Here is a 72,089-nt window from a genome sequence, read left to right as displayed (position 1 = left end):
CACACATGCTAGAAACGTGTTAGCAACATGTATCTGAAATGTTTTAATATGTTGCTAACAGTAATTAGAAGCTTGCTAGCCTGTTTTAACACTGCAAATGTCTTAGCAATGCTTTAACATTGCTAACAGGTTTTTGCACAATGCTCAAATGTTTTAATAAAATACAAGAAGACAAAATAAAAATGGCCTCCAATAATCAGCAACATTTTATCTTCGCTAACAGCAGGAATAGTTTGAGTAGCACTTTAGTTTAGGTCACAATTCACGGTATTAACAAACCACTAACCAACACTACTAGTTTAACAAACTACTAATTAAAAGTATTAAAAATTAACTAATTAAAAATTTTAATAATAGTTAGTAAGGTAGAAGTTGGGTTTAGGTTTTGGGTAGTATTGGGGATGCAGAATAAGATCATACTTTATAATTATTTCTAAACAATTAATATCCTAATAACAGGCAGGTAATAATCCAGAAGTTAATAGCATGAATTGAAATAAAGTGTTACCAAGGTGTTCATGCAGGCTTGTATAAACAAGTAGTTGGCATTTTACAATTTGGCAGATGTTATTGGGCACAATATCAGACAGGATTCAAAGAACTGGAAGTTTGTTGGTTATTTGTCAAAGTAAAATAGGTGTGGAGAGCCAATACAGAGTCAATACAGTGCTGCCATTTATCATTGGAAAGCCAGGATAACAGGTATTGACTGAGATGTGCTACTCAAGCTGGTTTCTACAGGCTAATGCTAAGTTCGTGTGGACTGAACATGTGTTATTATGCAAGCTCATCCAATTATTTGTGTAAATAAAGAGAAACAGCTTTTGTTAACAGTTTCCATGCGTATAATAGCTGTCAGTTTTTAATAACTCGATGTCAGGTACTTATATCCGAAGTGTCAGAGCTGTTCAAAAACCCTGTTTAGATTGTATTATCAAATGGAGGAGAAGAAGAGAGAAATTACAGCACTCCCGTTGACAAGAATTGCTAAGCAACAGCTTCCTTGGCATGACATTGTCTCTCACAGAAAGATAATAGTCAGGAGAGCAGGACTGTGTGAAAAGCCTTATAAAATGGAAGAACTCAATATTGAAATTTCATGCTCTCCACAAAACTGCTGCACTAGTGGATGCTATATGAATAACTCAAGGGCCTTTACTGATACATTCTTTTATGGAAATACTTGTGATGAGAGGTTAAAATTTACATTTGATTGCATAAGTAGAAAGGAGAGATGTTATCGACACTACAGCACCCTTGCAAGAAGGTTTGACCTTTAAGAAGTATTTGTCTATTGGGAAAACGGTGTTTGGGTGTTTAACAGATGCTGTACTGTTCTAGTTGTGCTTTAGACCAATGAATAAATGCATGCTGATACAGTAGATTTATATATGAGATTGGTCTGCATGTCTGCTAGCAGTGTTTTTTATGCATTCAAATGCGCCACCTTATTTGACTGGTTGAAAAAAGTTCATGCTTTTACTATGTAAAGCAAAAACTGCAAACACACAGATTAATTCAGCACCTTCTCAAAGTTGTATTCATTTATTAATAAAATTTTCTTCGGCTAAGTCCCTTTTTTATCGGAGGTCACCACAGTGGAATGATTTGCCAACTATTCCAGCATATTTTATGTTTCACGCAGCGGTGCTCTTCCAGCCACAACCCAGTATTGGTAAACACCCATACACACACACATACACAATTTAGTTTTATTTAATTCACTAATAGCGAATGTCTTTGGACTGTGGAGCAAAGTGGAGCACCTGGTGGAAACCCATGTGAACACAGAGGCTGTTTCTCAATTCCAAGAACGCAGAGAACAGACTTGTGTTCTTGTGGAGACCGGTCTTGCCAGGTGTCCTCGGAAGAACGAACTCAGGAAATCGCAAGGGCAGAGAACGCGTCCTTTGAGAAATGGGATGCTGCGTTCTTCCTGATGGTCAAGTGACCTTCACGCATTTTAAATAGAAATGATTTAAACATTAAAGCATCCATACAATGATTTATTGCTTTTCCCCCTCTTAAAAATATATACTTTGCATAAAAACATTATAAATACACGCTGCACAATATAAATAAAACACATTTTAATACAAATTTCAGCAAACAAACACCCTTAATGTGTTTATTCCTTTATTAAGATGTTCATGGTAATGTTTACTTTCACCGTTTCCTTTACGGAAACTCCTGAGGTAAATAAATTATATCTCTGAACTTTAATAATACATCTAAATAAAATGCTGCGCTTCCCACCTCCAGTCGCAATGACTTCTGGGACTTCCAGAGCGAGTTCAGTGCTCAAGTCTGCATCAGTGCGTTCTTGATATCAAGATCACATCCGGGAAGTTTTACGTGTCAGTTTCAATGTGAGCAAAATTCGCTGTTTTGTCATCACCTTAAGGGGGTCACACACCAGAAGCGCTGCTAGAGAATCATTCAAATACTAGCTCTAAAGTGACGTTGGTGAATTAGTAAAGGCTTCTGCTGTTCTGAGGTCAGCTGCAGATGTGAATGAATGGCGGAAGAAAGTAGTTCCTAATACAAAAAGGTTTTAGACTCTCTGTGTTTGATTTTATTTTTTATATACAAGATTGTGCCATCGAACTGTTGTATAAACGCAATATCACACTCGTAGCAGTGTGCTATGGCTGTATATCAGCACTGGTGGGGCGCTAAGGCCAATGCACTCCTCCCACCAGTGCTGATATACAGCCATAGCACACTGCTACCAATGTGATATTGCTCATGTTTAGAAAAAAGTCAAATCCACGTTTATACGTTTAGTGCTTATATCTCCTCAAACAGGATCTGTGGCTAGGGTTGGGTGATATAACAAATCTTAAATCGTGATAATGATATGTCAAAATTTAGCACATTTCCTTCCTGCCATTCAAAATGCCCGTGCACATCCCTGTCTTAACCAAAACCTAGTGATTTCTAAAATCAAAAGGAAATAATAGATGAATGACAATGATAAAGAAGTACCTGTCATCGCAATCCTAAATTTAAAATAAACTGTAAACTTATACCTCAAATCGGATTGGTTGATTGCGATGTTGCATCAAAATGCTGTATCTATCTATTGAAAAACCATACTACATGGGATTATGCTTCTTCTGAACTTATGCAACAAACTTTGTTTTGAGTATTGATGTGATGACTACCATATTACACATTGAGATTTCTGCTGATTTGAAAACTGTTTATGTATGAGCGAACTGTCCATGCACAGGGGTGGATTTGACCAATATGCGAGGTAAACAGCTGCTTAGGGTGCCAGGAAATCTGGGGGCCCCCAATAAATATCTAAAAGTATCAATTATACCTATAAACTATGAATATAACATCGTTTTCTACCATATTTTGTATGGTGAGAGTAAAAACAAATACAATTTTAACGTAAATAATTATAATTTAGTATAAAATCCAATTTAGTATTATCATAATAATGTAATATTACTTAATAATAGTAATATTACAAAATAAAATATCCATCATGTAGCAGTACAGTAGTCAAATTTATAATAATAATAATAATAATAATAATAATAATAATAATAATAATAATAAAATCTATATATTATTTTTAGTTGTAAATTCATTTTTTTTTTTAAAGTCTTTTAAAATGTAGAGAGTGCATAATTTAAAATGTCGAAAAGAAGATTGAGTGATGTAAAATGAAGCAATATAAATTATAAAATTCAATAAAAGTAGAAAGGGTGCATTTCAGGACTTGGGGCCCCATGGCTGAAATTGCTAGGGGCCCCAGAATCACTAACTCTGCCCCTGTCCATGCATATACAGTGTCTGATTAACTAAGCCACTTAAATTTAACTGAAAACATCATTTTCCTTTCGGTTAGAGGCTATAACAGTGTTCAGAGATCATGCTTTAGAGGTCTCAGCAAAATGGTTGCGTGCACAAAACACTTAATCAAACAAATGAGTCCTTGGTTAGTGGCAGGCACGTACACATGCAGGTCGTGTTCAGATCACTTCTTTTTTCAGATGACTGCCCGCATGTGAAGTTATTTTCATAAATCATGAGCTGCTCGAGATGCACCGCTGTTCACGTCAGTGTTTAATCAGGCAAGTAATGCTGTTCCACTCGAGTTTCAGCATCTGACAGCCCCCAAGGGCAACTTTTGACACCTGTCAGCATTTACATCCATTATTGCATCACAATTAGCATTCAATATTCAAGCGTCATTTGTGACAACTAGATTTCAGGTGCAAGAGTAGCAGAAAACAATTAAACAGCTTCTAGATGTTGTGTGGTAATGACTAGAGACACACGATTGCAGGCTTTGAAAGATCTCTCCATCTCCTTGATTACTGTGTTTTGATGGAGAAACTGTGTTCAGTGACAAAATCCATCAAGATATAAGACCAACCGGGGAAATGACAGCAGGAGCAATTATTCTCCAAGAGGAGCAGATTCGGCAACAATATATAAGCTCCTTGTTCGGGCAAATAGGCAGCAGGAAGAGCCAGGTTTCTGTCATTGGACCCTCCAGATTGTGGTCTTTAAGCATTTCCTGATGGATGAAACCAATTTGGTTCTCTTGATAATTGGTGTGTTTTCTTCACCATCTAATCAGTCTGGAAGATTGAACTGCATTGTAGGGGAAAGGTGTCAGGTTTGCTTGTTTGCTTGAAATTGAAAGTAAATAATTTCTGGGGGAGGTTTGTCAAAGGTTCCTGAAAACGAAAAGAGAAAGCATCACGGCATTCTCAGCAATCTGCCACAAAATTAATACAATTTAAAAATTTTGTTGTATACACATATACATACACATATACAATGTTACCATTCAGAGGTTTGGGATATGTAAAAGTTTGGTTAAGAAAAAAATTGTCCCTTATTAAAAGGCAAACGTTCGAAGAAACAAACAAACGCAGTAGACCATCTCAAACTATTTTTGTCTGAAGATTGTTTTCTTTAACACAATACGTATGCTTTTTAGGTGAGAAAAAAAATACTTTTAATAAATTTTAGGCTTGGGAGACACAGTGGTGCAGTGGGTAGTGCTGTCGCCTCACAGCAAGAAGGTTGCTGGTTCAAGCCTTGGCTGGGTCAGTTAGCATTTCTGTGTGGAGTATACAAGTTCCCCGTTCGTGTGGATTTCCTCCGGGTGCTCTGGTTTCCCCCACAGTCCAAAGACATGCAATTCAGGTGAATTGGGTAAGCTAAAATTGTCCATAGTGTATGTGTGTGTAAATGAGAGTGTATGGGTGTTTCCGTTTCCCTGTGATAGGTTGCAGCTGGAAGGGCTTAAAACTGCTTAAAACATACTGTATGCTGGTTAAGTTGGTGGTTCATTTCACTGTCACTACCCCAGAATAAAGAGACTAAGCTGAATGAATGCATTTTTTGAATTTTAGGCTAGAAAAAAAAAATGTAAATTATGAAACATAAAAAAAAAAAAATTTGATTTTAAAGTTTAAGAGTAAGTATAAAAGTATAAGATTTTAATTGAGCATTACTTTTTATATTTTAAATTGCATATTAATGTTCAAGAAACTTTTTGGGATCACAGTCTTATTTGAAAACATCTTTGTTATTTTACACATAATTTATCAATAATTATGAAACTTACATTTAATAATTATTAAACAAATAATAACTTGACTTAATTATTTGGAAAACTGGCAGACGGTCGATTTTTCCGATGAATTATCTGTTGAACTGCATTCCAATCATCACAAATACTGGAACCCACATAGAGCAAGGTTCTCACAGAATTATGTTGAGTTTGGTGAAGGAAAAAAATCATGGTTTGCATGGGTTACATTCAGAATGGGGGCGTGCAAGAGATCTGCAGAGTGGATGGCAACATCAACAGCCTGGGGTATCAAGACATTTGTGCTCCCTATTACATTACAAACCACAAGAGAGGGCAAATTCTTCAGCAGGATAGTGCTCCTTCTAATACTACAGCCTCCACATCAAAGTTCCTGAAAGCAAAGAAGGTCAAGTTGCTCCAGGATTGGCCAGCCTAGCCACCAGACAAGAACATTGTTGAGGATGTCTGGGGTAAGATGAAGGAGGAGGCATTGAAGATGAATCCAAAGAATCTCAATGAACTCTGGGAGTCCTGCAAGAACACTTTCTTTGGCATTCCAGATGACCTATTATTATGTAAATAAGTTATTTGAGTCATTGCAGAGATGTATGGATGCAGTCCTCCAAGCTCATGGGAGTCATACACAATATTAATTATTTTCCACTGCACCATGACTTTATATTCTACACTGTACATTAATTCTGTTAAGTGACAAGACTTTTATCTGAGCAAAGTCAGACCTTATACTGTCTTAATGAAATAATTAAAAATCATATTTTTATTTTGGTAAAATAATATAGCAATCTAGAGGTGTTTGACTTTCATTTAAGCCACTTCCAATACCAAATACTCAACTACAAGTCAAGTTATTATTTGTTGTTTCTAGAACTGGGATAGGGGACAAGACTTTGTGTATAAACATTATTTAAAATAATATTTTGATGTATTTATAATCTAATAAATATTAAATTAAATAAAATCTAGTAAATATTATATATTTACTTACTCACAATACACTCCCAGCTTTCATAATGCACTCTTAAAGCTAGCCGCTTTGTTATAAGCACAGTATAAACCTTTAAATCTTGAACATTGTGATGATCAAAGTATTCCCTCAGGAAAAAAGGAGAAACACTGGCCTAAAAATTTCACACATTTCCCAAGCACTGATTTTGCTTTTCTAGTAGCTGTTGGATACCAGAAAGTAAGCTCCATGTTGTGGTGTACAGTAGCTTAATTTATGAGTAACACATACATCTTACTCTAACATAAAATCCATACTAATGACATTACCACCCTAATTGGATCGAAATCAGAGCTGAAGACATACTGTAGTGCATTTGCTACTGAAAGAGTTAAAGCTTAAACCTTTGTTAAACCCACAAGACAACAGACAATTGTCAGTAGTAGTCACAGCACTATGAATCCATTACAACCTAAAATGAGCCCAATCTAAATCGTAGGGTGATTTCCTTAAATGTAGGCTTCTCAGATGTATCCAAAATTCATATCCACGGTTAAATAATGCATATAATAGAATCAAATCTCCTCCTTTTGTCTTCTACAGCTACTGCACAGTTTTATCTCTGACGATAAGCTATGCTAGGTACGTCCATCATTCATCACTAAAACACAATCACTGAAGAACCTATTTTTCATATTTGACTGTACCATCTTTCTTTTATCTGTGAACCCGCATTGCCTCAAAGTTCCAGTGTGACTTGACAAAATCCTTACCCATCTGTTTTTTTTTTTAATATCTCTTCCTTTGTACCATCTAAAAGGATCAAGCAATTTAGTTCATCTAGCATCTCCTTGAGAACGTGCTGAGTGTGATGGCACTTTCAAACCATCTCCAGTGTCCTTTTTTCTTTTTTAAAGCCTTCCTCTGTGAAAGATCAAGCAAAGATTTTCTCGCCTGGTGTCTCCTTGACAGCCATTGTAAACGACTGATTACAGCAACACTTTTCAAACATTTGATAAATAACTGAAGCTCCAGAGGAGGTAAAGCTGCGTGAGACATCGCATCTCACACCAATATCACTGGCTATACAGCTTGACAGGTTAATTGCATGTGATTGCCAGGAAAACACCTTAATAACTGCAATTACCTTACACAATACCTTCCCCCACCATCAACGATATACTCTCTGAAGCACCTTCAACATCCATGAAAGCTCTTTCACTCCACAATGGTTTCCTATAGTAGAAATATGGGTTTTAGATTACTAAATTGTTAATCCGCAAGGTAAATCTTTATTGTTGACTATATGACATGATTTCTTCGTTCTTGGATCAGTTATCATAGCAACAAGTCTGTAAATTCAAACCTGCTCAGGAGACGGCGTTTTTTCACATGAACAAGATTAGATGTGTGAGCGATGGAGATGCAGAGTCCTTTCAAGATTTCAAAATGCTTTTATGATGTAATATTTGTTTAAAAATAAACATCTATCTTTATTTTTAAATGGCAAATAGTCAGAATATTAAGGGGTCACAAAAGGAGTGATAATTATAGAGGTCAAACCATAGCTCTGACATGGCAGATATGGGTAGTAATATACACTGTAAAACCTTTCATTGTAAATTTAGAGAATAACACTGGCAGCTGGCTTGTCAGTCACATACTGTGTGTGAAAAAGTGTTTGCTTTAGTTGGGCTCTTAACCCTGAACCACTTAATATATATATTATTTTGGGCTGCTGTAACTTTTAAAAACGTTTGAAACATTTATTCATTACAGCAAACAAGCCAAGTAAAAAAAAAAAGAAAAACTATCAAGTAAGTCACAACCTGTGATGAAATGATATAATTCACTGATGTTAACCAATGTTTCCATTATCCATTATTAAAAGTAACGTAATAATAAAACGTAATTGTTTAGTTGAGTTTGTTTTTCTTGGTCGAGTTTGTTTGGTTGAGTTTGTTTGTTTGGTTGAGTTTGTTTTTCTTGGTCGAGTTTGTTTTGTTGAGTTTAGTTGTTTAGTTTATTTTATTTTGCTTGGTTGAGTTTGTTTGTTTGGTTGAGTTTGTTTTGTTTGGTCGAGTTTGGTTGTTTAGTTGGGTTTGTTTTGCTTGGTCGAGTTTGTTTGGTTGAGTTTGGTTGTTTAGTTAAGTTTCTTTTGCTTGGTCGAGTTTGTTTTGTTGAGTTTGTTTGTTTGCTTGAGTTTGTTTTTCTTGGTCGAGTTTGTTTGGTTGAGTTTAGTCGTTTAGTTTATTTTCTTTTGCTTGGTCGAGTTTGTTTGTTTGTTTGGTTGAGTTTGTTTTGTTTGGTCGAGTTTGGTTGTTTAGTTGGGTTTGTTTTGCTTGGTCGAGTTTGTTTGGTTGAGTTTAGTCGTTTAGTTTATTTTCTTTTGCTTGGTCGAGTTTGTTTGTTTGTTTGGTTGAGTTTGTTTTGTTTGGTCGAGTTTTGTTGTTTAGTTGGGTTTGTTTTGCTTGGTCGAGTTTGTTTGGTTGAGTTTGGTTGTTTAGTTAAGTTTCTTTTGCTTGGTCGAGTTTGTTTTGTTGAGTTTGTTTGTTTGCTTGAGTTTGTTTTTCTTGGTCGAGTTTGTTTGGTTGAGTTTAGTCGTTTAGTTTATTTTCTTTTGCTTGGTCGAGTTTGTTTGTTTGTTTGGTTGAGTTTGTTTTGTTTGGTCGAGTTTGTTTGGTTGAGTTTTGTTGTTTAGTTGAGTTTATTTTGCTTGGTTGAGTTTGTTTTGCTTGATCTAGTTTGTTTGTTTCGTTGAGTTTGGTTGATTGCTGTGTTGGGTTTTGGTTTGTTATGTTTTTTTTTGTTTTTTTTTTTGTTTTTTGGTTGGTTAGTTGGTTGGTTTGTTGAGTTTGGTTGTTGTTTGTTTATATTTAGTTTGAACAGAAGATAACTGGTTACTTGATGGAGCACATAAGTACAAGGAACACAATGTCAATGCTTTCGAATGATGATGATTAAAGTCAATTTTACATATTTGCTTGTCAAACAAAATAAAACATTCACTTTCAGAAGGCAAAGTTTAAATTTTGTCTAGCTACAGTGTTTCAGTGCATGCTGGAATGTTTGGTCAGTAGACTGAGAATACCTGGGGCCTCATGTATCAACGCTGCGTACGCACAAAAACTTTGCGTACGCCAGGTTTCACGCTCAGAATCGCTCACGTTTGGATTTACTAACAATGAACTGAACGTGGGAATGTGCGCACCTTCACGGCAGCTTTCTGGCAGGCGTACGCACATTTTTTGTGCGTGTCTGTTTTATTTCCATTGGCGACTCCTAGAGGCAGTTGTGTTAAATTCTTCTCTACAAAGTGTCTGATCCTTGCAATGGCAGCTGTATGAGACGGGTTCATATAGTAGGTATGTAAGATTTCCATACCATACAGTTGACCAGCTAAACATTAAAGCACAATTTGCAGCGGTCGCCTGTTTTCCCAATGTAATCTGAGCTATCTACTGCACGCACATTGCTATAAAGACACTATCTGAAGATAAATTTGCATGCGTGAATCAGAAACATTTCCATTCAATAAATGTGCAAATAAAATATGATGCACAAACTTATTAATGATTCCTACTTGTCTTTCTCGTGATAAATAGTGGGCAAAATCTGATATGTAGCGGGAAAAAAAGAAGAAAGAATTCATCAGACGCTGGATTCGAACCGAGTTTGTGCTCGAACGTGTCAGTATATGATCATATGCTTCTTATGAGGTGCGCCACTGAGACTGCTAAGGGTACTGCAACAGTTTACAGATATAAACCACACTATGTCTTTTTTAAATGCACTCAGTGCGATGTTCAGACCCAACTGTGTTAACTGTATCAGCTAAACTCTCCCACTCTATTTTTTTCTTTTGTTGTTAATTCCGGAGAACAAACTTGCAAATAACACCGCTTTTCTCCGGTCTACCTCCGAAAGCAGCACCTCCAATTCACATTCTGTTCAAAGTTTCTGTTTTTGTTTGATTTTGCCGTTGCTTTTTCGTTGGGTTTTGCCATTAGCATAGTCATTAGCATATTCATACGGGGGAGGAGGCAGGGAGGGGTTTTGCGCTCGTGCATGTTGCGCTCAGTTTCACGTTCAGGGGCCTCATGTACGAAGACTTGCGTGGAAATCTTACTAAAACATTGCGTACGCACAAAGCTGTAAATGTGCGTACGCAGAAAAAATTTCAGATGTATGAAACACTGCGTACGCCGAATCTCACGCATATTCTTTTGTACATCCGAATGAACGTGAAACTGAGCGCAACATGCACGAGCGCAAAACCCCTCCCTGCCTCCTCCCCCGTATGAATATGCTAATGACTATGCTAATGGCAAAACCCAACGAAAAAGCAACGGCAAAATCAAACAAAAACAGAAACTTTGAACAGAATGTGAATTGGAGGTGCTGCTTTCGGAGGTAGACCGGAGAAAAGCGGTGTTATTTGCAAGTTTGTTCTCCGGAATTAACAACAAAAGAAAAAAATAGAGTGGGAGAGTTTAGCTGATACGGTTAACACACTTGGGTCTGAACATCGCACTGAGTGCATTTAAAAAAGAAATAGTGTGGTTTATATCTGTAAAATGTTGCAGTACTCTTAGCAGTCTCAGTGGCGCACCTCATAAGAGGCATGTGATCATGCACTGACACGTTCGAGCATAAATTCGGCTCGAATCCAGCGTCTGATGAAATCTTTCTTCTTTTTTTCCCCGCTACATATCAGATTTTGCCCACTATTTATCACGAGAAAGACAAGTAGGAATCATCAATAAGTTTGTGCATCAATAAGCATCATATTTTATTTGCACATTTATTGAATGGAAATGTTTCTGATTCACGCATGCAAATTCATCTTCAGATAGTGTCTTTATAGCAATGTGCGTGCTGTAGATTGCTCAGATTACATTGGGAAAACAGGCGACCGCTGCAAATTGTGCTTTAATGTTTAGCTGGTCAACTGTATGATATGGAAATCTTACATACCTACTATATGAACCCGTCTCATACAGCTGCCATTGCAAGGATCAGACACTTTGTAGAGAAGAATTTAACACAACTGCCTCTAGGAGTCGCCAATGGAAATAAAACAGACACGCACAAAAAATGTGCGTACGCCTGCCAGAAAGCTGCCGTGAACCTGCGCACATTCCCACGTTCAGTTCATTGTTAGTAAATCCAAACGTGAGCGATTCTGAGCGTGAAACCTGGCGTACGCAAAGTTTTTGTGCGTACGCAGCGTTGATACATGAGGCCCCTGGTCTTTTATGGCTGTTAGAACACATTCAACCACATGAGCTTTTAACACTATTAAAGCAATCTTGTTCAATGTGTTTTCAACAGCCTCTAAAAGTAGTAAAAAAGTGACCAATCTCAAAACATTTCAAGCCCATTTAACAACAGTATCTTGCATTATCCACTTCTGATCAAATCTGAGAAAAGTGCATCTTAATACCAGTTGTAAACAGGGCTTTTGAGACTTTCTAAACCGCTCCATCTACACTGCTATCATCATCAATCAGCATTGTTGTTATAAACTAACATGCACTGGCATCAGTTCTTTTATCTTCTTTTAAACAGTCTCTTTAGGGCTATAATTTATGCTCTCGTTGTAGGGGAAGTATAGAGACAGAGCACACTAAAGCGCACAGAATACTTAATCTGACACACTCACACTCAGGAGGAAAGAATGGCATCCAATGCGACATGATTTGTGTCACAGAACACAAAGCAGACACTTAGAGGCACTTAAAGCAGCTTTACAAACATGTGTAACGTAACACGTAACACCTTAATTATATTATTGTCTTAAGGCAAATAACTGATGTCCATGTAAACATAGTCAGTAGTGTCTTCGAAGTAAGTGAAAGATCCAGATGGGCATCCTGCTGATTTGATTCAGAAGGGCACTTTTTTTGTCAGACGGCTCACCGGCTTGACTTTCATTCACCGTCATTCGTTTTAAAAAGCACCCGCTGCTCCATTTTATTTGTGTATATTTTACTGGAACATAAACTCTACTAGTGCCTGATAGTTAGCTGTGGAGCTAACGTTGATCATATTTCCTCTAATGAACGCATAAAATCGTCATCATAATTTATTCGAGTGCACGCCTCAATGTCTTGCACCCCCCTTAGTAGGTGCTGGTGCCCCACCGTTTGAAAACCCCTGTTCTAAACTACTTTCATGAAACAGCCCCCAGGTCCCCTGATTGAGCCTGGATTCTCCCAAGGTTTGTCCTCTATTTTCATCAATTGAGTTTTGGTTACTGCTGTCACAATTGGCCTGCTTGATTGAGTTTAAATGGAGCAACCCTTGGGAGGATAGCATAATTTTTTGGTGTTCTTAAAGATTAACTTGATTATTATATGTTTATTGTTATTTATAAGTTGCAATGTAATGTAAGAACAAACAGATTTCCCTTATTGTACTGAAGAAAATCAGCAGATTGACAGCCTGTCTCCATTATTAATTTGTAAAAAAAAAAAAGAAAAGGACAGGTTTAAGCCTGTTAATATGTTTATAAAAGTTATAAAATACCTAAAAGTTGAGCTAATTACATTTTGATTTGTCTTATTATGCTTATGTTTAATAACTCACATAAAAAAATTATTTAGATAAGCAATATTAAGATTTTCCATTTCATGCTGACTTACCAAAAAATACAATATCAGGCATTTGCAATTATGAACAGCACTACTATCATGCAACAAATCTTCCATCAAATAGCACATGACTGTGTCCTTTCTGAGCTGTAGCACGGATATACTTGACAGAAATATATGGAATGTAATCTTCCAATAAACCCCAGGTCTCCGCCAGCCTCGCGGCACCCCAGCTCCTCACAGCCGCCAGCAGGTAATTGTCAGAGTGCAGGTGAATTCATCTTGTCAGAAGATGATGGACAGATGGGGGTGACCAGGCTGGCACCATTGATTTTGCAATTTGTAACGTCGCACCAGCGTTCCTGAGCTCTGTCATGCAGCTCCAGCATGCTGGCTGGTTAATTTACACAGGACAGAGCAGGAGAAAAAAAAGTGAGAAAGACGCAAAGACAGAGACATGCTCATTCATCTCATACACGCCTGCTGGATGGGCAAATTAAACCCTTAGAGCAAAACAGGACATGACATGTCCAGGTCATCTCTCTGAGACGCCCAGTCGCGGTGATGTACTGTGACTGGGGACAGAGTCATCAGCAGCCTTTTTCATCCACTCACTTCATCATGACTTTTTGGCACTCTATTCCAGTTAGCATGCAATGCTACGGAATAGCAGAGCTGCTCGCTGCACGCCGCTCTGTAGATTTATTAGGTGATGGAAGGAGAGTGGATCTTTCGACAGTTTTACGACAGGACCTGCCAGCACACTCAACCTGATGGATCCTATAGCCTTGACTCTGCTACGGTTTTGTGAGCCTGGATGCAACATTTTCGATGTGCAGGCTAACGCTAGTCAGTCTGTTTACTCAGAACTGATCATAACTCATGGCAGTAATCCAACTGCGAAAATAAACCCACAATACTTAATTTTTGAAGGACCATCTGTATCATTTATTTTTTTAATTAAGTTCAACAGTCAACTTAATAGCTTTATTTACCACCTAAATCTCGTCTTTAAGTCTATTTTGAGGTTCATTAATTAAAAAATGAGCACTGTAATTTCTGAACAAGAATTATCTATCTATCTATCTATCTATCTATCTATCTATCTATCTATCTATCTATCTAAATTGTCAATGTTAGATTAATGTATAATTTCTAGAAGTATTTAACTACCTAATCAAACCATTTTCAAATGTTATGTTAATGTTATAATTTGTAAATTAATTAGGCTATTGCTATTATATTGCTTCATTTTGAGCCTAAACCATGAGCTTTCTGCAACTTTATTGTAATTATGAATTAACTTTTGCGCTATTATACATCGCATCATTAATATTGTGTCTATTCACCATCTTGTAAGTAATTACTGCAGTGTGACCTATCTATTAAAAGTTAAGATCTTCCTGTAATTATGCTTCAATTTCAAAAGCATTTACTGTTACTTTTTTCAGAACATAAAGAATAGTTCATTCAGTCTTCTACCTACTCTTTAGAAACAGATGTGTTGGAGATGTTTGACAGAGCATTACGTGAATCAGAGACTGTTTCTGTAGTCCTTCAAAGAAATGTGCTGCTCACAAGACAGATCACCTTGCGTGGGATTACTTGGGATTCCGCGTACAGAAGCACTCATCAAAGTGGATATATGTGAATGAGGAGAAGCATGAGGATAAAATTATAGTGGTGCATAATAAGTTACACTGCAATGACAAACCTCAATTACTGAACACTCAGTAAAATTCCTCTGGTCTGAGAGGTGGTGTATCTGTAACGAGTAATTCTTTTTTACATATACCAATGTATGGTCATCATACTAGTACATGTGCACAGTAACTTACAATAATGATAGAACTTGATTATCAAATGTAATATAAAAGAAACAAATGTATATTTTTGTGTTTTTCATTTTGAATTGGCAGTATGCCTCTAACAGTGATGGAAGAACATTTGTAAAATGTATAAAACAGCATTACTACATTTCACAGTAGAAAAAACAAGCCACGCCCACTGTTTTGTCATTCTGTTTCTTTAGGAACTGCATCATAATCTGAAAAAAATAATAATTGTTGCAGCTTCTGGTTGATGGGGACTTAATTAGTTACAGAGCCCTTTTATAGACTGGACTAGTTTTTTAGTTTTGAAATTTCTGTTTCACAGACATACATTGTGAGTTTAATCCTGTCCGAATTTGCCATGTCTTTATTTCTCTCACACACAACCTCTGTAAAAATTCCAAAGCAAATTACTCAATGCATTTAGAAACTTGGTGGTCCTATGAGAATCTAACCCCATGCGAATGTCTGTGATTGCCAAAACAGTTTTTTTCCAAAGCACATTTTCTTCTTTTGGTCAATGTGAACTACCAACCCAGGCTCATTCTGAAAACGTAGTCCCGTGGACGTTTCTGGCCACCACAAATTACGTAGCTGGATGTACGTATGGCTGCATTTCATTTTTTTAAGCGAACTCTGAGGGCCAGTATGACGCTGTTCCTTTCAGCGCTAGCCAACCGGCTGCTCACCTCCGTGTGGAGGGCTTTCCCGCCACAACCAGTTTTTTCCGATTAGCTCGTCGAGGCGCAGAGAGGAAATGACCAAGACGACGGGTTCGAGTCCAGGGAAGAGCGGTTCTAGAAATCAGGTAAGAAAACAAAAACAAAATAAAAAAAATAAAGTGAAAAAGTTCATAAAAGGGTAGGAATGTGGTAAAAATCCGAAAACGTGGAAAAAAAGTAGACAGGGGCTTTTCTTTTTCTGGACGGCTTTTGTAAATCGTCATTGGTTAGGTTTAGGGAAGGAGGAGGGTGGGTCAGCCGATACAATCACTCTGTCATTCAGACAGACAGACAGACAGAAGGTCGTTCGACAGTGACCTCTGGCAGGCGTTTACGCAAGAACAGCGCGGGCGCAGATTCGCGACAACAAAAACTGCCAAAATACCTACCTCCCGGGACGTATTTTACGGTCTCCAGAAACGTCCACGGGACTACATTTTCAGAATGAGCCTGGGTTGTAAACTACTGTCCAAACTCTAACGCACTGGTATTCTGCTTTCTGTGCACCAATAATGGATACAGAATTGCTTGCTTCTCTGCAAAGAAAAAATAAATCTAATCGATGATCAACAAGAGCCAAATCGTGTAAATTGTTAAGACTGACTAATGGGCGGAATGAACCACCAACTATTCCAGCATATGTTTTACGCAAGGGATGCCCTTCCAGCCGCAACCAAGTACTAGAAAATGCCCATACACTCTCGTATTTACACACACTCATACACTACGGCCAATTTTGTTTATCCAATTGACCTCCACACAGAAATGCCAACTGGCCCAGTCAGGACTAGAACCTGTGACCTTCATGCACTTTTACCTCTATAATAAAAACAGAAATGTTAGTCCTGTCCGAATCCATTTGTGAAATGACAATTGTAACTCATTAGGGAATGACTACCTGAAAAAAATAAAATAATGGTGACTCTTTAGATAATTGATGGTAATAGTGCTCTACTGTTATTTGTGTCATCTTTAAATGGCTAAAGTAAACAAAACAGCTCTCAATACCACGGCCCATTATTTTCAGGCTTTTAGTATATTTGTGGATTGCTATACCCATATGATGGGAATAAAACACCAAAAACATGCGTATATGCTCATTCTATTGTAGGCTTGGCGGTACATTATTAATGTGTGGGCTATAGCTCCGCACTCAGAACTGCTGGCTATCACCCCATGAGAATAAAATGTACACTCATATATGACAGAATATATGAAGGTAATATAAATACAGGTGGTACCTGTTTAATGGAGCTCATAGGTTACTAAATTGAATCTCATTGGTTTTATTTACCTCATAAATCTATTTTTAAAGCACATATTAAAGTGATAGTTCACCCAAAAATGAAAAATAACCAGCCATTTTCTCTGATGTGACCATTTTCTTTGTGTTTTTTTTTTTTCTGTTGGACATAAAAGATGATAATTTGAAGCCACTGACATCCATAGTTAGCCTGATCTCACGGAAAAATGTAAGTATTTTATGATTTGGTAGAATTTGTATAAATTTATGATGTCACTCCTATAAAAATGTATTATTAATATATTTTTTTCCTAACAGCAGAATAATTAGAGAATTTTAGTAATAATTAGATATTTTTGGAGAAATTGTTACAACTTTTCTTGAAAGTCAAGTTTACATATAATAAGATTATTATACCTCTAAAAAAGCCAAGATGATGGGTGTCAAGGTTTTGGAAGTTTCTGATTGGCTAATTGACAACATTTGAGTCAATTGGAGGCACAACTGTAGAGTAGCATTTAAGGAAAACCTCAAACATGCTGCTTCCTTTTGTGACAACATGGGAAAATCAACAAGCCAGAATCAACAAAAAAGCCAGATTACAATTTGCTAAATTACACTGGGAAAAATAATCAATTTTGGAGACATGTCCTGTGGTCTGATTAAACTATTGGCCATAATGACCAGTGTTACATTTGGAGGACAAAGGGGAAAGTATGGGGGTGGCAGCATCATGTTGTGGGGCTGTTTTGCTGCAGGAGGGACTGGTACACTTCATAGGATAGATGGCATCATGAAGAAAGAACAATATGTAGAAATACTGAAGCAACATCTCAAGACATCAGCCAGGAAATTAAAACTTGGACTTAAATGGGTCTTCCAAACAGACCCTAAGCATACTGCCAAATTAGTTAAAATGTGCTTTAAGGACAACAAAGTGAATGTTTTGGAGTGGCCATCACAAAGCCCTGATATCAATCCTAAAGAAAATGTGTAGGCAGAGTTAAAAAAAGCTTGTGCGAGAAAGACAAATCCGCAAATTCTTTCAGGAGGAATGGGCCAAAATTCCTTTAAACTATTGTGAGAAGCTTGTGGAAGGATACCCAAAACATTTAACCGCAGTTATATAGTTTAAAAACAAAGCTAAAAATGTATGTAAACTTTTGACTGTCTAGAAATTTATAGAAAATTCCCCCCCAAAATATTCTCTAGTTATTCTGGCATTTATCAAATGTAAATCATTTAGGTAATTTTAAGGGACCTAAAATAGTAAACATTTAGTTTGATTTACCATCAGACATTTAAAAAAAAATAGTTATGTTCCTTTTTTTAGAGTGAATGTAAACTTTGGTTCTGACAGTATATTTATATATGATATTTATCTACCTGAACTATAACTACTGAATGTCTTTATTTTATCTGAATTGACAACAGACCCAAGCATCACTTTCAAACCATATTTAACCAAACAGAACTGGCCTAGCAAGCTACGCTTTCAATAAGCATGCTAAGCTTCAGAACAACCGAGCTGCACACTACATGCTGCTTTGTAGATTTATTAGGTGATGGAAGGAGATTGGATCTTTCGCAGTTTTATGACAAGCACACTTGACCTGAAGGATGCGCTAGTCCTCAGTGAATAGACTATATTTTTGAACATGCATGCTAGCGTGACTCACAACTGATAATAATTCCTGGCAATAGTGCAGGTAATTAGACACGGCCGGTCTGCAAATGATCTTTAGGGGTCTCGGTGCTATTGCTGCCATGCTAATTCGCCCAATAATCAATCAAGCACTTTTAGAGCTGACATTTCATTGATTCATTTCCACCTCCTTCGTTACCCTCTTGTATTTCCCTGCCCCTGAAATATTTTTCTTAACCCCCTCTTGCTTCCTCTATGCCAGGCCGGCCTCAGTGGTATTATATGAGCAGATGTGTGGAGTGTTTTTGGCTGACAGACAGACAGCAGCTCTGGCTTCCACATCTATCACTCGCCCACAGCCTCCCATGCACCAAAAAAAGGCAAACTACTGTGTCTATCATTCAATGTACATTTTTGTATTGACTTAAGTTAAAATAAATAAATATTTGAGCAATATCACACTTGTAGCAGTGCAATATATATTGTGCAGTGCAGTATATATATATATATATATATATATATATATATATATATATATATATATATATATATATATATATATATATATATATATTATATATATATATATATATATATATATATATATATATATATATATATATATATATATATATATATATATATATATATATATATATATAGTGGGGGTGGTCCACTACTATATTATATTTGAAACTTTAGTTGATATATATATATATATATATATATATATATATATATATATATATATATATATATATATATACATACATATTAACACACACACACACACACACACACACACACACATTGCACTGCTACAAGTGTGATATATGTATATATATTTTTGTATTAAAAAAGGTGCTTATGTGAAATTACTTTAATCTATTTCTAATGTGAGTTTCTGATCTAGCATGACATTTATAGCCATATTAAAAGCACTTGCAGACAATTTAACTCAGATTTTAAAAATAAAAAAATACCAATAGCATAGCCGAATATCACATGTACTTTTTATTGTTTAGCCTAAAGTAAATCAAATAGACCATAAGTAAGTAATATGCGTTCATATATATATATACACCACCAGCATGCAGCATTTGACATCCATAGTCACCCTCTCAGAGACAGAGATAAAGATAGAGCCAATACGGTGGATGGGGATGATTTGGGAGGCCATGTTGGGTGAGGCAATACAGCAACAGTATAACCCTTCACTATACTGGGGCATTTGGACTCACACAGACCGCTGGTTGAGCACCCCTGCTGACCTCACCAAGACCTAGTTTACATTTGAGTGAATGCATTTTTTTGTTTTACTTATTATTTTGTTTTGAAGGGGTGGTCCACTACTATATCATATTTTAAACTTTAGTTGATATGTAGTGTCGCTGAGTGAACAAACAACATCTCTGAATGTAATACGCTCAAAGTTTAATGCAAAAGGAAGACATTGGCTTTTACAGAGTTAGCTTATAAAATTTGAGGACAACAATGTAAATACATCCAGGTTGGTGAGATCACAAGCTATTCAGGTAATGTGCATTCACCATGCGCTTACACCGTCCAGAGACGGGGCATGGCCAGAGGTGCTATAGTGCTGTAATGTAGCAAAGAAGGCAAAAATGGCGTCCAAATGCTGCTATTTCTACAGAGCTCGTTCTGTTTCTGTATTTGGGCTTTCAAAGGACATGACACAGAGAGAAGTGCTTACAATTTAATTTTAATTATGCTTCAGAAAATTAGAAAATATATATATTAAAAAATATATATAGCTAGTATTTGACAAAAGAGAGCTTCCAGAATCTTTCCCAGTTCAGTGCTGGATTTGGCTAAAAACTTGTCCAACTAACAATGCTGTGGATTGTGAGCCACAACTTGTTTATTTGTTAACATTGATCCATTACATGCAGTTTCTAGCATTAACTTTAGCTATAAATTCAGATTCATCCATCAAACCCCTGTAAACACCCACAATCTTCACCAGCGCTGCAGTGTCTCCTTATGCTTCTGCTTTCCTTGCGTTATACATCTCAAGTAACGAACTCACAAAAAAATGTGATTTTTTTAAGTAAAATTTCATTTTACTTACACATGCTTATAACTGAATATATGTGAAAGACACTTGTCAGATTTTATTCTAGAGAGCAGGCGTGAGGTTCAGCTGTGTCCTCTGTGTAATTTTCTGTCTGATTCAGGCTCAAACTGACACAGCTAGCAGCTGCTCTGACTGAGTATTTACAGAGCCCAAAAATGCAGGCTTGTATGGGCGTGCCGCTTTTCCTGATGTAGAGCCAATTCGCAAATCACAGCACATTATGTTAGATGACCAATCAGAGCCTCTTAAGAGTGGGTCTTTCAGTGGAACTAAGAAATATGACAGCAGTTTTCATGTTGGCCATGTAGAAGAATAAAATCAAATGTAAGATACATGAAGAAATAATGTCATTTTTTTGCAAATGAAGCATGAGCAAATATTGCTTTGCATCTTATAAACACAACCAAGCCTTAAAAATACACTCTGGACCACACCTTTAAAATATTATTTACAATATTTTGATTGATATTAACTTACATTTTTTAGTTTTAACCATGTCAAAACTTTATTAAGAGGTAAAGTAATTTCCTAGGCAAAATAATACTTTAAAGTAATGGTAAAACGATAGTTTTAAAATAAAAATGTACACTGTAAAAACAATGTTATTGATTTAGATCAAATTAACATCTGAGCCAAAGTTAAATAACAATCTGAAAAACCAGCCTGATCTCACGAGAAAACGTAAGTATTTTACGTTTTGCCAGTTTAGTGGCTAATTCGTACGAATTCGTACGAGTTCAGTCGTACGAAATGGTACGATTTTAAAAAGGAGGCGTGGCACCTGACCCCACCTCTAAGTCCAACCGTCATTGGGGGATAAGCAAATCGTACTAAATTGTACGAATTAGATCGTACGAATTCATACGAATTAGCCACTAAATGAAAAAGTTACGAATTGCCGTGAGATTGTGTTACAATTTTATCTGCAACAAATTAGTCATTTTAAAAGTTGGTTCAAAGTATTTTTTTTTCAATGTGCACAACAACTCCTTTAAATCTGCATGCTGCACTCTTGCCCTGACAAAGATGCTCATCGTTCAGTATTTTCGCTCTCTGCTTATTCTGTTTGCTTCACAGCCTTGTACTGGTTTATCAGTGGACACTTAAGTTGATCACATTTAACTTGACATTTGAGATCACGCTTTGACGAAGTCCCTGGAGAACAGTGGCACTTCAGACTTGTTTACGCCAGCAATTATATAATGATGGGAAACTGTACACTTAGCTTTAGAGTTAATATAGAATAACAAACAAATGCTGAAGTGACACGGTTACTGTAAACAGTATTATTAGCAATAAACACTATGGTTCACAAATCCTGTACTTGAGTAAAACCATAGTCCACGGCTATTCAATTAGTTTGTCACGGAACCAGTTCATGAAAAGCATCCCAAATAAGAGGCCAGAGAGATATGACTTGCAATATGAGTGATGACACCAGCAAATTAGAGCCCATATGCTGTATTTTTGCTCCTTAAGACACCCATGTTGTATTTTTCTACATTAAAATGTTAATTTTTTTTTAATTATTCTTAATTTAAAAAGCTAATAATAATAATAATAATAATAATAATAATTGTTGTTGTTGTTGTTGTTGTTGTTATAATTATTATTAACATGATTGTTGTTGTTATTAGGTAGTAGTAGTAATAGTAATATAATAATAATAATAATAATAATAATAATAATAATAACAACAACAACTGTTATTATTATCATTATTATTTTATTATTCTTAATTTTAAAAGGCTAAGAAGAAGAATTGTTAATGCTATTATTATTATTAGATTGTTGTATAATTATTGTTGTAGTAGTTGTTGTTGTTGTTATTTAGTAGTAGTAGTAGTAGTAATATTATTATTAATAGTAATAATAATAATAATAATAATAATAATAATATTTTATTATTATTATTATTATTATTATTATTATTATTATTATTATTATTATTATTATTATTATTATTATTGTTATTATTAAAATTGTTACTACTATCATCATCATCATCATTATTATTATTATTATTATTATATTTTGATAGATTATCATTTTGTATTGCATCCACAGCATCATGTTTACCATTTTTTTTCCCCATAAAAGCGTGATTTGCAAGATTAATATCCTTAAGTTAAACACATTAACATTAAAAATCCTCATTACTAATCCCAAATCCAACATTATGCTTGAATAAATGGAGCTTCTATAATATCCTACACACCTACAATGAAAACCAAATTGGTTTTCCAACAAGCCTAAACTGAACCCTATGTGCTTCAGTTATTCATAAATCCTTTCTTTGGCCATTCCTTATATGTAAAATGAAGTTTGACAGATTACTCAAAGGCTTAATTCGATCTGCCAGCACACGTCTAGCATCCCCTTTAAGAGGTATGTCCTGATATTCACATCCTTAATAAATCACTGTATTGCATTATTTTCAAGCTACGCATCACTTTCAAGCTATATTTAGCCAGCGAGGAGCGATGCGATGAGCAGCCAGAAGCGTCTGCGATGGCGGCGACAGCTGAGGCGCTAGGTCCTGCCCTGGGACTTCATTACTCTATCTCTCACCATCCTGACACCACAAATATTGGGAGGAGTTTTCTAGTGAATATTGCATGATGGAGACAGACCACAAACGTCTGGGTAAATATGAGGACAACTCCAAAAACGCACACGCTTTTCAGAGAGAAGTATAAATTTATCTTTTGAGAAAGAAAACGAAAGAGTAATCCTGTGAGAGTGGTGACATATTTTTTTGTACATCGAGCATGGTTTTATTAATATTTTCTTGTCTGAACATTTATTTTTTCTATCTCAAAAGCTAATTATTTATATCACACATACATAGAGAGAGACACATGCACATATACAAATGCTGATTGAAATTTATGCTGGTTGACAAATTGCTGCAGAAAATTTATCACAAATATAAAACAGCATTTGTTGTTATGATACTTAATCATAATAATGGAATAATAATATTAATAATAAGATTAAGAATGTTAAGACTAAGAATAAGGAGACTAAGAAGATGACTAAAGTCTGGCTTACACTGCGATTTTTTTCAACATAGGCTTATTTTGAAAACGTAGTCCTATATATATTTCTGGAGATCAGGAATTATGTAGTCAGAAGTACGTATGGCTGCATTTTGTCCACGGGGCAGTATGATGCTGTTCCTTTTTGCACTTACCAGCTGTCCATAGTGTATGTGTGTGAATGAGTGTGTGGATGGTTCACAGTGATGAGTTGCAGCTGGAAGGGCATCCGCTGTATAAAAAATATGCTGGATTAGATGGCGGTTCATTCTGCTGTGGCGACCCCAGATTATTAAAGGGACTAAGCCGAAATGAAAATAAATGAATGAAAACAGTTTTGACATTTCCCCGCAGTCATTTGAATTCCATTATCAGATTTGACATGCATCACAGCTGTTGTCACGCTGGAGGAAAGTCTTAAACCTTTTGACACTGCCAGAACTACATCGAAGGAAAAATTTGGTCGCAACGGGCAATAAGCGGCTGAAAGTGGACATGTCAAACCAACGATCAAAGATCATAGGTTTTAGCCTAGAATTTCAGGAATTTTTTAGGATTTTCCAAATTTGTCTCAGATGACAAAATCGTGGCTGAAATCTCAGTGTGAGCAAGGCTTAAGACTAACGACCCATTCACACGGGGCATCAGCTTCAACGTTTCCCATTCACTTGGGATGGGTGACGTCAGGCATTGCTGAACTGCATTGTGGATCTGTCGGCGCTGCTTCAGAGGCGTTGCTCGCTGCAGAAGTTGGGACTTGCTCAACTTTTCAAGCACCGACGGAAGTTTCAGCCAATCAGATTGTTGTATGCAAATACATCAACTCAGACAGTGGCTTATTGCTGACTAATTTCATTGGCTGATGCTGCTATGACGATAGCGTTAGCCCCAACTTCAGACATGCCATCTGTCAAGCGTTGACGCTGAAGCCCCGTGTAAATGTGGCGTAAGGGCCCAATCATAAACCTAGCGCAAAGATTCATTTTGTTGCTATTTTCAGATCAATGCAACCCTAATTTTAATGTTTTGCGCCATTTTTTTTTAATAGCAAATCCATTTGCACCACTTTGTGGACTCATGGGTGAGCTGGTCTGAAAAGAAAGTGTGTTAAGGCACATTGTTAGCAAATTGCTATTTTGAGGAACTGAAATAGACCACCCCATTGACAAATTTTAACCTGGTCTAAAGTCCAACAAAGAGTGCATTAATTGTGTGCCTATGCAGGTCCAAAACGCTTACAAATTGCTTAATACACACAAAGATGTACAACAATACACAAATATCTTTACATATGAAAAAATAATTAAGGATTAAAATAATTATTTTCTAGATAATTATTAAAACCACTACCTCCATGCCTCCATGCCTTTTTTCAATTTGTTTATGACAGTTTGCATTTGTATAATGTTATTATTATTATTATTATATGCATATTTACATTTGTTTTGATAAAACAGTTCTAATTTTTGCTGGAAATTAGAACTGAACTAGGAAATAGTTTTGAAACAAATCCTTGTGCTTAACAAACAAAAAATATGTACGCTAACGGGTGACTTCAATGGAGTGCGTTTCCACCCTTTTCTTATCCATGAAAGTAAAGAGTAAAAAGTAAAATGAAGAGAGGGTAAAAAGGCATAATGAAGGAGGCTTGTTCTTTATCTTCATGCTTCAGATGATCTGTTTAATGGTTTTCTCGCTAGTGAAGCATTAAATTGTTTCCACTTACAAAGTCCACCATGTAAATAGCTAATGCATCATGGCGTGACGCAACTGACTCTTAAAGGAACGTTATGCTCAAAACACACCCATAATAGAATAAGCACAACCCTCTTTGGTCATGCGCCGGGTAACAAAGCGTATTTTTCCATCCTTAAAATAGCAAAAATGGATTCAGACATGCCCTTAATGCTTTTGCGCCATCTACTTTAGGCTTTGAGCCTACAGGTAGATCATTAAAATTGAGCCCTTACTCTAAGATGAAGAGAAAGCAAAAACTAAGCCTTTCCGTACTTAAAAAAAAAAAGGTATGAATGCTGTCACTAGTGTGGTACATCTTTAAATGGTTACATGCTTGTTCCTATTTTTTTACATTATAGTTCTAAAATAACTACACAATAGTACCTAAAAGTGAACACAGTAATAAAGTAAACACATTAATAAATGTGCAAACAAGTGAACCTTTTGAAAAGAGAAAGTGTTATTGGATGGATGGATGGATGGATGGATGGATGGATGGATGGATGGATGGATGGATGGATGGATGGATGGATGGATGGATGGATGGATGGATGGATGGATGGATAAATGGATGGATAGATGTATGGATGGATGGATGGATGGATGGATGGATGGATGGATGGATGGATGGATGGGACAGACAAACAGACCATTTACTTACTCATTCTGAATGTTCTTAAAAACCACCAACTACTCTTAAAAACAAATGGTTTGTAAGTAACACACTACTTAATTTAGTATGGAAAAATTAATCAGTAACAAAGAAAGCAAAGTATGCAGATACAATGATAGATAGACAGACAGCAATGCTCCAGAGCTTGTTTACACCATATATCAAGGTATCAGTGACAGGAGGAAGTTGTGTCTCTATTCTTTTTGATTAAGTTTGAAATCAGATTTTCCCCAGCTAGTGTCTGACTTGACTGCATGTCCACCTACGCCAGCTCTTGATCAGGATGCCGGGTCTCTAAATGCTTGCTTCCTACACAAAGCTGGTAGCTAGTAAATTGCTCTTAGGCTGAAAAATAAAAGGAAAAAACGAATAAGGCATTTCATATCAGTGCGCTAATGGCCCCAAGTGACACGATCAATAAGAATGGTCTGCAACACCATTTCGCCAGTGGCAAATTACAGAGAGATACTTGCTGGAATAACAGAAATAAGGAAAAAAAAAACGTTAAGGAATAAAACATTAAGTAGATGGATAGTTTTCCTTGAGGATAATTGTGCATTCATATAGATGGTTTAAAGCTGTTCTTGAACAGCTAGGATGAGTGTGAATTTATGTACTGTACTTATGTAAATGATACGAGATATATCCTTTGAAAATAACAACAATTCTAAAAATTTTGAAATTATATTCACATTTAATTAATAAAAGCAAAATTGGGAATGACTAAAAAGCAAATAACCACTGGCCAACAGTTATGAATCCAGAAGTGATTAAAAAATAAAGTAAAATATCAGTATATAAATAAAAATATACTTTAAATTTTGTGTGTGTTTCTGATCCCACAAATTTAGTTTACTTATGTTATCTCAAATGTACAGTATCATTATGTCACTGATGGCAAGAGTTTTTTTTTTTTTTTTTGATGAATTAAAGGAATTAATCCAATAATAAAAATAAAAAACACTCTCTCTTATGTGGTTCAAAACTTTCATTAGTTTCCTTTTTCTGTTGAAAAAAATGTTAGAAACATGCAACCATTGATTTACAAAGTAGGAAAAACAACCATGAAAGAGAATTTCCCAAAGAATCAGGTCTATATTGACCATATTTGGAATGGTCATGAATATTATTTAACTCTAACATGTAGCTAGAGCAGACATGCGAACACACACACACGCACGCTCGCACGCCATGATGTACTCTTAAATAAAATGTGCAAAATAATCATAATTTAATTGTCAAAAAATATTTAAAGCAGGGGTGTCCAAACATTTTCTTATAAAGGGCCAAAAATCAAACTTGATTGAGGCAAGTGGGCTGAAGGTAAATTGTCATGGGTAATTTCCTAATTTGTTTAATACCATTTAAAAAATAACTGGAAAACATTGCTTTATATTAACTAATACAGTACAATTTGTTTTATATTTTATCATGAACTCATCTCATTTATAACAGAATAGACACTAGTTTTTGCCTTGATTTGCTCACAGATGTCTTCTGCATAGTTCTCTATCGGCCGAGTGACAGTACTTACATTAATAAAATCTGAATCATTTACAAAATTTAATTGAAACATTTAATTCACAAACAACCAAAAACAACTCATGTCGGATGGGATGAAAATGAAAAAGTTACAATTGGCCAACTCTGGCCCACGGGCCCAACTTTTTGGCATCTCTGATTTAAAGAAATACTTAATATTGTCTAAATTATGATTAGACCAAAGTCAGAAAGAGATGTACGGTGTTGCATTTTGAAGCTATAATGTAAATAAAAATAGACAGGACTTACTGTGCACCTCTGCATAAACCAACCCAGGCTCATAGGAGAACTGTGCCTTTGGAAAAAAATTTTGCGAACCAACAAATATTTAGTATGGAATAGGTATGCTTGCAATTTTTGTTTTTAGAAATTCACTATAGGATGCCATGTACATTTTTGACAATCACAAATACGTTCACGTTGTACGTTTTCTCATTCATGCCATTGCTTATAAATCCAACAGAGGCCGCTGTGTACATTTCAGTCAATCTCATCGTCTGTCTTGCACATGTCCATGAAAGAAGCCGGTCAGCTAGTTGTCCACAATATATCAGCTTGATTTCACCAACAGTATATATTCTTATAGGGCACTTTTAACACCATATAAAACCACCAAAATAGTTTGATTTGTAGTAGTCCTGTTAGTGTGCAAAAAAAAGGAAATATTACAAATTGCTTGTCTTTAAGGCTGCTACTGAATTCAGAAATAATATTAGTCATAAAAATATCCATAATTCTTCAGTATTAGAATGTTTTTTTCCTCCCCCTCTTATTATTTTTACAATCATTCACAACAGGGAACTCAAATTTCACATAAAGCTGACTGTCAGGATTTTGCCTTAGAGAATGGAAACTACAACTATAATACGCTTTCTTGCCCATTTTGTGTCAACAACGGCCTAATTTTGTCTTGCAACATTTTTCATAGCAGTCTGGAAGGTTTACATGATAGAAAACAGACAACTAGTTTATTTATTTATGTTCCATAGACGGAAAGCGCAACCACTAATCTCCTGGATCATTTACCTAGACATACGGCTTCCAGCTGCAAATCAGGGATATTGCACTCTTGACAGAGAAATGTTGTCTGGTGGTTTAAGCATTAATGTGAAATATAATATCACAACACTTTTTGGGAGCTTGCAACTGTTATGAAGCAACAATCTTCAAAGTGTGAAAGTCAACTTGAACAAGAACCCCAAATTCAGAATCTTAGAAAATTTAAATATTACTTAGGACCAATACAAAGAAAGGATTTTTTTGAAATCTTGGCCAACTGAAAAGTATAAACATGAAAAGTATGAGCATGCATAGCACTCAATACTTAGTTGGGGCTCCTTTTGTCTGAATTGCTGCAGCAATGCGGCGTTGTATGAGTCCATTAGTCTGTGGCACTGCTCAGGTGTTATGAAAGCCCAGGTTGCCCTAATAGTGGCCTTCAGCTCTTCTGCATTGTTGGGTCTAGCATATCATATCTTACTCTTCACAATAGCTCATAGATTTCCTATGGGGTTAAGTTATAACCCCATAAAAACAGGAATACCATGGTCCCTAAACCAGGTACTGGTACCTTTGACACTGTGCGCAGGTGCCAAATCCAGTTGGAAAACGAAATCTCTAGAAACTTGGTCAGAAGCAATTTCCTAGTACTGAGCTGTGTTGTTCCTGGACCATACAAAACACAGGAGACAACATGGCACCCTAAACAATCACAGACTATGGAAACTGTACACTTGGCCTCAAGTACATGGATTGCATGCCTCTCCTTCTCTTCTTCCAGACTCTGGGACCCTGATTTCCTAAGGAAATGCAAAATTTACTTTCATCAGAGAACGTAACTTTGGAGCACTCAACACGAGTACAGTCTTTGCCTATAGGCGAGATGCTTCTGATGCTGTCTGTTGTTCAAGAATGTTTTGACAACAGGAATGCAACAGCTAAAACCCATGTCTTGCATATGTCTGTGTGTAATGTTTCCTGAAGCACTGACTCCAGCTGCAGTATACTCTTTGTGAATCTGCCCCACATATATTTGAATAAGTTTTGTTTCACATTTCTCTCAAGGGTGTGGTTGTCCCTATTGGTTGTACCTATTGGTACACTTTTTTTTTTCTACCACATCTTTTCCTTCCTGTCACCTCTCTAATAATGCACTTGGTCAAAAAGCTCTGTGAACAGCCAGCCTCTTTTGCAATGAACTTTTGTGTCTTGCCCTCCTTGTGCAAAGTGTCAGCGGCCATCTTTTGGACAGCTGCCTTCCCCATGATGTGTAGTCTACAGAACTAGACTCAGAGACCATCTAAAGGTCTTTGCAGGTGTTTTGAGTTGATTAGCTGAATAGGGTGTGGCTGTCTTCGTTACTGAACCTTTTCACATTATTCTGAGATGTTTTCATTAGCTGTCATCAAAATCATCAAAATGAAAAGAAATAAAAACACTTGAAATATTTCAGTGTGTGTGAAATGATTGTAGACATTATACACGTTTCATTTCTTGAATGGAATTAGTGAAATAAATCAACTTTTTGAAGATATTTGAAGATATTTTGATGAAATGACCAGCACCTGTATGTGCTTTTTCAACACTGATAATATTGCCCAAGATAATCAAGAAACACGTCTGAAGCTTTCAAAATGATAAATAAAATACAAAATACAAAATAAAATGTACATAATTTTAAACTTCACTTCTCAAAGCACCAGACATCATCAACTATCTTTTACTTAAGTGTCAGATCATTGAAGTAAAAAATACTTTTTTTTTTGGACCTGCATGTTTTATGTTATGTTATGTTTTATATATAAATAGCATTTTTAACCTAATTATTTATTTTTAACTAAATGACAAATATAGCATAGATCGTTTTATATTCTATAGAACAGACAGTAGAACAAAAATATATTGTATTCCACTGATGTTCATATGAGTTTGAAAGTATATGAGCAAATAATGACTGGAGTTTAATATTTCAGACTTTGCCTGTATTTTAGGTCTCCTTTTCTAATTTAGATATGGGACTATGTAAATTATTCTTTTGGTCCCCTGGAGGGCATATATATATAGGGCAGCTTTCAGACTTTTCAGTGCCTGCTCGCTCTTCTTATACTTTTTTAAAATTATTTGAACTTTTTCTTCCACAATGAATCATTCTCAGACTCTCTCAGTCACCGGAGTACCTTTGTGACTCTCCCTTCATGTTATTTGAAAAAGAAACCTCAGAACGCAATCACTTCTTTTCAGCTCACTGAAATGCGATCATTCATCTCTTACACCTTTTCTTGCCTTTCCCTTGAATCAGCTTTTGGTGACAGATGGCCTGATGGTTTATTGATTATTTCTGCTTTTGAGGCTTGTATGTATTGGACATTCTTGGAGTGTTGCTCTTGTCTGTGGATCTTTTGCTCTGAGTTTGAATGAGGCTTCTATATATCACACGTCTAGTTAATGCTGAGATGAATTACAAATAAATGAAGCTATGTTTTTGGTATCAGGTGATGCATTAGATGATGCATAATTTACTTTTTATCAGTTTTTTTAAAAGCCTTACATTGAAACTTCAGGAAAATAATGGCAAAAAAATAAGCAAATGATTTTGTTATGTAATATTTTGTAAAATTAGCCAAGCTTATTAGACTTAAATAATGTAGTGTAATAACATTGTGAAACATTAATATCTGTGTATTGTCCTTTAATATAAAAAGATTATTAAATGTATAAGTAACATGAAGTAATTCAAAAAAAGGTTTAGTTTTATATATTATATTTATATTTAAAAAAAAATAGCTCAAACTGACAAATAAAACACAAGGCAAGTCTACTGAGCAAAAAGGACATGTCTCTCAGACAATTTTAGAAGCTGTCATTCATTCATTTTCACCATACTTAAGGTCTTGATCTATCGTTTATCCTCATATAGCATCCAGGTGGGATAAAAGAACGTTATCTTAACTCTGTCATTCGTGAAATGCAGTTGCTGTTTATTGTATAGTAAATCGTACTCAAAGTAGCGTCACAAACGTTAGCAAACAAACGTTTTGAATGCATGCTACACTTCTGACTGTACATTGTGTTTTCTTTTTCTTATAATGCAGTTTTGAGGTAAGGGACAATTTCATTAGCCATTCACTGACAGTTCCTCATACTCCATCTTGAAATAGACAGCGGAATAAAACAGTCTACTCATAAAAACCGGCATATTAGCTGCCACATTGAAAAATATGATTAGATTCACGCCATCTAATTCTGGTTGTCAGGATATAGCAGCTTTTGCTGTCAAAGGCAAGTGGTGTTTAGCGGCTTTTGCCAACAAACTATTATTTCTGAATGCGCTGACTCTGAAATTGGGATGATTAGAAGCAAATCTATTTGTTGATGGTGTACTACATGCCTAATACATTCACGCAAAATCATTATCTAATTTTTGGAGGAAGTAGCGTTTAGCTGCTTATGCAATTATTTTGAGTTTGAATGCCATTTTACGTGACATTTATTGCCATACTACTGAAAGCAGCAGCAAATAGATCACCTCGGATCTTAAAATATAATAATAAAATATACTGTTTGAAGTTGAACTTCAGAACTGTGACTCAAAACCAACACATAAGTGATTTTGCATGTACATTTAATAATGTTAAAGAGGTTTAATATGTATAAATTAGATTATAAACTTTACCATTTCGTTGGAGTGCAGTAAGTGCACTATTATGTGCTTCTTGCTAACAGCCAAATTGCTTTTCAATGCAAATCTCATCACGTAGCGTGTTGTTAGGACACGGGGTTACAATGTAACCTGCTCACCTAATGTTTACATTTGTAATATTTATATTATCTTCATATTAATAACCACCTCATGTGGAACTCTGAATCTGTGTCTCATTTCGGAGACCGTTACTGTCCACTGGAGGTATGTTTTCATGACTGAATGAACGAAATACGCCGTTTTTTACAAAAGCAACCCGGGGTGATATATATATAATTGGCTAAACTGGCATTGACCGGGTTTAATGACCAAAGCAAAAACAGATGTTCCAGTACGTAACGCACATTTTCAAAGCAGAATATCTGACTTTAACATGGTTATTCAGATAAACAAGAATGTTCACGTAGCATGTTTCTTAAATATCTGGAAACATAGTCAAAAATTTACAGTCAGCACCTTTAATTCAGTCTTCATTCAGAGTTAGAAAATGTCATTTAAAGCAGTACAACAAAGTTAAAAAAAATGTATAATGTAGATCCACAGTATTACTGTATAATATATATATATATATATATATATATATATATATATATATATATATATATATATATATATATATATATATATATATATATATATATATATATATGCACACATGTCATAATGAAACAATTACCACAAAAAAAAGTAGTTTTGAACATGAAAAGAATGGCGATGGTCTCAATCCAAAAAATAAAATAAAATGAAAACAAATGCGGTTTGCTGGCACCTATTAATTTTCAAACATTCTTCAAAACAATTTTGTGTGTGTTTAACAGAAGTAAAAACTCTAAAGGGTTCAAAACCACATGAGGAAAACAAATGATGAGCTAATTTGTATTTCTGTATGAACAATCCCTTCAATCTAAATTCAGATTTTTAAAGTCAAACTGATGTATTTAAAATGTTCTTGTTTCCCCTTTTAAGGCCTCGAAATGTCTAAATCAAATAAAACAGTAGACTTTGAAGAATTCATGCTGTTTTTAAGTGTACAAAACTGGCCAGAAACGTGTAGTGGTTTGACAGCTCCTCTCCTCCTGTGTGCTGGTAAGCCAGGGAGAGGGCTGTTTTGTTTACCAGTCTCTCGCTGTGGTGAGACGGACTGTGTGAGTAAAAGGCGAGCAATCAGCTTGTACCAGAGAGGGATTTACTGGCATACGAAACCTGCTGGACAGTAGTGCACAGCGACTGCCTCCAACAAATATGATTTAGTGGAGAAAACATAACAGTTGTTACAGCTGACACACAATACATCTGTCACAGAGGTGTGTTATGCTTTTATCAGCTAGTATAATTGATTTGGCTCACACTAGGGATAAAATGAAATCAAAAGTGTCGATTGTTTTCTTAATACATGTTGCAGGTATTTTGGTGAATGATTCATCAGGCATTCTCTATAGATGTCAGACTGACAACATGAATAAAAAAAAAACATGTCTTCACCAACTTCTACCACCTGTCTGCTGCCAGCTGCAAATCCTGCATAAAACTGACAAAGATGAATGTAGCAAACAATGTTGTTCAATACAAGTTTTTATACATGTTTTATGGTTGCAACAAATCAACATCCATTCTTAAATCCCATAGCCAAGGTCATATTTATTCCGTTGACTTATTAAAATAATAAACAAATAAAATATTTTCATTATAATATCATTACATACTAAAAGTTCACCTCTGAAACATATGAAGCAACTGTTTATCTGGAAAAGGAATAGAGAAAATATTCTAGTTACATAAACGGTGCATCTCTTACATGAACAAAATGTGAAAGATGTCCAGTTATATTGAGAAATATTTAATATTGCCATCTTCATACCAGCCAGGACTGATCATATGTGTAAAAGGGTTAAAGATGCATATAAAAACAAAGGGCGCTTATTTGACAATCAAAGTGCAAAGTGCAGGGCGCAAACGCATTAAGGGCATGTCAGAATCCACTTTTGCTAATATAAGGACAGAAAACTCCGCTTTGCACTGTGGCGCATGGTCTAAAAGAGATGTGTTTATTCTCTTAATGAGTTATAGGTGTTTTTAGAATGAACCAATCAGAGTCTCATCTCCTATTCCCTTTAAGAGTCAGTTGTGTCACACCATAAGCGCATTTGCTATTTACATGACAGACTTTGTAAGTGGAAAAACAGAGCGTTTCACTAGCAAGAAAACAGTTAAACAGAGCATCTGCAGCATAATCTACTTTCACTTTCGCTCTCGCTCTCGTGACTAGGGAAACCTTGTACGCACAGACATCAATTAGCCTATAAATAATTAATTTTGTGTGTTAAGCGCAAAGATTTGTTTCAAAACTATTTCTAAATTCAATTCTAATTTCCAGAAAACAAATAAATGAACAATAATAACGAAGTGAGATATCCAAATACACATACTACGCCCCATCTGGTCTAAGACCTGACAGGTAGGCAAATCTAAGCTTGTTTTAATAAAACAAATATAAATATGGATATAATAAATAATACTGATAATAATAATAACCTTATACAAAAGCAAATTGTCACGAATAAACTGAAAACTGATTGCTTTACATCATGTGTATTAAGCAATGTGTAAGCGAGACGCACAACTAACGCGCTCTAGACTGTCTTTGTTCTGATCTATTGAAAAATCTATTATAATTATAATGCGCCTCAACACGCCTAGCCCAGCTAGGCGCAAAACTTTAATACAACTCTTACGCCAAGCTGAAACTAGCAAACAACAATTGCGTTGCGCCTTATATATATATATATATATATATATATATATATATATATATATATATATATATATATATATATATATATCCTTATATATATGTCTATACTCAAAGCAAAAAAGCTATAATTTCAAAATTGCAAGGTGATGATTACATAGACCTATATTCACAATTTCACATAAATCAGCATGCAAAAAAAGAAATTTTTTCTTTTCTTCATAGCAAATTCACATTCAACTTGACTGTTGCATAAAAATCATAGGTTAAATAACAAAATGGGATTTAATTAACAAGCAAGTTAAATATATTTTAAATAAGATGAAAAGGAAAGAGCTAAGGACTGAAACCAGCTCAAATGTCTAAAAAACAAAAAGCCTTTTTTAGGTGTTTTGACAGTTCAGAGCTACCCTACAAACGAAAAGCTTGCGGGCACAGATTTGCCCTCAGAGTCAAATTTTGATACAACACCTCAGCATTGAGCAGCACAGATGACTTTGTGACAAACACAAAGCATAATATAAAGACAGAATGTGCGGAGTTTTGAGAGCCCCTATGCTGAATTCAGTGACCGGCAAACCTCTCCCCCGTGCTGCTGTGAAGGCTGTCAGATCAGTGTGTGTGTGTGTGTGTGTGTGTGTGTGTGTGTGTGTGTGTGTGTGTGTGTGTGTGTGTGTGTGTGTGTGTGTGTGTGTGTGTGTGTGTGTGTGTGTGGTGACAGCCCTCGTTATAATCATTATGAATATTCCGATCAGACTGAATACAATCTTACACATGTAGATCTTACACAATCTAGATAGATAGATAGATAGATAGATAGATAGATAGATAGATAGATAGATAGATAGATAGATAGATAGATAGATAGATAGATAGATAGATAGATAGATAGATAGATAGATAGATAGATAGCACAAACTCTATACAGTTGTCATGAGATGTTATTATATTGTTCATAATTCGATTTGCATCAGATTCCACGTAATTTATAAGCTCATTTGAAGGTACTGGAAAAGTAATCGATCATTCAGTCTTTACATGAGCTCAGACTTTGGCATGATCTCATTACACATTGTTTCCATACTCTGAGCTCATGTCTGCTCCCTAAAGAGAAAGTATTGTCTGAACAGGTTTAGACTAAAACAATTGCGTAGTAAGATAAACAAGTCCAGGAAAAAAAAAAATAATAATAATAATAAACATTTATCTCTGGTCTCGAGGGTGACATCTTTTTAAAACGATGATCTCTGGTCTGTTTTTTAAACATTATAGTGCTGATTCATTCATGTTTAATACTTTAATTGGATCACAGGCTATCATCAAACTGCTGTACATCAGCTTGCCCAAATGTAACTTCTGAATCGATTCATTATTTATAATTCACAGACAATTTATGATTTTGTATGCTGGGCTTGCTTGCTCTCCAAAGAAATCCACAGTGGCACATTACATCTCATGGCAGCAGACTCTTGGTATGATGCCACGGCTATGAAAAAAACAACAACAAAAAAAAGATAGCAGCAGCGGAGGGATGCAGCGAGGACTTTTGGCATGATAGAAGATGCTGTAAAAGCTGTGTGTTGAGCATGCAGTGTGAGACAGGGAAGCAAAATGGATTTAGCCTTGAACCTGATTTACTCTCAACTATGATCCTCCTCAGGAAAGAAAAGCCCTTCAGGAAGTGGGACAATGAAGTAAACGTCTCAGGTAAGTGCTCTCGTCTCTATGCCGCTGAGAGCTTAGATGGATGAACACAGGTACGAAATTAACAAAAGGCACATGGAATTTTTTATTTATTTTTATTTTTATTTTTTGAGACAAACAGAAATCTCCTTTGGAAAGTATCTGCCAAAATGTTTTATGAATAGAATGAAGAAAATGAAGAACAGAAAGACTGTAAAGAGAGTAATGAATTAAATGAGCAAAAAATAAGAAAAGATAAAACAAAGAAACTTTGCAAACAAAAAAAGACAACCAGGAATAAATGAAAGAAACAACTAAAAGCAAGAATGATAAAAAAAAAACTGATAGTAAATGAAATGACAGCAAAGAAATAAAGGATAATATAAAAGAGCAAACAAATGAGCAGCAAAAAAATACATAATACTAAATAAACATACCAGTGGCGCAGTAGGTAGTGCTGTCACCGCACGGCAAGGTCGCTGGTTCGAGCCTTGGCTGGGTCAGTTGGCGTTTCTGTAAATTGGGTAGGCTAAATTGTCCATAGTGTATGAGTGTGAATGAGTGCGTGGAAGGGCATGGAAGTTGGTGATTCATTCTGTTGTTGCGACCCCAGATTAATAAAGGGACTAAGCTGAAAAGAAAATGAATGAATGAATGAATGAATGAATGAATGAATGAATGAATGAATGAATGAATGAATGAATGAATGAATGAATGAATGAATGAATGAATACAAAAATAAGTGGATTACAAAAAAGAAAACAATTTGAAAAAAAAAATTTGAGAAAAAAAATGACAAAACAAAATTACAGGGAAAGACAAAAAATAAACAGAAAAAGTAAAAGCAAAGAAAAAATGACAACAAATCAAAAAAGTAAATGAGGGAAAATAAAGAAAATTTACAAAAGATCAAACAAATCAATGAAAAAAGAAATGACAGGAAAAATACAATGAAATTTTAAAAAGATAACTCTAAAAAGAAAGAAAAGCAAGAATGACAGAATGAATGAATTTAAATTGTAATAACGACAAAAGAATAAAAAATAAAGGATCAACAAAAAAAGCAGATGTGGAACAAAAATGACATTATACCAAAAGAACCCAAACATAAGTGAACAACAAAAAAAACATGAAAGAAAGAAAGAAAGAAAGAAAGAAAGAAAGAAAGAAAGAAAGAAAGAAAATTAAAATAAAAAATGTAAGCAAGAATGTTTAAGAATAAATGAATGAATTAAAAAATTTACTGAAATAACAACAAATAAATAAAGGAAAACAAGAAAGAACAAGCAAGAGCAACAAAAATAAGAGAACAACAAAGAAGAAAACACAAAAGAACAAATGACAAAGAATTGAGCAAAGACAATTATAACAATTAATCAAAAAATAAATAGGGAAAAAAATAAGAAAAAAATAGATAAAAATCAGATTCTTTAGAAAGTGCTAAACAAAACCCATTTTTCAATAATAAACAGCAAAACATGTTTTTAGAAAGAACATGTTTTAGAAAGGAAGGAAGGAAGGAAGGAAGGAAGGAAGGAATGAAGGATTTACTGTAGAAGTGGCAAAGGGCCTCAGTAATCAATTAGAAACCTTTCACACTATGTATCCTGTGGAAACTTTTGGATAGAAGACTTGGAGTGTTGAACCTGGATTACTTTTGGTTTTGATAACAAGAACGGTAAATTAGAAGAAACACTACAGCATATCTTCCCATTTCAAAGCACTCCGTGTTTAGATTCAACATCAAAACACTGAACGCATTTAATAAAATGTGTGATGTGTAGCAGAGATCAAGGTCCTTTAATTTATAATATCTTTGATATCAATATTTTGCCTTTCACGAAGACACAACCCCCCTAGGAGCTGCTGGAACGGCCACAAACATATCAGTACGTGCAGCGCAGCCAACCAAAAGATTGTAGAGAAATATGATTGCACTTGTAAGGGGGCATCGTGCTTTAATGCATCTCTCAACAGAAACACATTTTTGCTTGCATAATTAGATCAAATATTCCATCGCATACCCCAGTAAGGCAGAGTAAGTGCCTTTAAATTAGTCTATGCTGACCAAAAAAAAAAAACGGATTGCTTTGCTCAGCATAACATCCAACAGCATGAAGAAGGTTAAGACTTTTCTAGAAAAATGCACAAACTTGAAGTCAGAAATTGATGGTATCCTCTGTTTAATTGCTTAAAAGAAGCAATCCAACACCTACACACAATAAATTAATTCAAAAGCAAATCTTGGCTGAGTATATAATGACCGTTTAGCAGTGGTTCAATATTCTGCGCTTTACCGCTACATTAAGGGGAGTGTTAACGCCAAGTGATCCATCTGATGGCAAATGCAACTCATTACTTTAGTGTGCGAATATAAATGCTTTCATTAAACGGGGCAATTGTGGGAAGCAAAGCAGAACACCAGCACAAGGTGATAATCATTAAAAAGCCAACTGTAATTGGGCACATTATTGAGCTTGATTGTACAGTACATTTTCACTGCTTTTAAGACCAAATGTTGCACTCCTCCGGTTAAAAATGGTCATGTTTTTAACGGTTAAAACACATGTAAAAATCTGCAACCTAGTTAACAGTAAGTTTCCTTATTATATATAGTGAAATTGACTTTCCCAGAATTCCCTACATGACACTGTGTCTGTGCATCAAGGAACATGATGTGTAGATGTTCAAAACTAAAAATTAATGAAATTAGGAAGTTAAAAACTCTTATTTTAAAGTTTGTACTGTATTTTTAAACAGTAAAATACTCCCAATTAGCGTTGGGCGATGTCGACCAATTTGACATCATATAATGTCTAATGTGAAACATTGCTATGGTCGATGGCATCGTCATCATGCGAAAAGCAGGAGGGAGGGTCGGACTGGGGGTCCAATGTGCTCTGCTGTCTGGAGCTCAGAGGAGCGCATGACAGTGTGTGGCTATGTGTCTGACTCGGCATCGTGTTGTCTATTGGCCACCGGCGATGGACGATGGTATCATCTATCGGCCCAACCCTACTGCCAACCACTGTTTTGTTAACAGATTTTTTTTTTTTTTACAGTGTGCGATTTATGATAAAGTATGACAAAAATGTTACATTAATACAGTATTAATGTATATTGAGCAATATCACACTCATAGCAGTAGGATACGGCTGTATATCAGCATTGGTGGCAGGCATGCGTTGGCATGAGGCCACAGACCGAGTGCCTTAGCATCTCACCAGTGATATACGGCTATATCCCACTGCTATGAGTGTGATATTCAGTTTATACAACAGTTCAACGGCGCAATCGTGTATATACAAAAAAAATAAACAAAAAATCAAACACGGAGAGTCTAAAAAACCCTTATGTATGAGGAACTACTTTCTTCCGCCATTCATCCACATTTGGGCGTCAGAAGCTGCAAATGTGAAGCTGTTGCTAATTTAGTAACATCACTTTAGAGCTAGTATTTCAATGATTCTTTAGCATAATGTCTGAAGTGATGACAAAATAGGAGATTTAGCTTTTTTTAAGATAAGATTATAACAACATGAAATTTCCCAGTATTTCTCTGTTGCAATCGGGATATCGTAACAATTAACGCCGAAAAAGCCAAAGCAAAGCAAAATCTACCAGAAACGATACCAGACTATGGTATAAATGCAGCACTACAACATACAAAAGAGAGAGATCATATGGTGGATGCCGAATAGGCACTATCCTTATATCCATACTGTAGGGAATATATATATATATGTGTGTATGTATGTATATATATACGTATTGTAGCGAGCGATTACATGCCACGTCGCCCTGGTCGCTAATTTCACCCAGCTGGACCATCATCAAGCCAGGATCGATCACAGCTGGATGTCATCAAGCCGAGAGACATATAAGCCCAACCTACGCCAGGAGATGAGCTTCATTCCTTCTATGACTCCCTGTGCTAATGCTTGTCTCTCTGTCTCTCCATAGCGGACTCCAGCTCGTGACGATCCTTCACCCGACTACTCACTGTCCTTCACCTACTTCCCGGAGCACCAGAGCACCTCACCTTAAAGAAGAGCACCTTTTACACAACGCACAATTTGTAAATAAAGCACCCCTCCGGGGACTTGTCTGTAAACTCATCCTGTTGTGCCGCTGTTTTCCCTCTGCCTCGCTACAACTGGTGGAGAATGCGCGCTTTTTCAGAGGGAAAAAAATTCAGCACTTACCAGTAAGAAGAAGTAACCACTGAATTTTCTCTGTTTTTCTTCTGTTTACAGACAGGCATCCGCTCTCTCTCTCTCACTCACGCTCTCTTACTCGGCTGTCATCCCCTCCTGAGTCATGTCGATCGAAGAGGTAGTACGCCATCTAGCGGAAATCTCAAGAAGACAACAAGTGATAACTGAACAACTCACCGCCAGGCAAGACCGTATGGAACAACAGCTAGCGGCCGGTTCCAGCCAGTTTTCTGAGGTGAGCGCCCATAGATTTATCACAAAACTCAGTGACCTGGACGATATTGATGCTTACCTGCACACCTTTGAGGTAATCGCAGAAAGAGAGAGATGGCCGAAGGAAAGTTGGGCGAGGATGTTGGCACCATTCCTGACTGGAGAAGCTCAAAGAGCTTATTTCGCATTAGAGACACCGAAAACAACGACTATAAAGCATTAAAGAAGGAGATACTCGCCAGAATGGGACTCTCCAACATAAGCGCAGCACAACAATTTTCTCAGTGGTCATATGATGACAAACAGCCGGTTCGGACCCAAGCAGCCAACTTATCCAGATTGGGAAGATTATGGTTGTTAGGAGGAGATCCAACTGCAGTCCAGGTCGCTGAGAAGGTGGTCATTGAAAAGATGATGAGGGCGCTACCCAGACGGCTCCGCACACTTACCAGCATGAGGAACCCCGACTCGCTGGCCGCTTTGGTGGAGGCGGTGGAGCTGGCAGAAGCTCACGTGGCCCGGGAGACTGGGGAGAGAGCGGCTCTGCCACCCCGGAGGGTAAATGCGCCATGGCGACCGGTGGAGGGCACAGCACGACCAGGCAGCAGACCGGCGGTCCCCAGCCCAGTCGACGAGCCGATGCCCACAGAGCCAACAGCACTCTCGACCCCGGCCTGGACGGCAGGGTGCGTGGTACATCGCAACGTCCCTCCCGAAGCTCCCACCCGAAAAGTATGCTTAGACGGGAAAACGCAGACGGCCACACTGGATACAGGAAGTGCAATAACACTGGTCCACCCAAACACATTAAAATCCCATCAAGAAGGGAAAGGTCGAATCCCGATTACATGCGTACACGGTGATATCCGCCACGTACCCGCCCAAAGAGTCACCATAGCGACGAAGTCGGGAAGCTGGCGCATCGAAGTAGGAGTGGTTCCAGATCTTCCAGTACCCCTTCTTCTGGGCAGAGACTGGCCGGGGTTCGATGATCTCCTAACCCACCATGAGGCTCGATCGGCTCGTGCAAAGAAGAACAGCAAGGGACGGGCTCAACGGGACCGCCAACCAGCGCTGATGGCCACCGAGAGCGACAGAGGGGGTGAGTCATCATCGGCTAACCTGTACTATGATCTTTTCCAACAGATTACCGCAGGTGGCGATTTCGGAAGAGCACAGCGTGAAGACGAAACGTTGAAGCACTGCTGGCCACAAGTCCGGATCATAGACGGTAACGAACGGTTTCCCAGCCCTCACCCCCTCCCACATTTTATTGTACAAAATGGTCTGCTGTACTGTGTCGCAGAGAGGCGGGGGGAAACGAAGACGCTATTGGTCGTCCCGAGGACCAAAAGGGAGACTGTTCTGGAACTGGCACATACTCACCCGATGGCAGGACATCTAGGAGCAGCCAACACGATCAAAAGGATTAGAGATCGTTTCCACTGGCCCGGGTTGGATGGAGAAGTCAAGAGGTATTGTCAGGCATGCGACATCTGCCAAAGAACGTCTCCCCAACGACCCCCCCCCAGCCCTCTGATACCATTACCCATCATTGAGGTGCCCTTCAACCGCATTGGCATGGACTTGATAGGGCCTTTGCCGAAGTCGGCCCGGGGACAGGAACACATCCTTGTCATCCTCGACTACGCCACCAGATATCCAGAAGCGATACCTCTGAGAAAAGCCACGTCATCGGCAATCGCTAAGGAGCTGTTTTTATTGTGCAGCCGAGTAGGAATACCAGCAGAGATACTGACCGACCAGGGCACCCCATTCATGTCCCGGCTGATGGCAGACCTCTGCCGCCTCCTAAAGGTAAAGCAAATAAAAACTTCTGTTTATCATCCGCAGACTGATGGCTTGGTGGAGCGCTTTAATAAGACGCTGAAGCAGATGCTCCGCAGGGTGGTGGCAGAGGATGGGCGCGACTGGGACCTCATGATCCCGTACGTGCTTTTCGGGATTAGAGAAGTTCCCCAAGGATCTACAGGCTTCACACCCTTTGAATTGCTTTTCGGCCGCCAACCACGAGGGCTATTGGACGTGGTTCGTCAAGCTTGGGAGCAAGAGCCAGCCCCACAACGGTCAGTGATTGAGCACGTACGGGACATGAGAGGACGAATAGAAAAAGTCATGCCCATCGTCAAACAACATCTGACCGAAGCCCAGCGCGCCCAACAGAGATTATATAACCGGCCCGCCCAACCCTGAGTTCCACCCAGGGGACAAAGTAATGATCCTGATACCTACCACCACCTCGAAGTTTTTGGCCTCTTGGAAGGGGCCATATACAGTGGTAGAAAGGGTAGGGCCGGTAAACTATCGAGTCCGTCAGCCGGGACGAAGAAGAGAAGAACAACTTTACCATATCAACTTGATGAAGAAATGGGTTGCAGCTCCTGGTCATCTAGTTGCCTTCTCAGAAGAAACTTCTCCCGTTGTCCATATAGGTGAGCAACTCTCACCGAATCAGAAGGCGGAGCTGCAAGCCTTGGTCGGTCAGTTCAGGGATGTGTTCTCAGAGAAACCGGGCCGAACCACCATCATCCAGCACGACATCATCACCCCACCTGGCACCATCGTCCGGCAGAGGCCTTATCGAGTACCAGAAGCTCGCCGGCTGGCTATCAACGAGGAGATCCAAAAGATGAGGAAATTGGGAATCATCGAACCATCTCGTAGCCCGTGGTCCAGCCCCATAGTGATGGTCCCCAAACCCGACGGCACCCTCCGCTTCTGCAATGACTTCAGGAAGCTGAATGAAATATCCAAATTCGACGGGTACCCCATGCCTCGGGTGGACGAGCTGCTGGATCGGCTGGGTGGAGCCCGATTCATATCCACGATCGACCTCACCAAAGGCTACTGGCAACTACCACTAAGTGAAAGTGCCAAGGAGAAAACCGCCTTCTCCACTCCCGATGGGCACTGGCAATACCGGGTTCTTCCCTTCGGGCTCCACGGGGCTCCAGCAACATTCCAGCGTATGATGGACATCCTGCTGAGACCCCACCAGCCGTATGCAGCAGCATACCTCGACGACCTAATCGTCCACTCCGAGTCATGGGAAGAACATCTATCCCGGTTGCGGAGGGTGCTACTTGATCTTCGTAGGGCTGGGCTCACAGCTAATCCCAAGAAATGCCACCTGGGGCTAGCAGAAGCCAAATACCTCGGATTCCACATAGGTAGAGGTCTCATACAGCCACAGCAGAACAAGATAAAAGCACTACAAGAAACTCCACAACCCACCACAAAGACCCAGGTACGTGCATTTCTGGGGTTAGCGGGCTACTATAGATGTTTCATTCCCAATTTCTCATCCATAGCCAGCCCTTTGACAGACCTGACCAGAAAGGGGCAGCCAGAGAGGATACAGTGGAACAGAGAAGCAGATGGCGCGTTCCAAGCCTTGAAGACGGCACTAACATCCTCACCGGTACTGCACGCACCTGACTTTGGCTGCCCCTTTATTCTACAGACAGACGCTTCCGACTCGGGCCTGGGCGCGGTCCTCTCCCAGGTCCACGGCGATGAAGAACACCCCATCATGTACGTGAGTCGGAAGCTTACCCCTGCAGAGACCCGGTACGCCACGGTAGAGAAAGAGGCCCTGGCGATCAAGTGGGCAATCCTGGAGCTCAGGTATTATCTACTTGGCAGAAGATTCACCCTGGTGACCGACCACGCTCCACTACAATGGATGTCAACAGCGAAAAATAACAACGCTCGAGTCACCAGATGGTTCCTGTCGCTCCAGGATTATAACTTCACTGTTCAACATCGAGCCGGGGCCTCCCACGGAAACGCCGATGGGCTCTCAAGGCTATGGTCAGGATGGGCAGGTCTGTCAAAACATTCTACCCCCCCTCTCAATACTCTACCTTTCCTCCGCAGGACACCCAGGACCAGGACGACGCTAAGGGGGGGGGGGATGTAGCGAGCGATTACATGCCACGTCGCCCTGGTCGCTAATTTCACCCAGCTGGACCATCATCAAGCCAGGATCGATCACAGCTGGATGTCATCAAGCCGAGAGACATATAAGCCCAACCTACGCCAGGAGAAGATGAGCTTCATTCCTTCTATGACTCCCTGTGCTAATGCTTGTCTCTCTGTCTCTCCATAGCGGACTCCAGCTCGTGACGATCCTTCACCCGACTACTCACTGTCCTTCACCTACTTCCCGGAGCACCAGAGCACCTCACCTTAAAGAAGAGCACCTTTTACACAACGCACAATTTGTAAATAAAGCACCCCTCCGGGGACTTGTCTGTAAACTCATCCTGTTGTGCCGCTGTTTTCCCTCTGCCTCGCTACAGTATGTATGCATGTCTCAGGTGGACAAAATATAGTTCAAGAGTTCACACTTAGCTGATGATTTACAAAGCTTATTTGGCATGCTGTCCCGGGAGAGAGCCCCGAGCTCAAGGGCTCCTCGAGCCCGGGGCTTCCTCCCGTTGGCAGAGCAAGAAGGGAGCCTGAGCTCGGTGGATCTCAGAACTCCCCTGCCGCTGTAGCTAAGGGAACGTAAGGAATTAGACAAGCTTGATTGTTAAGTATGTTGAATGTCTTTGGATGGTGGGAGGAAACCGGAGAGCCCGGGGAAAACCCACGCGGACACGGGAAGGACATACAAACTCCCCACAGAAACACTCACCGGTCCTATCGAACTAGGACCGGCAGTATTCTTGCTGTGTGGTTCACAGTGCTAACCACTGGACCGCCGTGCCGCCCAATTGCAGGTAAAGGAGGAGAATAGGGGAGGAGGGGGGTTTTCTTCCAAACGAAGATAAAGTGAACTGAAAACTTAGACTATTTATGGTGCCTTAGGGCTCATATGATCGGAAGATTAGTGATTAGCAAATGCGAGACTGGACGTGATAAATCATAAGCACGTGATCCTCTCGAAATTAGTTTATGAATAAACTTCACTTCAAGAGTTCACACTTAGCTGATGATTTACAAAGCTTATTTGGCATGCTGTCCCGGGAGAGAGCCCCGAGCTCAAGGGCTCCTCGAGCCCGGGGCTTCCTCCCGTTGGCAGAGCAAGAAGGGAGCCTGAGCTCGGTGGATCTCAGAACTCCCCAAAATGCTGAAATTAATCTCTCGGGACAGCAGCCGCGTATTCGAAGAAAAAACCCCCCAAAAGGCAGGAAATTTAGAGCTATATCCGGCTGCTGGATATAATAGAAGGAAAGAGGTTAAATGCATGGGCATTAATTAGATAGGATTAATAAGGGTGAAAAGAGGATTCTAATAACTCTTGCTGGAGTTAGAGTTTGAAGGAACCCCTGCGGGGGTCATGGTTTTCGGGGTTGAGAAGAAGGGGAGAATAGGTGGTTTGAAGCAGTGAAAAGAGAACTTTGAGTGAATCTTGTGGGAGTTGGAGCTCTAAGTGACCCCTGCGGGGGCCAGAGTAGAGTGAAGGTATGGAGCAGTGAGTGGAGGAGAGTAGCTCTTACGAAAGATGGAGCTTTTGTGAGAGTTTGAGTTTAGAGCGGCCTCTGCGGAGGTTAGAGCTTGAGGGTAGGGTGTAGATAGGAGTGACCTCTGCGGAGGTTAGAGCTTGAGGGTAGGGTGTAGATAGGAGCGACCTCTGCGGAGGTTTGAGCTTGAAGGTAGGGTGTAGATAGGAGTGACCTCTGCGGAGGTTAGAGCTTGAGGGTAGGGTGTAGATAGGAGCGACCTCTGCGGAGGTTTGAGCTTGAAGGTAGGGTGTAGATAGGAGTGACCTCTGCGGAGGTTTGAGCTTGAGGGTAGGGTGTAGATAGGAGCGACCTCTGCGGAGGTTTGAGCTTGAAGGTAGGGTGTAGATAGGAGTGACCTCTGCGGAGGTTTGAGCTTGAGGGTAGGGTGTAGATAGGAGTGACCTCTGCGGAGGTTTGAGCTTGAGGGTAGGGTGTAGATAGGAGTGACCTCTGCGGAGGTTTGAGCTTGAGGGTAGAGTGTAGCTGGGAGGAGCAATGAGTGGAAGAGAGTAACTCTTGCGAGAGTTGGAGCTTGAAGCGACCTCTGTGGAGGTCAGAGTTTGGGGGTAGAGTGTAGATAGGGGGAGATAGGTAGCAGTGAGTGGAAGAGAGTAACTCTTGTGAGAGTTGGAGCTCTGAGCGACCTTTGTGGAGGTCAGAGCTTGAGGGTAGATTGCGGATAGGAGGAGATAGATATCAGTGAGTGGGAAAGAGGATTTGGATAACTCTTGCGAGAGATTGGGGCTCGGAGCGACCCCTGTGGGGGTCAGAGCTAGAGGGTGAGTCATAAGGAGAAGAGAGGTAGTTGAAGTAGAGTGAAGAAGTTTTAGCTTGAGCGGACCCCTGCGGGGTTTGGAGCTTGGAGAAAGAGTCTAGGCGGAAAAAGAATAGGTAACATCGTGAAGAAGAAAGGACTGTGGCCGCTATGGCCGAATCCTGCGAGAGTTGGAGCTCAAGGGGGCCCCTTCGGGTGTCTGAAGAGTCTAGACAGGAGAAACGAGATCATTAGAGGTAGAGTGTAGAATAGATTAGTTGGGAGTGGAGTGTAGAGAAGAAAGGAACGAGAGGCTGGAAAGTAGGGTTATAAGGATAAAAGATTTGGAAAAGTTGGAAGAAGGGAACAAGCACAAATATAATACATATGTACAAACGCAGTAAATGCGCAAAGAACATGTGGATACAAACGTCTGCATCTGTAAATAGCTATTGGTGATTGCAGAAGATGCTAACTGCAACGGCCCTTGAGGGAGTCCTTGGCAAACATGTAAGGGTGCCATGGGTGGACAATTGGGCTTCTGCGGGGTTTGGTTTGGATGACTCTTGTGAGAGTCGAGGCTCTGTTAGACACCTTTTTGAGTTGGAGCCGTGTGAGGAGGTGCTTGGGGGTTGGTTAAAGCCTGTTGGGCTTTCTTGAGGTGGTATTTACTGAGACGTATATAAGATTTGAAAGCTTCAGAAGACCAGCGACCAAGGGTCTGGATCTGATGGTGTGAGAGCCCGTTGTAGTGGCTGCGCCAATCCTGAATGAGTGGCTGGAAAAGGGCTCTGGGAAAAAACCTGATAGGCGAAAGATTTCTTTAAGGTGTTTTTGAAACCAGAATCGAGATACTGGACGGTTAGCGTCATCAGTAAACCCAGTGGGTTAGCCTCTTGAGATTTTCTAGGCTAAGAGGGTTTGGAATGGGCGTGTAGGTGAAGGTATATTGAAAATGAGGATAGAGTGTCCTCTCTGGAATTAATCTGTTTTGCTTTGTTTGATAAGGAAAGAGATAGTTTCCCTGTCTTGCAAAGCTAGATCTGAGATGGTGGGGTGGAGTAGAGGGTTAAATTTGGATGAAACTGTTAATTTAGAACATTTAAGAAACCCCCCCAAAAAATGCTAGATTGAACATAGCATCTAAGGTGCGGGCTGTATGGGAGGAAATGCAACCTTTACAGAGGGTGTAGATGCATGAGGTAAGGATTTTGAGTGTAATGGGTTGTCTAGCATGGTATGGAATTGTTTGAACGAATTACATGCTGTGAGGTATGCATTGAGGGTTCTGGGAGCTATTGCTTGTAGGATAAGAGATAGAGAAGTTTGATGAAGATTATGAAGTGGGTGGTTTATGGAAATATCATTACTGAATAAGGAGGGACCGGCGTTGGGTGAGGGTCTGCTTCCGGGGCTAGTTGCCAGAATATCTGCAAAGAGAAATGAGAGAGAGAGTCAGCGATTTGGTTTTTGCAACCAGGTACATGTTCAGCAATCATGATAAATTGTTTTTTTTTTTTTTAGCAGATATCCAGATAAGGTGTCTTAAAAATGGCATAAGCGATTGGGAGTGGGAGCGCCCTTTGTTAATGCAAAGCACTGTAGCTTCGTTATCGCAGTGAAAGAGAATGCTAGAGTAGACCATTCGTCCCCCCACAGGATGGCTGCTGCGATGATAGGGTAGAATTTGAAGAGGGCTGAAAAACATTGGTCTTTGGAATGGAATTACAATTGGGTTGGCCATGTTGAGACAAACCAGTGTCCTTTATATTAGCCACTGTAACCTATTGGAGGGGCAGCGTCTGTGTATGTGTTGATGTCAATAGGGGATGCAATCAAGTCGCTGTAGAAAAAGGAACAGCCGTTCCATTGCTTAAGGAAAGAGATCCATAAGCAAAGTTCATCACGACTGGGTTTGGAGAGAAAAATTGTTTCTTCTAAACCATGAACTGTGGTGGATAATTGAAGGAGGTGGGAAATGAAAGGAATAATGCGCATAGCGAAATTTAGATGGCCGAGAATTGGTAGGAGTTCTCGTTGTGTGTTGTGTGTTTTTCAAGGAAAATTTGGGATAGAGAAATTATTCGATTGATTTTCTCTTTAGGAAGGGATGCTTGGAATTTATGCGAGTCTAGATTAATACCCGGAAATTCGATTGAAGTACTGGGTCCTTCCGAGATCAGCGAAAACCTGCTGGGTGATCGCTAGGTGTTTGGCTGGAGGAGATGACGAGGGGGAAATAAGAAAATCGTCTAGAAGGTGAATGAGGTATGGTATTTCGTAAATATTAGACAGAATCCAGCATAAAGCTTCTGACATCATGTCAAATATTTTTTGGGCTGCTTTTGCATCTGAAAAATAGAATTGATTTCGCCAATAAATGCCAAAAGGTGCCAGAAGTCTGGGTGGATTGGCATGATTTTAAAGGTAGGGGAAATGTCTTCTTTGGCTAGCCAGGTGTTACGACTGGCTATCTTTATGAGAGAGATCTCTTGATCAATGTCGTGGTAGTTAAGTAAATATTCGTCCAATGGGATAGTGCTGTTAATGCTAGGAAAGGAGCAATTGTGTTGGGACGAAAGGTCGACTACAAGGCGTTTTTGCCAGAACATTTTTGAGTAGCGACACCAATGGGGCTAATGCGCGAGATATTAAAAGGAGGAGCCTTGGAGTTCCAATCATGAAGTTGTTGTCGATTTCTTTTTAATAAGATAATCGACGGTTTCAGGTTCGGAGGTTGCAGACTGCAGGTTAGGACAGATTGGATAAAGTGAAAAATGGAATGTATCCTTTGTGAAGAGGATGTGGAGTGTAATAGGTTGGATGAGGGTCAGCTTCTGGAGCCAGCAGTCATGATCTCTAAAATAGGAAAAAACAAAGAGAATCAGAAATTAAATCTTTGCAAAATAATACAAGTATGGCAGACATGAAAATTGTTTTAGTTTATATCCATGCGAGGCATCTTAATAAGGGCATGGGCGGCTGTAAATGGAAGCGCTTTTGATAATGCATGATCCGATGACTTCATTGATACGATGTGCAAGGATGGTAGGGGTGGGTGTTCGTCTCCTAACGGGATGACAGATGAATGGAGAGCTGAGGACATGGGATATGGCTAGTCTGGTGGTCCTGGAAAACTGGTACCCCTTGAAGACTGAGCATGTGAAGTGATAGTGAGGTTTAAATTTGTATTTATAACAGTCAAGTGGGAAGTTTGTTTCTTTGCCGTTTTCACATCCGACTGACTTGCTATATAATCTTATATGACGCTTGTAAATCAACACATGAGTCGCTGGCGTATTACAATTGGACTTCTGTGCTTGATGGCATAATGTTTTTCAATAGCTTGTTAATATTTACTGGTTGGGTAATAATCTTTTCAGAAGTTAAATGTCAAAATGGAATTTATTTTTTTATTTTTTAATTTAATTTTTTTTTTTTAACTAAATTTACAAGCGTGTCTGGCCTATTCATTCATAAGGTCTTTGCAACAGAGTCAAGAGAGAGGGCGGGACCATCTCCAGTCTTTTAGCTCATTGGATGGAGACGCTTATCTTTACAGCTATTGGCTTAAGGAGTTTCAGTCAGGCCATGCAAAAGGTGCAAAAAGCCTGGCGGCCATTTTGTTGATCAAATTCAACATTGTTTGTGGCTGGAGCTGCTGCTCTGCTGAACGCATTCCAGCAAACAATCTGTTAAACGATGGATAGCATGTGTACTGCTAGGAGAAGGTGAGGGTTCCGTTTTATTGCAATAGCTTTGGAGTTTTGGCTTATATCTTGCTGGGAAATAAGGTTGAAGACACAGCAGATGCGTTGTGGAGGCTCTTTGAAGTGGAAGGTTTTGGTGTTGTTGTTTAAGCTGTTGATGAAATTGTTGGAGTTGTAGTTGTTTGAAATGGTAGCAATAGTAGTTGTTGTTGTTGTTGCTGTAGCTTGTATATTGTAGCTTGTAGATTGAAGCTTTTAGATTGTATATTGTAGATTGTAGCTTGAAGCTTTTGTAGCTTGTAGCACTTGTAGCTTTTGTATTTGATGAGCAGAGCAGAGCGTTCTTCCAAATGAAGATCCTGAAGATTGTAGCTTGTTGCTGCTTTAGTTGTCCATGCTGGTTTAGAGTTGGTTCTTCAACGGAGCTAGCTACGGTGAAGCTGCTTCTTCCAAACGAAGATAAAGTGAACTGAAAACTTAGACTATTTATGGTGCCTTAGGGCTCATATGATCGGAAGATTAGTGATTAGCAAATGCGAGACTGGACGTGATAAATCATAAGCACGTGATCCTCTCGAAATTAGTTTATGAATAAACTTCACTTATTTGCTTCCAGTGTTGCTTCCACGCTACTTTAAAAAAGTTTATTAGTTATAGACAGATTACTAGTTTAGATTACACAGATTACTAGTAAACAGTAACTGAGTTACATCATTATAAAAGTAACTTATTACCAGGAAAAAAGTAACCACTGTTCTGAATGATTTTTAGATTTTGAGCTTCAAAGATTTTGCATGCCATTTTGCAAACAATGTGTGTAACAGTTCTCTTTCATACATGAACATGACAGAGACTCTACATGTACTCTTAATGTAATTTATAAAAATGTTCTTACATTTGCAAAAATATATGTTTGAGATTTACTTATATTTAATTTTGTTTGATTTCTACAATATTTATTTAATGTTTTAGTATGATTTATTTTCTTGTTTGAATTAAGTATACAAGGCTGTGCTAAATATTTTGTCCAGTGCAGATGTTAATTGTATGTTATTAATATGGTAATATTTATTGAATGATATGCTTGATATGAATTAACAGACAAAAAACAGACAATGACCAAATGAGTTTAATAAACACTGAAAAGTATTTTACTGACTATATACACAAACATTTATTTCACATTTAATATATTACATTTTTAATAACTTTCTTTTTCAACAATGTAAAATTTTACATTTCATCTCAATGTCAAAAAATGGTTTTAAATCACCACATTTACACACATCTTTACGGTTTCAGGTTTCTTCTCAAATTTGTAGGGTGCAGCATTATTTAGTCGACTCTGATTTTGTGTTTCTTTCTGGTCTTTCCCGCTGTTGACAAAGTAGTCCAGTGAAATGACAAAGAAAGATTATCCTGATTGGTCCTTGTGCATGCATTTGAAATGCTGATTGGCTCCCAGAAAGAAACATATAGAGCCAGGTTTTGTTGATAAAACCTTTTTTGTTTACAAATAAAACGTCAAATGTAAAAAACTTATAAAATAATAATAATAATTAATGTTTAAGTTGTCATTTAATAAGAATATGTGAATAACTCAATTTTGGCAGATAGAACCTTAACTCAAAAACTTCAGATAGAACCTTATAATTCTAAGGTGACGAGTTTAATGGGTGATCTGTAAAACCAAAAATTTTTTTTAAATAAGTTTCCTAAAAATTAAAAAATGATTGAGATATACCTGTTGTATACCTGTTTTTAATTCGCAATTTGAATTTGCTCAATTTGCAATGTAATAAACATTAAGCCAAAAATTAAGAGTACACCTAAAGATTAAATAAAAAAAAGTCTTGACATGTTTGTGACCAAGCTTCTCATATAATACAAAAAAACCCAATACTACACAGTGTATCGGCTTTTATTTGCTTGCTGTACAGTACGTGCGTACATGTAATGATACTTTTCTCAGCTGAGAACTTATGAAGAACTCATCAAATTTTCAAAAGCATTCAAAACAGCATCGTGCATGCCTCAGTTACACATAAATGCACATCAGCAGTAAGAATCACATCTACTGAACTGTACTGGTCAGCAATGTTCATATGAGGAGAAAAAATAAAACAGGCATGTTTGAACATTCCGCTTTGGTTGCTCCCATTTAACAGAATACAGTGTGACCCATTTAAATAAAATAAATGCTGTTGTATAAAATGTTTATTGTCCCAGTCGGAGACTATTTTCTATCTAGATAAGCGAGAAGCATTGTCGCTTCTTTTCTTTTCTTGTTTTTTTTTTATTTTTTTCATAAAAATTATTCATTGTTGGTTTCAATATTGACATTGCATTGTAGTCAAATATTAGCATAGAAGTGGTTGCAGGGACTCGCTTTGCGTCCAGCCTCACAACACCCATCAGCCATGACTATTCATAACACAGCACGACATCCTTGTTGTCTACACAGAATATGTTAGGAACACAGACCTACAGAGAGTGCTATGGTGCAAAGTGAGCGGTCTAGAAAAGAAAAGAGACATATTTTCATGGCCAGTGCTGTGACCTATTTGGTGTGATGAATTGTGCCAGTTGACCTCAAGCCTTAGTTTTGAGTTATGCCAACTGTCAACAATGGGTTAAGGACCCCACATGGGAACATTAACCTGGTTGTAGGTTGTCCACAAAGCCTGATCTGCAAAAAAAAAAAAAAAAAAAAAAAAAAATCCCAAAACACAAGCAAGGATTTGAGAAAGGTGTGCCACTTTGACATCTTTTATAGGTTGTGATCAAAAACAGCATGGCTCAATTATAAAATTGGCCTTAGAACAGACCACTATTAAAACCGAATGATGAATAGTCTACAGACAAAAAGTTAAATACACAAGATTTATATGGAAACTTTAAAGGAAAAGACTGTGGAATATCATCCAGATCTAGCATTATGCCAGAGGGCACAGACATTATTTTTTAATCAAGCTATTCTCAGTACCTGGCCAAAACTTCAATATAATATCACAGAACGCCACAGTCTCGGTTAGTTTGCCTTAAAGTTCCATGAGAAGCACTGCTGGCGATTGCATTAGTCATCGAAGCACATTCTAAAACTTTCATATGAATGTGCCCACTTGATTATTCCAATAATTATATATATAAAAAAATAAAATATATGTCTGGAATCAGTTTAACAAGGAGTTTCTTGTTGTTCCCAGCAGTTATAGTGACCTTCCACTGAATATTTCACAGAACAGATAGAATCAAGCTGTTTAATGCTTGACGTTTTTACTTTTACACAACTCCTCAATCAAATTAAATCAATAAATAAGTAATTTTTAAAGTATATCATTTAAAATGTACCAATAAATATATGTTCTCACTTATAATAATTGATATGTCATTTACATGTATACCAATTATAAACACATTATTGGGAATATGTGCCCAGGGCTACATTTTTGAGAACCAGGAAATATGAGCTCGCAGGTACATATGGCAGCAGGGCGAACACCCTGACTGCTTACCTCTGTATGGCCGGTGAATAATTATGTGCACTTTAGATCAGTTACAGTATATTTAAACTGAATGAAATCTGATGTGCTAAGTAAACACACAATGGTTTGTTTGTAGTTAATATAAAAGTACTGTCACACAGGTAGAACTTTGGGTTGTTACTTGAAGACAGAGAGGTTAAAATCAATGCTGAGGAACTGTACTATTCACTGTCTTCAATAGGTGTGTAACGAATCATGGACACATGTGACCGGCACATTAGTACTTTTTTCACAAATAGAGCAGAAAGATTGATTTTGCATCATTCCATTCAAATGTATGAAAGCATTTAGGCTTTCATGTAAAATATAATGATGGAAGAAGTTGTGGTAGATTATTGGGGATGCGGTGTTTCTCTTAGGTTATTAAAGTTGTTTTCTGTCACTACTTGTTTAGCCTGCATTAATGCATTCTGTGTTAACTGCACGAATAATCACTAAAAGATCAGGATCTCAACACCCACGCAACATAAATGATAAATTATGTTGATTTGCATATGTTTATTAATCCTTCAAATCAAGAAAAAGATTGAGTCTTTAGTCTTTTGAGTTAGTTATGGAATTACAAACAGTCAAATAACACAGAAGTACTGAGATAACAGTTTATAGTTTAGATAAAATCACTGATATTGGTGGTAAAGTTTAAAATCACTGTCATATGCATTTAACTTGATGCTCAAAAATTAAAGTTGTAGGCAGAAATTACATTAACCAAGAGATGGTGACAACCGGCAATCAGAAATATGACACTGAATAATTCTTCAAAAAAGTGAATCTAGATCTAGCAATGAAACAAAGTTTTATAAATGAATAACTAAATCAATAAATATGGATTGTACAAATTATAATCTAGTAGTAACATTGAATTTTTCACAGTATTGAATATTTTATAATTTATTTTTATTTAGCGATTTATTTCTTCATTATAGTTTTAATAAAATAACACCTAAGTTATGTTTGTTTAAACCAAAAGTTTCTTGCAGTTCTATTTTTTGTAACAAATGGAAAGAAATCTACAGTGGTCTCCTCCCCTTTTTGGATGATCCACAAAATTGTCTGATCCATGATTTTAAAAACCTAAATGTGATCCGAACTGTGAGATTTGTGATCTGTTACACCACTAGTCTTTAATAAAGTCTTTGCCCAAGAACTTTGGTCAGCGTTACTTATTTTATTTATTAGAGTTATCTAATACGTTGGCGAAAAAAGTGTAAAGAGTACACAGTTTATGGTACATATTTCACAGTTCTTAAAAATGTAGCCTTGGCCACATTTCTCCAATGAGTCTGGGTTGAATATTTATATATGAACATTAAGCAATAATGCATCACAAAAATCACACGAACGAATGAGCAAATATTATATTTTTTATAATATATTTAATAACGTATAATAGCATTCACACATGTATTCAGACATGATACAATAAAGAATCACTGATTTAGATTTTATATAAAGATAGAGTAGATCTCTATTGGCTTAATTGGTAAAATAAATAAATAAATAAATAAATAACTGTAGAATGTATAATAATAATAATAATAATAATAATATCTACTATCTTAAAAGGTTAGAATGTCCCTTATTGTTCCTTTAAAATGAACAGATATGTTCTAAATCTTGGGAATCACATGTTTTCTGTGTTTGTATGTGTGTGTCTTCTTCATTTAAGACTTTCTGTCAGAGCATACAATGTTAAGACCTGCTTCAGCCTTGTCTATATAACAAAGAAGCCAGGACCCTTAACTTGCATCGATTTCAACAGCAGAATGTGTAGAATCCAGTGGAAAAATAAAATACTCCAATAGCTGAAGACTTTTCATGAAACCTGACAGCAGAGATACAATAAACCTAAAAAAGGAACCCCTAAGGACAGATAAATAGCTTGAGGTGCCATTGAATTCTGAAGTTTAGAGATAATGGCCAAACTTGATTGACAAGTTGCACTAAGTCCTTGAAGAGTGTTGGGAGCAATTGTTTTGAACACTTTTATCCTCTCCATGTCACACTCACTCTTATAGTGCCTTTTATGAAGAGAACGCTTCAAAGTGAGAGTTCAAGTGAGCTGAAGCTTTTTAATTCATATTGTGAATGCAACTTCAGTCTTGTGCTTTCAGCTCTGGACTGAATGCTTAAATGATTTCAGTCATCAATTACTCACCATACAAGTATAGACTGTAAAACCGAGGAAAAACCTTCATTTTTTTAATTTTAGTTCTCAATGTCATTCATAAAGCATCTATTCAAATACATAAAGAACCATAATTGCTGGTGAGTTTTAATTTTCGGGTGAATTATAAAACACATCAGAAAGCCAAGGCTCCTACATGCACATGGCAAGCTGTTAGCCAAAGTTTCGATGAGCGAGAGATACAAATACACCAAAATTATCCTTTCTCATGCTAATCATACACCTGCAGAATAAACGTTAACCTTGCATAACAACCTGGTCTCCAAAAAACTGCTAATGGCGAGGTTGCCATATTGTTTTCTTACACAACATCTTCCAAGCGTCCTCTCGGTCGCATTTGGCTCTTGTGTTGAGAACATTAATTAGCAGCCGAGACATGAATTAGCATTGGTTACTGTAGCAGCAGGGATTGATGGCACTTTTGACTCACTCTGCTCTCACACTTTCTGAATCATTCAGAATACTTATAAACTGAAGCTTAGACATGCTACCAACGAAACTCATTTCTTGAGATTCAAAACATTATATTTGAGATGTTTACATCCAAAGATGGTAACTAAACTTTAAAAAGTAAACAAAACTTTAAAATCATTTGGCTCATTTTATATAATCGGAGCTTTATTAGTTTAAAAAAAGACAAAAAAAAGTCACTTCCTGTTAAAATAGTACCTAATTAAAAGAAAATTGGGTCCAGCTTTATTTTAAGTGGCCTTAACCTGCACAAATCAATCCTATTACAGTGTACTTATTGTGTAAATACCAGTGCTGTCAACATTAGCATATTAATGCATGTGATTTATTTGAAATATTTAACACGTTAAAATAAATAAAAAAATTAACGTGGTTGCAGTTTTTTTTTTTTTTTTCGTGTTGTGGCTAGTGTGCGTTCAACATGCAAAGAAATATGGATAAGACCAAGGAAGAACCTTTAGATGAAAAGTCTCAAATGAGAATAAAATGTTTAATGTTTACGTCATTGCAGTGTTGTCTTAATCATATTAAAATGGAAGTATTGGTGTCCATGTAAACATACTCCATGAAAGTGCCAGATGATGTCGCATGCTATCAAAGACAGTGCATTCCTCTGCCTTTACGTTTATTTCACGCACCCTCAAATGTTTCATTAAGTTTTACGTGTTTCCCCCTTCTACGCAACATTTGTAAAGCATCTGCTTAATGTTTCTGTGTCAGAATCCTTGCTTGTAGAATATAGCCATGCTTTAAAATGCTTAGTTTAAGCAAATTTGATGTACGCGATCATGCGTGTTAATGAATCTGAAGGAACTCGCTCACTAGATGCGCTGTACTGCACGCATTGCCTACATGTGCGCCTTCCCTAGCAACAAGAACAAACGCCTAATATCAACGATGATGTCCGTATCCCTTGAAGTTGTTTAGAAATAATTGTTTAGAAATAGTGTGACCAAAGTCCCTTTAAGAGTTTTCTTGATGCATATAGTCTATACTCTTGATGCATCTTACATCCTTTTCGCAGCACCAGTGGCAGCGAAATTCATTTGCAGTATGAATCAGTCAGTTGCATGCAAGTTTCGGTACCCAACCCTATTTGTGAGGCTACTCTCACTCTCAAGTCACATCCAACATGGAAATCATTTACTGGCATTAATTGTTTTGAAATTCAAATGGCACTTAGATGCTTGTGTTTTTATTTCTGTAACAAATATGGCTTTCAAGATAACAGATCTTAATGATTTATTGCAGGTATGTTGGTTACATGACGAAATCAGTGTTACAAGCTAAACAAAAACTCTAATAGACAGTCATATTTTGAATTTAAATAGCTTCTTTGTCTGGAGTTTACATTAATTTTACATTTGAATAGTCAAAATTACAAGTTTCAGTCTTTTAATTGCAGTTAATTGCAAACAAAAAAAGTGAATTTAATCGGTTAATTATTTAATCAATTGACAGCACTAGTAAATACATGTTTTTTGAATTGTACTAATGATTAATTGAATACCTGCATGTAATTAGATCTGTTATAAATGTATGCAAAATTACATTTGTAATTTCAATTTTGACCATACCTTACACCATAACCCATTCTTCAACCAACCCATACCCCAAAATCTTTCCCTAACCGTATCGCACGCGAAGCGCTTCAAAAGTGTTCTGCATACAAACACAGTAAGTGAAATGTATTCATTTTAGATGCAAGTACATAGTAGTTAAGGCCACCTAATATAAAGTAAGACCAAAAAAATTTATTTGCTGTAGTAGGAGAACCCATTGTGGGATTTTTGTCTTATAGAATAAATAACTTTTGCCTTAGAAGACAAAACGTAGTGAACGCACAATGGCTTTTAGAGGTGCAAGAGGTGCATCTATTTGAAAGAAAGGCTGCTTCTGAGAGTTAACAATATTGAACCACTTTGATGATAGACTTTGGTTAAGGGATTTTAGAATGACCAAAACAACATTGCAGATTTTTTACAATTAAGTCAGTCAACACTGGTTTGTCCATTAATGCCATCCCATCACAGACATTTGTGCTATTGCATGATGCTTTTTTTATGTGCATGTCAGAACATATAGAGTAAAAGTGCTTTCATTGTGTACAATTCTTCTTATCAATTGTATGCTTTTTTATTATTGTATGTGCATTTTCTAAATGTATGTGGTGTTTCTATTAAGCAATGTAAGATAATACAAGATGTTAAAAAAGTAAATAGAAACATAGCTAGCAATCGTTAAGCAAATATAAAAATTAAATAAATCTTCAATCATATGGGTCTAAAATATTTTAGACTACCCCAAATGTCTTTTCTCCTTTCCCATGAAGGCCAAATGTATTGCCAAACCCATTTCAATAGCTTAGAGACCGAGGCTGATTTCCCACACAGCTAATAAAGTTTCCCCTGGCTGGTTTGACTAGAATAGTGACCTTCCCTAATTAACTGCAACAAGGTGTGTGAACAAGATTTTCCACAACTACAGATCATTTTCTGAATTATTATGCTGGTATACTACAATATGCCGGAAAGGTCCTCAGGGTTTGGCTTTGCCTGCATTGTTTTGTCTCATTCAGCCCCATAAGCTCCATTAATAGCACTTTAGTTGTTGTTGTTGTTATTTATTGGCATTAACATTAAAGTGTGTCTTATTATAACACAACAGTTAGTTTACAACAACTAAGCATGTTACATGATGTGACAAGGTATAGGGATCTTTCATTTAAATCAGTAGTTTGACACATTGATAGATTGAAATAAGTGATTTTGAAATCTCACACTCAAAGTAGGTACTAATTTTTTAGGTTCATTTTAGGAAAATTCTTCAAATGTGTACTGTATGATACAGCGGAGTGGTTATGGTGAAAGGGGACAGTCAATATATGCTTTGCTTTAATACTCAATTTACAGTACTTAGACGCACATTAAATTCAAATAAATTTTTTATTTATATAGCAGTTTTTACAATATATTGCATCAAAGAAGCTCAACCTGAGTGACAACATGAGTGGAGCATGTGTAACATTGTGGAATTAATGTGAAATGTGAATTTAGAACTTTTAATGTGATTTGACAATCTGACAGCCCATGAAAAGCAATGATTGATCTAACATACAAAAAAGCATGGTCATTTAAATGTGTACTTGTACTTGCATTGTAAATACACATGAATGCAATTTAACATCCTTAACTTTCAAGGATTTATTTGTGGATTTGTGTGGGTGTCTATGAAGAGCTAGATGTGCAAAGGCCTCTAAGTGCCATCTGCATTTTTTAAATAAAATTAGCGTTTTTCTCATCTATGTTTATGTTCAGATATTTCACTTTAAAGTCAATGAAAAGAACCTATTCATCATCATAAAAGTGAAACAACTAAGAAAAAATGTTCATTTTAAAAGAAAAGTTGAGATGGCACTTAGAGGCCTTTGCATATATACACCTACAAATGAAGCCTTGAAAAAAGATTAGATATACCAATGCAATCTAACAGCAAGCTGTAACTTTTTGATTTAGCTAATTTACATTAATTTGTATAATCCCATTCATGCATGGGCGAAGCAGTGCTGTTGCTTCACAGCAAGAAGGTCGCTGGTTCAATCCTCAGCTCAGTTGGCATTTCTGTGTGGAGTTTGCATGTTCTCTCTACGTTCGCGTGGGTTTCCTCCGGGTGTCCCCCACAGTCCAAAGACATACTGTATAGGTGAATTGGGTAGGCTAAAATGTCCGTAGTGTATGAGTGTGTGTGAATGAGTGTTTGTGGAAGTTTCCCAGAGATGGGTTGCGGCTGGAAGGGCATCCGTTGCGTAAAAACGTGCTGGATAAGTTACCGGTTCATTCCACTTTGGCTACCCCAGATTACTAAAGGGACTAAGCCGACAAGAAAATGAATGAATGAGTAGCCCTTTTAAAAGTATTCAAGAGTAGTGAGTATTTCATGCATATTATTTATTATTAATTATTATTATTATTATTATTGTTGTTGTTGTTGTTGTTGTTGTTGTTGTTGTTGTTGTTGTTGTTGTTATTATTGCTAAAGGAATAGTTGACATGTAAACAATATTTTTATAAAATACACAAAATGTCAATTACATACAAATAAAATGATACAAAGTGACAGTTACTGTAGAAAGAAAAAAATAATAAAGAACATTAATATAAACTTGAAGGTATGACGTTTAAGAATAAATTATAGTATTAATTTAAGTCATTACAAAACGACACAGTTCTGTTTGCTTTCTTATTTTCAGATGATTAAATTGTATTTAAATAATAACTAAAATCTTGCAAAAAATCTAAAATCTTGTTGGTTTGGTATTAGTAAATTTACATCTGTGAATATAGAATTTATAAATAAATTTTTAACAAAACCAAAAAAAATAATAATAATAAAATTTCTTTTAGTAAAAAGACAGATTCATAATAACCAAAAATAATATATTTAAAAGTAACATATATATTTTTGTATATTATCCTTATATCTTAGTGAGATCTGTGCATCCCTCAATGTTGGGTTAGGTTATGGATGGTATTTGGGGTCATGCCTCTTTTTAAAAAATGTTACATTTTCACAAAAAACTAGATCGTATGAATTTGTTTAAATTCAGTTTTTCTGACAATACATAAAAATGTTATGTTTCCTTGTGAAATCTGGCTGGAAATACATATACAACATATATATTTACATCATATATAGGGTATTTGATAGTTTGCGCCAAGGGTGTTCAAACTTGATCTCAGAGGACCGGTGTCCTGCAGATTTTAGCTCCAACTTTCCTCAACACACCTGCAAGGACGTTTCTGGAAAGCCTAGTAAGAGCTTGATTAGGCAGCCCAGGTCTGTGATTGGGGTTTCAACTAAACTTTGCAGGACACCGGCCCTCCAGGACCGAGTTTGGACACCCCTGGTTTAAACAAAAGGGGGTAAAGAATTAATGACATTTGTTTCAAAAACTCAGGAAATGCAGACAAGACTTTATGCAACTCGAACATTGTGACAAAAACAATAAACTAATTATCAATGCATGCAATTCTATCTGACCATAAGTGATCCCATCAGCCAATTAAAACCAGCCACTGTGAATAAATAAGAAAAGCTTATCAATAATAAAAAATTATATTCAAATAATAAAAAAAAATATTTAAAGATAATTCCTTGGATTCCTTTTTTTTTTTTTTGTAAGTGGTTGAAAATTTATTTTCGCTGAATATAAGCAAAATGAATTAAGCTAATTATAGTACATAATTATTATGGACAGAATTTCAAAGCGCAGGCTTGTCCACTTCGGGGACCTCGAGATCTCATCTCTTTAATGGCAGACGATGTGGCTTCATTACACATGAACCTTCAGCATGCACTGGGGCAGTTTGCTGCCATGTGTGATGCGACTGGGATGAGACCATGTCAGAGACCATGGTGCTTTACTGGAAAAAGGTGGTTTGCCATCGCCAAGTTGGAGGAAATTCCTTACCCCAGGTGAAAGAGTTCAAGTATCTTGGGGTTTTGTTCATGAGTGAGGAAACGATGGAATGTGAGATTGACAGGCGGATTGGTGCAGTGGCAGCAGTAATGCGGTCTGTTGTGGTAAAGAACAAGCTGAAAGGAAAAGCTCTCGATTTACCGGTCAATCTACATAACTACTCTCACCTATGGTCATGACCGAAAGGATAAGATCTCAGATACAAGCGGCCGAAATGTGTTACCCTATCTATAAGGGTGTGCCCTGCCACCCTGTGAAGGAGAGGAGCTTGGAGTAGAGCTGCTACTCCTTCACATTGAGAAAAGTCAGCTGAGGTGGCTCGGGCATCTGTTTCAGATGCCACCTGGATGCCTTCCTAAGCAGGCGTTCTAGGCATGTCCCACCAGGAGGAGGCCTCGGGGAAGACAAAGAACATGCTGGAGGGACCATGTCTCTCAGCTAGCCTGGGAACACCTCAGGATCCCCATGGAGAAGCTGGAGGAAGTGTCTGGGGAGAGGGAAGTCTGGGGTTCTCTCCTAAGACTTCTGCCTACGTGACCCTGCCTCGGAAAATATGCTGAAAATTAATGAATGAATTACTAAATTTAATTTGCTTGTTTAAATTCAAAACATTAATTTTTAGCAACAATTTTGCAAAAATAACTTATTTCAGAGCAGGTTTTCATCACAAAAGTTTGCAAATTGCAAATTGACTGAAAATCCAACATAAAAACAGTTTGCTAATAAATGAGTTTTGCGTTTTTTAAATTGCATGTTTTCATTCAACACATTTTCATTTACATGTAGCATTGTCAATAATTGCACAAATGTATTATAACTGAATATCTGTTATTGTTTACTGTGGTTTCTTTTTGAACCTGTGATGCCAATTTATGTAGATTTATAGATATGTAGATTTTTGTGCATTATTCAGTTCAATTCAATTCAGCTTTATTTGTATAGCACTTTTACAATGTGGATTGTGTCAAAGCAGCTTCACATAAATGGTCATAGTAACTGGATCAGGGTAGTTCAGTTTTAATGTTTAAATTCAGTTCAGTTTAGCTCAGATCAGTGTACATTACAGTACGAAATAACAAAACCGACTTATATTCTGTGATTTCTGAAAGATCAATTACATAAAATGAGTCAAATTACTGTAAATCACGGGCTAGAAACCATTTTATTGCATAAATTCATTAATGATTATTTTTTTCTAAATGTTAACAAAGTTTTTTGTTTAATAATACAACCGATTCATTCTTAAAAACCACAAATGTCTTTGATTTATACTGAAAGGAAGGGTCAGCTTTTGTCACCATAAATTAGTGCAAATTAAAAATCACATGTTAGTTGTAGTTTAGACAAATTATGAAGAGTGTTGCCTAGCCTATTGTTTTAATGGTATGTCATGAGCTTTTTTCTTAAAATGACTAATTTCTTCTGTTTTGTTCATGGAGGTCAATGCTGAAATTTGTCACAAAAGAAGATGAGGTGGCCTAACCAGCACTGCTCCAGAGACACCAGCAGCTGCACAGATACAGGATGCAGCACTGAGGACTGTCTATCTCTACAGGTACAGAGAGGGTTTTATTCCTTACCCTTTGTAAATGTTTGAAATTATGTTTCTGCAGAAGACATGTCAGTGTTTATTTTGATGTAAGCTATTATTTTGTAATGTAAACATTTTAACGTTTAAGTATAGTATGAGTGTTTATATGCATATGTATGTATATAAATAAATGAATAAATAAATGTTTGAATGTTTATGTGATTTTGTTCCTCTGTGGGGGCACCACAGTAAAATTTCGCTTAGGGCACCCTTTTGGCCAGCAGCGGCCCTGAATAATACCATACAGTAGAATACACACAATAGTGCCATTTTACACAAGCCGTGTTAATAAAGGTTTCTTTGTTATTTCACTTACTTTGAGTGCCTTGGTCTAATTATTTGTTTGCATACTTTAATGTATCTTTGCTCATAATAGATTTTTTATTTGCCCTTCAAGCTCATTTTGTTTGTTTTGGATTTTATAAACGGAAAGACCTTCAGTATGTACAAAGCAAATATTTATTAACTGCAGTAAAAACTATTTCAAGAGGAATGGCATTAAAGTTGGTTTATTGGAATAGTGTTGTGTGATGTTTAATCCAAATGGTAGTCATTTATTTAGCATCATGACTACTTTTAGTAAAAATAGCTTTTAGTACAAATGAGGAAAAAAAACCCTGCTAATCCTTTCCTAAGCTAAGAATCACTGAAAAAAGTGGATGCCTGTTGAGTGATGACATGCATTAGTGCCTCATTATAATAATCCTTTAGATAAGATGTGTTCTCATATTGTCTAATTAATGGTTTTGTGTCATCCATCTTTGTTTCCGCAGAGATTTACAGCCACGACAACAGCTATGATTAGATGCAGCAATATGTTGATCAAATGTCAAGAACACATTCGCACGATGATTGTGATTTTGCCATGCGACAACACTGGGGAGGACTGTCTGAACCAGACACTAGTTGCCATGGAGAGACTGTTATTTGAGACAAAGCCCTGAAACTGAACACGACCAAAACTCCAAAGACCAAGATTTAAGTGGCGCTGCATGTGCTTATTCATAGATTGCCAATAAAGTCATACACAAAAGCTTACTGTTTTGTTTTTGACAAAAACACATCAAATAATGCTGTCTGCACATTATGGTATAGAATACACATAATCTGAGTTATTAAATCTGCATGATTTTAAATAACTTCAGGCATACAATAAACAAGAATGTGCCATTTTTAGATTCCATGATCCATATTCAAGCTCCATTTAGTATGATTCTAAAGCATAGGCTTTGGCAGGTTATTAAGGCCATAAATATAACCTATAATTTAATTTAATGTAATGTAATTTAATTTCATCCAATTTGGTTTCTGCACACTATTCAGCTAAAGCCTAATAACCCAGTACTTGCGACACAGTGGGTGGTTTGTTCATTTACATATTCCTCAGAACTTTTTTCCTATAACAAGTGTCATAATATGCAGTAAAGAGTCATTTTTTTTTCTTCCCCAATGGCCTCTACGGAGGTTAAACGCAAACTTATTTGCATTTAATGATCTTTTCTCATTACAAAGGCTGGTCCATCCTGTCAAAGCATCCTTCTTTTTCTAATTAACATTTTATTGGATTTTGTATGAATGAGATTTAAAGTTTAATCGGGGTGAAGAGCCTGCCATATTAATGCATATTAATATTGACTTGTAATAAGTGTCTATGGGCCATTTATCCAGATAGAAGACGTGGCTATTTGCGGCTCTTTAGGTTAGTGGTGGTTTAAGAGTTGAGCTGCTTATATGCTTCGCTCTGACACATTTGTACAGCAAGATGCCAAATTTATGAGTATGTGACACATTATAAAGAGAGCATGAGGACCCCGACAGCCTCTTCACAGGACTCTGTACTCTTGTCACTAGTTCTGACCTCAAGTGAACTCTTTCTATTTTTATGCTTCTAATCTTGTCTTGAACTTGCATATCTTAAGTGTTTTGAACTTGCAGCCAACAACAGCCAGACGTGCTGAACCAGACTTAAATTAAAGAGAAAGTTCACCCTATATGTACTCATGCTGTTCTGTTCTTCCTACCCAGTGAGCCCCAACTTGATTATAGTGCATGAATAAAAAAAAACTAATAAATAAATCAAACTAAACTGAAACTGAACTGAGTGTTCAGAAATGTACCCTCAAACACAAGGAATGCCATAGACGTATGAATATGCTTTCATAATACGTTTATTAATACTTTTTCATAATAAAAAAAGTTCAGACAAAATTATTTGAATAATCCAATGAATAAATAGTATTCATGGGAGATTAATTAATTTATTTACATAAATAGAAAGAAAGAGCAAAAAAGCAAAAAAGAAAGAAAAGCTTTTATTACTGATTTCTGCCAGTAGTTAATAATTTCTCTTTCATGTGGCTCCAATTTCAATCCACTAAAATTATGTCTGGAAGCCCAAATGCGTACACAGCATTGTTATCATCACCCTCCTCCATGATAGCAGTTAAAATCTACTTGTACAGCTCCCCAAGTGACCCTCATTCTGTTCTGGAAGCATCGAGCTTCATGATAAATCCATGAGCTGGAGAGACAGGAGGACACCTGCATACTACACAGCACTTTAAACTTAATGAGCTGCTGCTTGAAAGAGGAGTTGGCATCCATAATGCACTTCTACTTGTCCTTCATCTTCATCATATATATATAAATTATTTTTTATTATTTTTTTTTACTAGAGCTGTTGACATGAAATTGAGCTAGAGTTTGTTTCAAACGATTTAAACATATAAATAAAACAATATCAAAAAAAAAAAGAAAATGCTGTCATTCTATTGCTATTACACAAAGAGAAAGTACTAAACAACTAAACTGTGTTTAATAATTTTAGTATAAAGACTTTTTTTTTTGGTAATCGCAGCTTTCAAGAATACTTGAAATGTCCACTCTGGTTTAAGCTTCATCATCTGGTAACGTAGGTGTTGGGACTGAAGCAGCTAATATTCATTTACACTGACAAGGAGCAGAGGGTTGCTAAAATAAATACTGATATTTCAGTTGCTTTCTGGGTGTCACCGACTCGGTCCCAGTCATTCCCCTCGCTGGCCAGCAGAGGTCATCATCACCGGACTACTGACATTACATCATCCCTAGACACTGATTGCCACACACACCTGCAGCACATTACCTTAATCACCACACGCACACATATAAGCAGCCCAAACACCTCAGTGCGAAGTCTTGTTCTGCCTCTGCAAACACTACTGAGCGTTTCTACTCTTTGCCTGCTTTCCCCGTTGCTAACCCGGACTGTATATCGGCCTTGCCTTGCCTTGCCTTGCCTGCCGCCTGTCTTGAACTCAGCCTGAATCCCGACATTGATCCTAGCCGCCTACCACTGACCCATGCCTGGTATATCCCCCTGTGTTTGCCTGCCGCCAGCCTATCGACCCAATACAACCGAGTTCGCACACTAGTACCATCTGTGTGCTCTTTATTAAACTGTGTTTAATAAATATACTGCAAATGGATCCCTCTGTGTCAGACCTTTCGTTACACTGGGCTTTCCATGCCTTTTTACACCTCACATTGTTCATGTGTTCAATCTTTTTTTTTTTATTAAACAATGTAATTTTAAAACTAATACATTTTTTTTTTTTTTGCATGTATAGATTACTTTGGTTGTTACCAGTATCTGGTGATAGACAGACTGACAAACTGCAACATATTCCCATCTCTAGTGCAATAATCTTAAGTAAAAAAAATAACTCAATTATTGAATACAAATAATTTTTATACTAAAAATGCTTATTAAAAATGCTAATATATATTATAAACTTCCTAAATCAATGTAAATAGCCTATATTATACGGAACCCAGGAAGGGACGTAGAGGAGGAGAAAAAAATTGGCTGGGTGAAAAAAAAAAAAAAAATGGGTGAAAGGAAAATATATATTTCTAAGTTTTTGCGTTCTCTCACAAAGTTTTGCGTTATCTCGCAAAGATGTTTTGCGTTCCCTCGCAAAACTGTTTCTCCACAAACACTTCCTGTTCACTGCACTCACGTAAACCCTCCCGTTTTTGCCGAAATTCTCCCGTATTTTACCATTCTATCCCACTTTCTTTACATTACTGTGCGTCGATCGTCGACTTTCATATGCTACCTCCGAACCAGTGAATGCATGTATAAGCGCTGACTGACAGACGTGCTCCAAACAATAAACTGATCCCAGATCAGCGTCTGTACACGCCATTTACAGAGGAGCGGGTGTATGTTTAAACAGACAAATACACTAATAATATGAAACATCTCCGTCCTGCATGTTTTATTTTAAACAGCTTATTTTCTCTTAAATGAGCACAAACAGTTTCTAAAGTAATGGACTGCTTTCATTATAGATCTGTGCATTCTTACAGAGACTCTGTTATCAAACTAAACAAAACATGAGATTTATTTGCTCCTCACTTGTTTGATAACAGAAGTGTCCCTGTAAATGGCGTGTACAGACGCTGATCTGGGATCCGTTTATTGTACGAATCGCGTCTGTCAGTCAGCGCTTATACATGCATTCACTGGTTCAGAGGTTGCAAAGTGAAAGCCGACGATCAGCGCACAGTAATCTAAAGAAAGTGGGGTAGAATGGTAAAATATGGGAGAATTTCAGCAAGAACGGGAGGGTTTACATGAGTGCAGTGAACAGGAAGTGTTTGTGGAGAGAACACAAAACATCTTTGCGAGATAACGCAAAACTTTGCGAGAGAACGCAAAAACTTAGAAATATATATTTTCCTCCCACCCATTTTTTTCCTTCACCAGTTATTTTTTTTTTTCACCCAGCCAATTTTTTTCTCCTCCTCTACGTCCCTTCCGGGGTCTCATAATATTACATTAGGGTACTGCCTGTATAAAAAATTACAGCCAACAATAGGTAATCATGCTGAACAAACTCAAAATAAAGGAATGGTTTCAAAAATAAAAATAATATATGCTTCTGTTAACTTGCTCACCTTCAGGTCACCCAAGGTCTAAAGCAACTTTTCCACTATAACGCAGAGCCATTCTAAGAGTCAGATATGGTTTCAATTGCGTTTCTACATGAGCCTGGAAGGGTGTGACACACATACAAACTGTTTGGGCCTGGAATTTTAGGCACAATTAGACAACCATGCTGAACTGTGCTGGACTGGTAGAGCGCATGTGTGTGTGGTGTTGGATTTGTGTTGTCTGTCTGCCAGTATTTCAGTAAATCAAAAACAAAAAAAAGGAGAGAGAAAAAAAAAAGAGAGACCCAAAAAATAAATATCTGATCATCATCACACTTATATTACATAGACAATGACTGATGCATTTGTATTGGATTCCAAAGAGTTCCGTTGTCAGAACCACAGCAAAAAATAAAACAGATGTACAGCACGTGCTGACTGGATCAGACCGGCACAGAATGAAAAGCACAAGAAAATAGAAACAATCTGTCCAAATGTAAAAAAAAAGCTTAGTTCAATATTTCTCAATCACGTAACTGGCGGACCACCAACACGCATTGCAGGTCTTACAGATCATCAGCTCATTAGCAGAGACTCAATCACGTGTGTTTGGTCAAAGTCCCTTTAAGGCAAGATATTTCACTCGGTGGCCATCTTTGAAACGCCTCTCGGACAGTATGCTCGGGCATCCAGTCTAAAGGGGAAACCTCAAATTCTCCAAAACTACTTGCCAAGCTTTCGATTACATTTAGTTTCATTTCTAAATGTTCATATCAAATAAGATCTGCAGAAATTCACTTCTGGTCCGAGCCCCTCCCCTGGAGAGCTATCATTCTATAGCGATCACTGATTGGATCCTGTACTAGAAGGCATGCTTTATTTGCCATATAGCAATCGCTGATTGGCTCCTGTACTAGAATGCAGGGCTTCAATTGCCATACGAGTGACATGTCTTGTTTACTCTATAGTCTTTGGTTTGGATAAGGACACATGGAAAATGTGCAGAGTTGGTGGTCTTCCAGGAATGTGTTTAAGAAACACTGGCTTATGCTGTGTTCACACCAAACACGGCAAGCGCGAATAAATCCCATTATTCATGCGTAAATAGACACATGAATATTTTGAGTTTACTCGCTTCATTTGCGCATCAAATCCATTTCACAATAAATGTGGAAACGCATCATGGGCAGGGCTTCTGTCTTCCCGCTGACTATAGCTCTGTTGCTACAGTAAATGGCTAATATGAATTTTATTAAGAAAATAACTGTGCTTATGTGCTTTATGAAGGCTGAAAAACACCGCGTATTTGTTTGGAGCTGTGTCTGAAACTACTAGATTCATTCAGAAGTGCACCCAGCTCTGTGCGTTCTTAAATAGTTTCCTCCAGAAACTATACCTTGATAATGGAGGCTTTCAGCTGTGCTTCTGACTGAGCTGAGCCCAGTTTGATCAACTGTTGTCTGGTGTCGACAAGAGGATTTCCCCCAGGGCACCAACAACAGGTGCTACATCATAATCACGCCCCTACAAGAGAAAGCTCCTGGTTAGTTAATGCGTCGCAAATGTCAGCTGAAGTTCAGATTTCCAACTTGAGGTATTCACAATAAATGCGCCAAATGCACATTAAATCACGTCAATCATCCAAAACACTCAACTTGCGGCACTTCATTTGCGCAAATCATGTCATTTGCGCAGACTCATTCAAGCGCATCGCGCTGCAGAATGTCTATTCGTGCATTTGCATAGACTTAACATGTAAATTACTTGCGCTTGACGCTTCTTTCTCATCTGGTATGAACGCAGCATTAGTCTGAGATCTTTAGCCAAAACTGTGGTCCTTGAGGACTCCAAGTGCAAGTAAATGGTAACTTTGACACTTAAAAATCATTAGCAAAACAAAATGAATACCTGTAGCTTCTGAAGATACATTGATGTCAAGCAAAATGATAATTCTGTGCAAAAATTTAAAATTATTTTCAACATGATACTTTTAATCCACAGCCTCTGAAAACAGTCCTGAGTGCAGTCTGGAGTGCGAGCTTTCCAAACCAATCAAATGAATGACCAATTAAATCAGTAAGTAAATAAATAAATTATATATTTAAGAGCTTGTTGACTTTTTAATAAACCCAAAGTAAAATGCAATTAAAGAATTAAAAACCTGTGAGACATGATGCAAAACATCATAAAAGTAGCCCATTTGACTTCTGCACCATGGCTTAGTCATTCTAATAAAATAGATAATAAATGATATAAAAAGTTGGCAATATGATGAAATCATTAGAGAGCTGATTCTCCTTTCACATTATGAATGACTGTCTATGAGACTTTTCGACTTTAGAAAGTTGCCTTTTAAGGCCACGTCACAAATACGCAGGAAGTTCACTAGTTTTAAGAGAGTGAAAAATTCAAGAACAGATTTTCAACCTTTTAATTCAACGATAAAGGGCACATTTCAGCCTTTCCCTCCGTTTGAAAATGTCACATGGGACTAAGTTTTGCACTCAGTGTGATTAATTTGCTTCTCATCTTTGCCTCAGCAAATGAATCAATAACATTCAATTTTCCCAAAATGATACCTCATGCCAAATAATGTAAAACTCAAAAGTAAAGCCTGAAAGTAATTCCAATTCGCTCTGTGCTCGATATCAACAAATTTGACAAGTTGGGCTTCTCCAAAGGACACCTTCAAAGACATTTCACAGCAGTAATAATCCTTGAACGTGGCCCATTA

General features: G+C 37.4%; 1 long non-coding RNA gene across 1 annotated transcript; it reads left to right on the top strand.

The window, feature by feature from the left end:
• The first annotated feature begins 36,317 nt into the window (after nucleotides 1-36,317).
• Nucleotides 36,318-53,723, top strand: LOC141381353 (uncharacterized). Its single transcript, XR_015480145.2, has 3 exons — nucleotides 36,318-37,268; nucleotides 37,579-40,566; nucleotides 51,746-53,723. It is a non-coding gene; the product is annotated as an uncharacterized LOC141381353 (long non-coding RNA).
• The last annotated feature ends 18,366 nt before the right edge of the window (nucleotides 53,724-72,089 follow it).

This window comes from Danio rerio, chromosome 3 (genome assembly GCF_052040795.2).
Source record: "Danio rerio strain M-AB ecotype USA chromosome 3, GRCz13ab, whole genome shotgun sequence".
Classification (NCBI taxonomy): Eukaryota; Metazoa; Chordata; class Actinopteri; order Cypriniformes; family Danionidae; genus Danio; species Danio rerio.
The sequence above is the reverse complement of the archived record's forward strand: the minus strand, read 5'-3'. Positions and strand labels throughout refer to the sequence as shown.